This window comes from Hoplias malabaricus, unplaced genomic scaffold (assembly GCF_029633855.1).
Source record: "Hoplias malabaricus isolate fHopMal1 unplaced genomic scaffold, fHopMal1.hap1 scaffold_32, whole genome shotgun sequence".
NCBI classification, from domain to species: domain Eukaryota; kingdom Metazoa; phylum Chordata; class Actinopteri; order Characiformes; family Erythrinidae; genus Hoplias; species Hoplias malabaricus.
The window spans coordinates 935,250-1,007,338 of NW_027100920.1; positions in this window are offsets into that span (position 1 = coordinate 935,250).

Consider the following 72,089-nt stretch of genomic DNA (forward strand, 5'->3'; position numbering starts at 1 on the left):
GCATTTGTTCGGAGGGTGGGTACGCTCCCATAGGAATACATTGAAATGAATATGCCTGTCCTTTTTCGATATTCAACTTTTAGCCGAACATTTTGCCATAACTTCCTTATACTTTCACCTACAGACTTCATTTTACTTTCAAATGGTAGAGAAACTTCCCCTTTCTAAAATATGTAGATTTGAAATCATTTGAAGATACGGTTCTGGAGTTATGAAGATTTGTTTGGCAGTAGGACGTTTCGGCTCCCATAGAGTTCAATGTATTTTCAGAAAGCCAAATTTTCTCAAATTTGCCCTTTTTTAACTCATTTTTACACCATCAATTCTCGCTCAAACTGAAAATTTTTTTACACCATCTCGAGCGCCAGACTCTCCTTGTCGCTACGGTATGCTTCGTTCAATTTTGGTTGGGAAAAGTTTTCGAGCTACGGGTCATTTTTTGAAGGGTCCCCCCCGGTCGAAATTCATTGAATCCTGAGTCTGTCAGTTGTGTTCTGTGAGCGTGCGTGTGAGAGAGACAGAGGGGGGAGGGGGAGGGGCAGAGGCAGACACTGACGGGGAGAGGTGTGAGGGCCACAGAAATACACAGGCAGTCTGTAACACTTTAAAGGTCATTTTTAAGGGGGACGTCTTAATTATCCAGGGTTTCTTAAGGTGGAATTTTTAAAGAATGCCTCATTCACAATACACTGGCTGTCTTTTCAATATTTTAAGCTTTATTTCAACTGGTCATTTTTAAAGGTGGACGTGTCAATACAACTGTGGGTTTCTTAAGGTGGAATTTTTATTAAGGTGGTATTTAAAATGTATTGGCCATCTTTTTTTGCTTTTAAGACTCTTTTGGCCTGTGATGTGGACATTTCAATACAATTCTGGGTTTCTTAAGGTGGAATTGTTTTTAAAGGTGGAATTCAAAATTTATCGTTTTCTATTCACGCCCTACTGAGCTCCATAGAGTCCAATGTAAACTCCTGTGGGAGAGTGCTCTCTTAACATCCCACTACCGACAGCTTAGCAGTAAACTCCTTCACCATAAGCGTCGCCTAGTGACCCACGCGGGTTTACCGTATCGAGGACCTCGCTTTAAGCGGGAAAGACGCGGATCGGGGGACGGGGGTTTAGGCGGCGCAACATCTCGCGTTTCCTCCTGGAAATGCAGACCTCTAGTGTTACGTTTGCTGCCCTTCATTCTGAGGATCGTTCATTCTTGTCCGGTTAACTCCGCCCACAGTTTTCGAGATATCGACTCCGTTCAAAGTTTGTTTCGTAGAGCTGCCCTGTGGGATGCGGGCTTGTATACAGCTTTTGGAAAAGTTGCATAGTTTTTGCACAGTAAGCATTTGAAGTTTCATCTTTACTCCCATAGGAATGAATGGAAAAATGTCCATAAACTTTTGTCAAACTTTCAAACTGCTGTCACACGCTCAGTTTTCGAGCTAGAGACACCAGAATTCAAACGGTCAGACCCGAGGGTCCACGGTCCCACCACGTGAAACTATAGGCCGATAGCCCACCCGCTTCATGACCTTTGACCCCGTTTTCCATTCACGGCCTACACAGCTCCATAGAGTCCAATGTAAACTGCTGTGGGAGAGTGCTCTCTTAACATCCCACTACCGACAGCTTAGCAGTAAACTCCTTCATCATAAGCGTCGCCTAGTGACCCACGCGGGTTTACCGTACCGAGGACCTCGCTTTAAGCGGGAAAGACGCGGATCGGGGGACGGGGGTTTAGGCGGCGCAACATCTCGCGTTTCCTCCTGGAAATGCAGACCTCTAGTGTTACGTTTGCTGCCCTTAATTCTGAGGATCGTTCGTTCTTGTCCGGTTAACTCCGCCCACAGTTTTCGAGATATCGACTCCATTCAAAGTTTGTTTCGTAGAGCTTCCCTGTGGGATGCGGGCTTGTATACAGCTTTTGGAAAAGTTGCATAGTTCTCGCACAGTAAGCATTTGAAGTTTCATCCTTACTCCCATAGGAATGAATGGAAAAATGTCCATAAACTTTTGTCAAACTTTTAAACTGCCGTCACACGGTCAGTTTTCGAGCTAGAGACACCAGAACTCAAACGGGCAGACCCGAGGGTCCACGGTCCCACCACGTGAAATTATAGGCCGATACCCCGCCCGCTTCATGACCTTTGACCCCGTTTTCCTTTCACGGCCTACAGAGCTCCATAGAGGTAGTACCGGTACATGGTTCGCGGACAAAACCCCATTCAAATAAATTGCCGGCGGTCGCATAATTGGTGCGTGGGATCGTATTACGATATGGGATCCCACCGGCCACTTAGGTAAATGGCCGCCGGGACGTTGGGTACTAACCACATCTGACTTACTTACTGCGGGCAATAGCTTGTTCGTGGGACTCACTAGGGGCATAGTCGCTCCATCCGTGAACTCGCGGCGTCGAGGCACCCTCGTCCGCAGCGCTCAATTTGTCCTAAGTGCTCTTGAAAACGGATGGAGGCGTCACCATCCCACTGTACATTTAGTCAACAGTCTCATATACATTGCTCGTGGGATGAGCCCGTCTAGTGACCCTCTGAGTGCCCTCTGGTTTGTCCAGGTGGCCAAAAGAACATGTTTGTGTAGTGACATTTGTTTAGATGAGGTCATGGAATGACCACAAAGCTGGCCAATGGCCAAAACTGCATTTAACCTCCCACTTCCAATCTATTTGAATTGAAGAATATACATTGGAGATGGACAAGGGTCACCAAATTGCTGACCATTTTTTGTATCCCACTTCCAATGTATTTGAATTGAAGCATATACATTGGAAATGGACAAGGGTCACCAAGTTGCTGACCATTTTTTGTATCCCACTTCCAATCTATTTGAATTGAAGGCAATAGATTGGAAGTGGGACGTAGGCCACTGAACTGACCTATCCCACTTCCAATCTATTTCAATTGAGGTCGATACATTGGAAGTGGGACGTCGACCACGGAACTGACCTATCCCACTTCCAATTTATTTCAATTGAGGTCGATACATTGGAAGTGGGACGTCGGCCACGGAACTGACCGATCCCACTTCCAATCTATTTCAATTGAGGTCGATACATTGGAAGTGGGACGTCGGCCACGGAACTGACCTATCCCACTTCCAATTTATTTCAATTGAGGTCGATACATTGGAAGTGGGATGTCGGCCACGGAACTGACCGATCCCACTTCCAATCTATTTCAATTGAGGTCGATACATTGGAAGTGGGACGTCGGCCACGGAACTGACCTATCCCACTTCCAATTTATTTCAATTGAGGTCGATACATTGGAAGTGGGACGTCGGCCAAGCAATTTCACACGCTGTCTTGTGGGGTGTACATGATAAACATATTTTAATTAGGGGTCGTTCAGACCTTTCTAAGGGGTGTCAAAAACCCATGTATGAAATTTCAATGGGAATAAATTGGAAGTGGGACGTCCAGAATCTGGGCTTGGGGGGGGGCACAGACTTCGGCGCTTCAACTAGTTAATCATCTGGGACCCTCAAACAACATATCGAAGGGCCGGGTCACTGCGACGTTTCCAAGTATAGGAAAAAAAATAAAATAGATCCAGAAAATTGCCTTTGAACTGGTCAGTTAGGCCTCAGTTTCCATTCAAGTGAATGCACAGAAAAACGGAACATTTTTATGGATTTTTCATAGAAAACAACACCCTAGGCTTACGAAATTTTACACACTGTCTCGTGCAGTATACATGATAAACATATTTAAATTAGGGGTCATTCGGACCTTTCTAAGGGGTGTCCAAAACCCATGTATGACCTTTGAATGGGAATAAATTGGGAGTGGGACGTCCAGAATCTGGGCTTGGGGGGGGCTGCCGAACTAGCCGCGTCAAATACTTAATCATCTGGGACCCTCAAACAACATATCGAAGGGCCGGGTCACTGCGACTTTGTTTAGTATGTAAAAAAAAATCATCAAATTTATTAAAAAAAAATTCCCTCCAACTGTCAGTTAGGCCTCTGTTTTTTTTCGAATATTTTCAAAGATTTTTCATAGAAAAAAACACCCTAGGCTTACGAAATTTTACACACTGTCTCATGGAGTATACATGATAAACATATTTAAATTAGGGGTCATTCGGACCTTTCTGAGGGGTGTCCAAAACTCATGTATAACGTTTGAATGGGAATAAATTGGGAGCGGGATGTCCAGAATCTGGGCTTGGGGGGGGGCGCGGACTTCGGCGCTTCGACTAGTTAATCATCTGGGACCCTCAAACAACATATCGAAGGGCCGGGTCACTGCGACCTTTCCATGTATACGAAAAAAAATAAAATAGATCCAGAAAATTGCCTTTGAACTGGTCAGTTAGGCCTGTGTTTCCATTCAAGTGAATGCACAGAAAAACGGAACGTTTTTATGTATTTTTCATAGAAAACAACACCCTAGGCTTACAAAATTTTACACACTGTCTCGTGGAGTATACATGATAAACATATTTAAATTAGGGGTCATTTGGTCCTTTCTGAGGGGTGTCCAAAACCCATGTATAACATTTGAATGGGAATAAATTGGGAGTGGGACGTCCAGAATCTAGGCTTGGGGGGGGCCGCAGACTTCAACGCTTCGATTTCTTAATCATCTGGGACCCTCAAACAACATATCGAAGGGCCGGGTCACTGCGACCTTTCCAAGTGTAGAAAAAAAGATTAATTAGTTCCAGAAAGGTGCCCTTCAACTCGTCAGTTAGGCCTCTGTCTCCATTCAAATGTATGCACAGAAAAAAAGGAACGTTTTTATGCATTTTTCATAGAAAACAATACCCTAGGCTTACGGAATTTTACACACTGTCTCGTGCAGTATACATGATAAACATATTTAAATTTGGGGTCATTCGGACCTTTCTAAGAGGTGTCCAAAACCCATGTATGACCTTTGAATGGGAATAAACTGGGAGTGGGACGTCCAGAATCTGGGCTTGGGGGGGGCTGCCGAACTAGCCGCATCGAATACTTAATCATTTGGGACCCTCAAACAACATATCTAAAGGCCGGGTCACTGCGACCTTGTTTAGTATGTAAAAAAAAATCAGCAAATTTATTCAAAAAAAATACCCTCCAACTGTCAGTTAGGCCTCTGTTTTTTTTTGAATCTTTTCAAATATTTTTCATAGAAAACAACACCCTAGGCTTACGAAATTTTACACTCTGTCTCATGGAGTATACATGATAAACATATTTAAATTAGGGGTCATTCGGACCTTTCTGAGGGGTGTCCAAAACACATGTATAACGTTTGAATGGGAATAAATTGGGAGCGGGATGTCCAGAATCTGGGCTTGGGGGGGGGCCGCGGACTTCGGCGCTTCGACTAGTTAATCATCTGGGACCCTCAAACAACATATCGAAGGGCCGGGTCACTGCGACGTTTCCAAGTATAGGAAAAAAAATAAAATAGATCCAGAAAATTGCCTTTGAACTGGTCAGTTAGGCCTCAGTTTCCATTCAAGTGAATGCACAGAAAAACGGAACATTTTTATGGATTTTTCATAGAAAACAACACCCTAGGCTTACGAAATTTTACACACTGTCTCGTGCAGTATACATGATAAACATATTTAAATTAGGGGTCATTCGGACCTTTCTGAGGGGTGTCCAAAACCCATGTATAACGTTTGAATGGGAATAAATTGGGAGCGGGATGTCCAGAATCTGGGCTTGGGGGGGGGCGTGGACTTCGGCGCTTCGACTAGTTAATCATCTGGGACCCTCAAAAAACATATCGAAGGGCCGGGTCACTGCGACCTTGTTTAGTATGTAAAAAAAAATAAAATAGATCCAGAAAATTGCCTTTGAACTGGTCAGTTAGGCCTGTGTTTCCATTCAAGTGAATGCACAGAAAAACGGAACGTTTTTATGTATTTTTCATAGAAAACAACACCCTAGGCTTACAAAATTTTACACACTGTCTCGTGGAGTATACATGATAAACATATTTAAATTAGGGGTCATTTGGTCCTTTCTGAGGGGTGTCCAAAACCCATGTATAACATTTGAATGGGAATAAATTGGGAGTGGGACGTCCAGAATCTAGGCTTGGGGGGGGCCGCAGACTTCAACGCTTCGATTTCTTAATCATCTGGGACCCTCAAACAACATATCGAAGGGCCGGGTCACTGCGACCTTTCCAAGTGTAGAAAAAAAGATTAATTAGTTCCAGAAAGGTGCCCTTCAACTCGTCAGTTAGGCCTCTGTCTCCATTCAAATGTATGCACAGAAAAAAAGGAACGTTTTTATGCATTTTTCATAGAAAACAATACCCTAGGCTTACGGAATTTTACACACTGTCTCGTGCAGTATACATGATAAACATATTTAAATTTGGGGTCATTCGGACCTTTCTAAGAGGTGTCCAAAACCCATGTATGACCTTTGAATGGGAATAAACTGGGAGTGGGACGTCCAGAATCTGGGCTTGGGGGGGGCTGCCGAACTAGCCGCATCGAATACTTAATCATTTGGGACCCTCAAACAACATATCTAAAGGCCGGGTCACTGCGACCTTGTTTAGTATGTAAAAAAAAATCAGCAAATTTATTAAAAAAAAATTCCCTCCAACTGTCAGTTAGGCCTCTGTTTTTTTTTTAATCTTTTCAAATATTTTTCATAGAAAACAACACCCTAGGCTTACGAAATTTTACACACTGTCTCATGGAGTATACATGATAAACATATTTAAATTAGGGGTCATTCGGACCTTTCTGAGGGGTGTCCAAAACACATGTATAACGTTTGAATGGGAATAAATTGGGAGCGGGATGTCCAGAATCTGGGCTTGGGGGGGGGCCGCGGACTTCGGCGCTTCGACTAGTTAATCATCTGGGACCCTCAAACAACATATCGAAGGGCCGGGTCACTGCGACGTTTCCAAGTATAGGAAAAAAAATAAAATAGATCCAGAAAATTGCCTTTGAACTGGTCAGTTAGGCCTCAGTTTCCATTCAAGTGAATGCACAGAAAAACGGAACATTTTTATGGATTTTTCATAGAAAACAACACCCTAGGCTTACGAAATTTTACACACTGTCTCGTGCAGTATACATGATAAACATATTTAAATTAGGGGTCATTCGGACCTTTCTGAGGGGTGTCCAAAACCCATGTATAACGTTTGAATGGGAATAAATTGGGAGCGGGATGTCCAGAATCTGGGCTTGGGGGGGGCCGTGGACTTCGGCGCTTCGACTAGTTAATCATCTGGGACCCTCAAAAAACATATCGAAGGGCCGGGTCACTGCGACCTTTCCAAGTGTAGAAAAAAAAATTAATTAGTTCCAGAAAGGTGCCCTTCAACTCGTCAGTTAGGCCTCTGTCTCCATTCAAATGTATGCACAGAAAAAAAGGAACGTTTTTATGGATTTTTCATAGAAAACAATACCCTAGGCTTACGGAATTTTACACACTGTCTCGTGCAGTATACATGATAAACATATTTAAATTAGGGGTCATTCGGACCTTTCTAAGGGGTGTCCAAAACCCATGTATGAAATTTGAATAGGAATAAATTGGAAGTGGGACGTCCAGAATCTGGGCTTGGGGGGGGGCGCAGACTTCGGCGCTTCGACTAGTTAATCATCTGGGACCCTCAAACAACATATCGAAGGGCCGGGTCACTGCGACCTTTCCAAGTGTAGAAAAAAAAATTAATTAGTTCCAGAAAGGTGCCCTTCAACTCGTCAGTTAGGCCTCTGTCTCCATTCAAATGTATGCACAGAAAAAAAGGAACGTTTTTATGGATTTTTCATAGAAAACAATACCCTAGGCTTACGGAATTTTACACACTGTCTCGTGCAGTATACATGATAAACATATTTAAATTAGGGGTCATTCGGACCTTTCTAAGGGGTGTCCAAAACCCATGTATGAAATTTGAATAGGAATAAATTGGAAGTGGGACGTCCAGAATCTGGGCTTGGGGGGGGGCGCAGACTTCGGCGCTTCGACTAGTTAATCATCTGGGACCCTCAAACAACATATCGAAGGGCCGGGTCACTGCGACCTTTCTAAGTATAGGAAAAAAAATAAAATAGTTCCAGAAAATTGCCTTTGAACTGATCAGTTAGGCCTCAGTTTCCATTCAAGTGAATGCACAGAAAAACGGAACGTTTTTATGGATTTTTCATAGAAAACAACACCCTAGGCTTACGAAATTGTACACACTGTCTCGTGGAGTATACATGATAAACATATTTAAATTAGGGGTCATTCGGACCTTTCTGAGGGGTGTCCAAAACCCATGTATGACCTTTGAATGGGAATAAATTGGGAGCGGGATGTCCAGAATCTGGGCTTGGGGGGGGGCCGCGGACTTCGGCGCTTCGACTAGTTAATCATCTGGGACCCTCAAACAACATATCGAAGGGCCGGGTCACTGCGACCTTGTTTAGTATGTAAAAAAAAATTAAATAGATCCAGAAAATTGCCTTTGAACTGGTCAGTTAGGCCTCAGTTTCCATTCAAGTGAATGCACAGAAAAACGAAACGTTTTTATGGATTTTTCATAGAAAACAACACCCTAGGCTTACGAAATTGTACACACTGTCTCGTGGAGTATACATGATAAACATATTTAAATTAGGGGTCATTCGGACCTTTCTAAGGGGTGTCCAAAACCCATGTATGACCTTTGAATGGGAATAAATTGGGAGCGGGATGTCCAGAATCTGGGCTTGGGGGAGGGGCGCAGACTTCGAGTACTTAATCATACTCTGTCAGCCTCTGTCTCCATTCAAATGAATGCACAGAAAAAAAGGAACGTTTTTATGGATTTTTCATAGAAAACAACACCCTAGGCTTACGCAATTTTACACGCTGTCTCGTGGAGTATACATGATAAACATATTTAAATTAGGGGTCATTCGGACCTTTCTAAGGGGTGTCCAAAACCCATGTATGACCTTTGAATGGGAATAAATTGGGAGCGGGATGTCCAGAATCTGGGCTTGGGGGAGGGGCGCAGACTTCGACGCTTTGAGTACTTAATCATCCTCTGTCAGCCTCTGTCTCCATTCAAATGTATGCACAGAAAAACGGAACGTTTTTATGGATTTTTCATAGAAAACAACACCCTAGGCTTACGAAATTTTACACACTGTCTCGTGGAGTATACATGATAAACATATTTAAATTAGAGGTCATTCGGACCTTTCTGAGGGGTGTCCAAAACCCATGTATGACCTTTGAATGGAAATAAATTGGGAGCGGGATGTCCAGAATCTGGGCTTGGGGGAGGGGCGCAGACTTCGATGCTTCGAGTACTTAATCATCTGGGACCCTCAAACAACATATCGAAGGGCCGGGTCACTGCGACCTTGTTTAGTATGTAAAAAAAAATCATCAAATTTATTCGAAAAAAATTCCCTCCAACTGTCAGTTAGGCCTCTGTTTTTTTTCGAATCTTTTCAAAGATTTTTCATAGAAAACAACACCCTAGGCTTACGAAATTTTACACACTGTCTCGTGGAGTATACATGATAAACATATTTAAATTAGGGGTCATTCGGACCTTTCTAAGGGGTGTCCAAAACCCATGTATAACCTTTGAATGGGAATAAATTGGGAGTGGGACGTCCAGAATCTGGGCTTGGGGGGGGGCTGCCGAACTAGCCGCGTCGAATACTCAATCATCTGGGACCCTCAAACAACATATCGAAGGGCCGGGTCACTGTGACCTTGTTTAGTATGTAAAAAAAAATCAGCAAATTTATTCGAAAGAAATTCCCTCCAACTGTCAGTTAGGCCTCTGTTTTTATTCAAATATTTTCAAGGATTTTACTAGTTTTTTAATGGGATCCCACTTCTAATGTATTTCAGCTATGTCATATAAATGGCTTGTGGGATCCCACGAAACATGTATTTGACTTGGCTGAAATAGATTGGAAGTGGGATCCCACTAGCAGTTTATTTAAGCTATGTCATTTAAATTGCTTGTGGGATCCCACTTCCAATCTATTTCAGCCAAGTCAAATAAATTGGAAGTGGGATCCCACCAGCAGTTTATTTAAGCTATGTCATATAAATTGCTTGTGGGATCCCACTTCCAATCTATTTCAGCCAAGTCAAATACATGTTTCGTGGGATCCCACATCCAATCTATTTCAGCCAAGTCAAATAAATTGGAAGTGGGATCCCACATCCAATCTATTTCAGCCAAGTCAAATAAATTGGAAGTGGGATCCCACATCCAATCTATTTCAGCCAAGTCAAATAAATTGGATGTGGGATCCCACTTCCAATCTATTTCAGCCAAGTCAAATACATGTTTCGTGGGATCCCACTTCCAATCTATTTCAGTCATGTCATATAAATTGGGAGTGGGATCCCACTTCCAATCTATTTCAGCCAAGTAAAATACATCTTTCGTGGGATCCCACTTCCAATCTATTTCAGTTAAGTCAAATAAATTGGAAGTGGGATCCCAATTCCAATCTATTTAAGCCAAGTCAAATACATCTTTCGTGGGATCCCCCTACCAGTTTATTTAAGCTATGTCATATACATTGCTGGTGGGATGTCCTCAAAAAAGCCTAAGTTATTTTGGGGAAAAGCATTATTTTATGCCACAGTATATATTTTTCTACACAAATCAACTCATTCTGAGTGCATGCCTGTATTAACAGTTGTAAAATTCCTCTGTCCAAATCCCATGTATAAACTTGACTTGAATAAATTGGAAGTGGGACAGTCAGATCTCAGCTTTGATAAGAAATATGGAAAAACAAATAACACCATTATCTACGTATCAGCCTCCTTAATTCAGGGTGTGAGTTTGAAGAAGATTGCATGAAGTCAAAAATTTGCCCTAAAAATCTCAAAGGGGTACCCCTTTGACTTTTTTTGGGTCAAATTTTTTGACATATTCCAATCTTCTCCAAAATCACACCATGATGTCAGCAGACCCAGACTTAAAGAGGAGTGGCATTAATATCATAATATGATGTCCGAGAGCTGAGATCTCACTGTCCCACTTCCAATCTATATCAGCCAAGTCAAATAGATTGGAAGTGGGATCCCACTACCAGCTTATTTAAGCTATGTCATATAAATTGGGAGTGGGATCCCACTTCCAATCTATTTCAGCCAAATCAAATAAATTGGGAGTGGGATCCCACTTCCAATCTATTTCAGTCAAGTCAAATAAATTGGAAGTGGGATCCCACGAAACATGTATTTGACTTGGCTGAAATAGATTGGAAGTGGGATCCCACTTCCAATTTATTTGAATTGACTGAAATAGATTGGAAGTGGGATCCCACTAGCAGTTTATTTAAGCTATGTCATATAAATTGGGAGTGGGATCCCACTTCCAATCTATTTCAGCCAAGTCAAATACATCTTTCGTGGGATCCCACTTCCAATCTATTTCTGTTAAGTCAAATAAATTGGAAGTGGGATCCCAATTCCAATCTATATCAGCGAAGTCAAATAGATTGGAAGTGCGATCCCACTTACATGTATTTGACATGACTGGAATAGACTGGAATTTGACCAGCATCCCACTTAAAATCTATTTGACAGGACTGGAATAAATTGGAATTGGACAAGCATCCAACTTACAATCTATTTGACATTACTGGAATAGACTGGAATTTCCCACTTACTATCTATTTGCCATGACTAGATTTGGACCAGCATCCCATTTACAATCTATTTGACAGGACTGGAATGAATTGGAATTGGACCAGCATCCAACTTACAATCTATTTGACATTACTGGAATAGACTGGAATTTCCCACTTACAATCTATTTCAAATGTTACTGGAATACATTGGAATTGGACCAGCATCCCACCTCCAATCTATTTCAAATGTGACTGGAATACATTGGAATTGGACCAGAATCCCACCTCCAATCTATTTCAAATGTGACTGGAATACATTGGAATTGGACCAGCATCCCACCTCCAATCTATTTCAAATATGACTGGAATACATTGGAATTGGACCAGCATCCCACCTCCAATCTATTTCAAATGTGACTGGAATACATTGGAATTGGACCAGCATCCCACCTCCAATCTATTTCAAATATGACTGGAATACATTGGAATTGGACCAGCATCCCACCTCCAATCTATTTCAAATGTGACTGGAATACATTGGAATTGGACCAGCATCCCACCTCCAATCTATTTCAAATGTGACTGGAATACATTGGAATCGGACCAGCATCCCACCTCCAATCTATTTCAAAATATGACTGGAATACATTGGAATTGGACCAGCATCCCACCTCCAATCTATTTCAAATGTGACTGGAATACATTGGAATCGGACCAGCATCCCACTTCCAATCTATTTAGGTAGGCATCCCACTTCCAATTTATTTGAACGGCATCAAAATAAATTGGATCTGGGACCTCCGTTCGCCACCTGGTGCGATAGGGCCGAACTGCGGCAAAACGGCCAGAACTTTGACGATTTTTAGCTCGGAAACGGTCCGCGGCAGAGCTCCGCCGATCGTCACGGCGGCTCGTGGGGACCCCCCGAGGGCGCCTGACCCGCCCCCTGGTTCGAGAAAAATTCGTGCGCCTCGGCGCGCGCCGTCCGCCAAACGCCATCTAATAAGCTGCTCGTGGGACGTTCGGGTACTAACTAGAGTCCAATGTAAACTGCTGTGGGAGAGTGCTCTCTTAACATCCCACTACCAACGGCTTAGCAGTAAACTCCTTCACCATAAGCGTCGCCTAGTGACCCACGCGGGTTTACCGTATCGAGGACCTCGCTTTAAGCGGGAAAGACGCGGATCGGGGGGCGGGGGTTTAGGCGGCGCAACATCTCGCGTTTCCTCCTGGAAATGCAGACCTCTAGTTATGTTGCGCCTGCTGCTTTAAGCAGCAGCGCGCAATATATTGTTCTTCTTAAGTCATATTATTATTATTATTATTATGTTGCGCCTGCTGCTTTAAGCAGCGGCGCAATATATTGTTATCCGTAAGTCATATTATTATTATTATTCTTATTATTCCGCGTTTCCTTGTCCGTCTAACTAGTCCCGCAGCTTTCGAGCTATCGACTCCGTTCCACCTGGAAATCGTGCGTCCTATAGCGACGATGTGGGCTTGTATACAGCTTTCCGATACCCGCACTCGTTCGTCCGCTACACTCGTTTATCGCTCCGTTTTTCCCCAGTCATTTCTATGGAATTAATTTTCAAAGTGCTCTAACTCGGTCATTTTTCAAGCTACGGACACGGGATTTCAGACGGTCGGACCCGGGCGTACCGGCTCCCATCACTTCCGTTTTCGGAATTTTTGCACTCATCCTTCCCTTTCTTTTCCTCCTTCAAAATCCCTCCATTCATTTCAATGGGAGGCTCTTAGAGTGGGGGTGATGTCATCCACTGTAGTTTCAGTGGCAAAAAGCCGTTTTTTCACTTTTCAGCCGAACAAATCGCCATAACTTCCTTATAGTTTCACCTAGAAACTTCATTTAAATTTTAAATGGTAGAGAAACTTGTCCTTTCTAAGACCTCTAAATTTCAACATTATTGAAAATACGGTTTTTGAGTTATGAATTTTTGTTCGGCACTAGGGACGGTTTCGGCTCCCATAGGGTTCAATGTATTTTTGGAGCAGCTCAGAGTGCGGTTTCTAAAATTTTCTCCTGTTTTTAACTCGTCATAACATGCTCAATTCTCACTTAATCTGCAAATTTTTTATACCATATCGATCCCCAGACTCTCCTTGTCGCAACGGTATATACGGTTAAGTGATGTGGGGAAAACTTTCCGAGCTATAAGCATTTGTTCGGAGGGTGGGTACGCTCCCATAGGAACCCATTGAAATTATTTTTTTTCTTTTTCAATTTTCTGCCGAACATTTCACCATAACTTCCTTATACTTTCACCTACAGACTTCATTTAAACTTTAAATGGTAGAGAAATTTCCCCTTTCTCACACTTGTAAGTTTCAGACCTTTTGAGAATACCGTTCTTGAGTTATGAATTTTTGTTTGACACTTGGGAGGGTTTTCCTCCCATAGAGCTCAATGTATTTTAAGAGCGGGTCTGCACGCAGATTTTCAAAACTTTGCCTGTTTTTAACTCGTAATTACACCATCAAATCTCGCTCAAAGTGCAAAAATTTTTACACCATCTCGAGCACCAGACTCTCCTTGTCGCTACGGTATGCTTCGTTCATTTTTGGACCTGGAAAAGTTTTTGAGATATTTGAGTTTTTTTGGAAGGTGCCCCACCGGTCGAAATTCATTGAATCATGAGTCTGTCAGTTGTATTCTGTGAGCGTGCCTGTGAGAGAGACAGAGGGGGGAGGGGGAGGGGCAGAGGCAGACACTGACTGGGAGAGGTGTGAGGGCCACAGAAATACACAGGCAGTCTGTAACACTTTAAAGGTCATTTTTAAGGGGGACGTCTTAATTATCCAGGGTTTCTTAAGGTGGAATTTTTTTAAGAATACCTCATTCACAATATACTGGCTGTCTTTTCGACATTTTAAGCTTTATTTCAAGTGGTCATTTTTAAAGGTGGACGTCTCAATACAACTGTGGGTTTCTTAAGGTGGAATTTTTATTAAGGTGGTATTTAAAATGTATTGGCCATATTTTTTTGCTTTTAAGACTCTTTTGGCCTGTGATGTGGACATTTCAATACAATTTTGGGTTTCTTAAGGTGGAATTGTTTTTAAAGGTGGATTTCAAAATGTATCGTTTTCCATTCACGCCCTACTGAGCTCCATAGAGTCCAATGTAAACTGCTGTGGGAGAGTGCTCTCTTAACATCCCACTACCGACAGCTTAGCAGTAAACTCCTTCACCATATCGTGGCCTAGTGACCCACGCGGGTTTACCGTACCGAGGACCTCGCTTTAAGCGGGAAAAACGCGGATCGGGGGGCAGGGGTTTAGGCGGCGCAACATCTCGCGTTTCCTCCTGGAAATGCAGACCTCTAGTTATGTTGCGCCTGCTGCTTTAAGCAGCGGCGCAATATATTGTTATCCGTAAGTCATATTATTATTATTATTATTTTTATTATTCCGCGTTTCCTTGTCCGCCTAACTAGTCCCGCAGCTTTCGAGCTATCGACTCCGTTCCACCTGGAAATCGTGCGTCCTATAGCGACGATGTGGGCTTGTATACAGCTTTCCGATACCCGCACTCGTTCGTCCGCTACACTCGTTTATCGCTCCGTTTTTCCCCAGTCATTTCTATGGAATTAATTTTCAAAGTGCTCTAACTCGGTCATTTTTCAAGCTACGGACACGGGATTTCAGACGGTCGGACCCGGGCGTACCAGCTCCCATCACTTCCGTTTTCGGAATTTTTGCACTCATCCTTCCCTTTCTATCACTCCTTCAAAATCCCTCCATTCATTTCAATGGGAGGCTCTTAGAGTGGGTGACATCATACACTGTAGATTCCTTCTCAGAAAACGGGTTTTTCACTTTTCAGCCGAACAAATTGCCATAACTTCCTCATACTTTCACCTAGAAACTTCATTTAAATTTTAAATGGTAGAGAAACTTGTCCTTTCTAAGACCTCTAAATTTGAACATTATTGAAAATACGGTTTTTGAGTTATGAATTTTTGTTCGGCACTAGGGAGGGTTTCGGCTCCCATAGGGTTCAATGTATTTTTGGAGCAGCTCAGAGTGCGGTTTCTAAAATTTTCTCCTGTTTTTAACTCGTCATAACATGCTCAATTCTCACTTAATCTGCAAATTTTTTATACCATATCGATCCCCAGACTCTCCTTGTCGCAACGGTATATACGGTTAAGTGATGTGGGGAAAACTTTCCGAGCTATAAGCATTTGTTCGGAGGGTGGGTACGCTCCCATAGGAACCCATTGAAATTATTTTTTTTCTTTTTCAATTTTCTGCCGAACATTTCACCATAACTTCCTTATACTTTCACCTACAGACTTCATTTAAACTTTAAATGGTAGAGAAATTTCCCCTTTCTCACACTTGTAAGTTTCAGACCGTTTGAGAATACCGTTCTTGAGTTATGAATTTTTGTTTGACACTTGGGAGGGTTTTCCTCCCATAGAGCTCAATGTATTTTAAGAGCGGCTCGGCACGCAGATTTTCAAAACTTTGCCTGTTTTTAACTCGTAATTACACCATCAAATCTCACTCAAAGTGCAAAAATTTTTACACCATCTCGAGCACCAGACTCTCCTTGTCGCTACGGTATGCTTCGTTCATTTTTGGACCTGGAAAAGTTTTTGAGATATTTGAGGTTTTTTGGAAGGTGCGCAACCGGTCGAAATTCATTGAATCCTGAGTCTGTCAGTTGTATTCTGTGAGCGTGCGTGTGAGAGAGAGAGAGGGGGGAGGGGGAGGGGCAGAGGCAGAGACTGACGGGGAAGAGGTGTGAGGGCCACAGAAATACACAGGCAGTCTGTAACACTTTAAAGGTCATTTTTAAGGGGGACATCTTAATTATCCAGGGTTTCTTAAGGTGGAATTTTTTAAGAATACCTCATTCACAATATACTGCCTGTCTTTTCGACATTTTAAGCTTTATTTAAAGTGGTCATTTTTAAAGGTGGACGTGTCAATATAACTGTGGGTTTCTTAAGGTGGAATTTTTATTAAGGTGGTATTTAAAATGTATTGGCCATCTTTTTTGCTTTTAAGATTCTTTTGGCCTGTGATGTGGACATTTCAATACAATTCTGGGTTTCTTAAGGTGGAATTGTTTTTAAAGGTGGAATTCAAAATGTATCGTTTTCTATTCACGTCCTACTGAGCTCCATAGAGTCCAATGTAAACTGCTGTGGGAGAGTGCTCTCTTAACATCCCACTACCAACAGCTTAGCAGTAAACTCCTTCACCATAAGCGTCGCCTAGTGACCCACGCGGGTTTACCGTATCGAGGACCTCGCTTTAAGCGGGAAAGACGCGGATCGGGGGACGGGGGTTTAGGCGGCGCAACATCTCGCGTTTCCTCCTGGAAATGCAGACCTCTAGTGTTACGTTTGCTGCCCTTCATTCTGAGGATCGTTCATTCTTGTCCGGTTAACTCCGCCCACAGTTTTCGAGATATCGACTCCGTTCAAAGTTTGTTTCGTAGAGCTTCCCTGTGGGATGCGGGCTTGTATACAGGTTTTGGAAAAGTTACATAGTTTTTGCACAGTAAGCATTTGAAGTTTCGTGATTTCTCCCATAGGAATGAATGGAAAAGTGTCCATAAACTTTTGTCAAACTTTCAAACTGCTGTCACACGGTCAGTTTTCGAGCTAGACACACCAGAACTCAAACGGGCAGACCCGAGAGTCCACGGTCCCACCACGTGAAATTATGGGCCGATAGCCCACCCGCTTCATGACCTTTGACCCCGTTTTCCTTTCACGGCCTACAGAGCTCCATAGAGTCCAATGTAAAGTGCTGTGGGAGAGTGCTCTCTTAACATCCCACTACCGACAGCTTAGCAGTAAACTCCTTCACCATAAGCGTCGCCTAGTGACCCACGCGGGTTTACCGTACCGAGGACCTCGCTTTAAGCGGGAAAGACGCGGATCGGGGGGCAGGGGTTTAGGCGGCGCAACATCTCGCGTTTCCTCCTGGAAATGCAGACCTCTAGTTATGTTGCGCCTGCTGCTTTAAGCAGCAGCGCGCAATATATTGTTCTTCTTAAGTCATATTATTTTTATTATTATTTTTATTATTATTTTTATTATTCCGCGTTTCCTTGTCCGCCTAACTAGTCCCGCAGCTTTCGAGCTATCGACTCCGTTCCACCTGGAATTCGTGCGTCCTATAGCGACGATGTGGGCTTGTATACAGCTTTCCGATACCCGCACTCGTTCGTCCGCTACACTCGTTTTTCGCTCTGTTTTTCCCCAGTCATTTCTATGGAATTAATTTTCGAACTGCTCTAACTCGGTCAATTTTCAAGCTACGGACACGAGATTTCAGACGGTCGGACCCGGGCGCACCGTGACCCGTCACTTCCGTTTTCGGACCTCTCGCACTCATCCCTCTCTTTCTATTCCTCCTTGAATATCCCTCCATTCACTTGTATGGAAGACATTTAGAGTGGGTGACATCATAGACACTCTGGGTTCACTGGCCAAAACCGTTTTTTCACTTTTCACCCGAACAATTCACCATAACGTTCTCATACTTTCACCTAAAAACTTCATTTAAATTTTAAATGATAGAGAAACTTGTCCTTTCTAGCATTTGTAAATTTGAACGTAATCGATAATACGGTTTTTGAGTTATGAATTTTTGTTCGGCACTAGGGAGGGTTTTGGCTCCCATAGAGTTCAATGTATTTTTGGAGCGGCTCAGAGCGCGGTTTCTAAATTTTTCTCCTGTTTTTAACTCGTCATAACATGGTCAATTCTCGCTCAAACTGCTAATTTTTTATACCAGCTTCTTCCTTGGACTCTCCTTGTCGCAACGGTATATGCAGTTTAGCCATTTGGGATATCTTTTCTGAGCTATAAGCATTTGTTCGGAGGGTGGGTACGCTCCCATAGGAATACATTGAAATGAATATGCCTGTCCTTTTTCGATATTCAACTTTTAGCCGAACATTTTGCCATAACTTCCTTATACTTTCACCTACAGACTTCATTTTACTTTCAAATGGTAGAGAAACTTCCCCTTTCTAAAATATGTAGATTTTAAATCATTTGAAGATACGGTTCTGGAGTTATGAAGATTTGTTTGGCAGTAGGACGTTTCGGCTCCCATAGAGTTCAATGTATTTTCAGAAAGCCAAATTTTCTCAAATTTGCCCTTTTTTAACTCATCTTTACACCATCAATTCTCGCTCAAACTGAAAAAATTTTTACACCATCTCGAGCACAAGACTCTCCTTGTCGCTACGGTATGCTTCGTTCAATTTTGGTTGGGAAAAGTTTTCGAGCTACGGGTGATTTTTTGGAGGGTGCTCCCCGGTCGAAATTCATTGAATCATGAGTCTGTCAGTTGTATTCTGTGAGCGTGCGTGTGAGAGAGACAGAGGGGGGAGGGGGAGGGGCAGAAGCAGAGACTGAGGGGAAGAGCTGTGAGGGCCACAGAAATACACAGGCAGTCTGTAACACTTTAAAGGTCATTTTTAAGGGGGACGTCTTAATTATCCAGGGTTTCTTAAGGTGGAATTTTTTAAGAATACCTCATTCACAATATACTGCCTGTCTTTTCGACATTTTAAGCTTTATTTCAAGTGGTCATTTTTAAAGGTGGACGTGTCAATACAACTGTGGGTTTCTTAAGGTGGAATTTTTATTAAGGTGGTATTTAAAATGTATTGGCCATCTTTTTTTGCTTTTAAGACTCTTTTGGCCTGTGATGTGGACATTTCAATACAATTCTGGGTTTCTTAAGGTGGAATTGTTTTTAGAGGTGGAATTCAGAATGTATTGTTTTCTATTCACACCCTACTGAGCTCCATAGAGTCCAATGTAAACTGCTGTGGGAGAGTGCTCTCTTAACATCCACCTACCAACAGCTTAGCAGTAAACTCCTTCACCATAAGCGTCGCCTAGTGACCCACGCGGGTTTACCGTACCGAGGACCTCGCTTTAAGCGGTAAAGACGCGGATCGGGGGACGGGGGTTTAGGCGGCGCAACATCTCGCGTTTCCTCCTGGAAATGCAGACCTCTAGTGTTACGTTTGCTGCCCTTCATTCTGAGGATCGTTCGTTCTTGTCCGGTTAACTCCGCCCACAGTTTTCGAGATATTGACTCCGTTCAAAGTTTGTTTCGTAGAGCTGCCCTGTGGGATGCGGGCTTGTATACAGCTTTTGGAAAAGTTGCATAGTTTTCGCACAGTAACCATTTGAAGTTTCATCTTTACTCCCATAGGAATGAATGGAAAAATGTCCATAAACTTTTGTCAAACTTTCAAAGTGCTGTCACACGGTCAGTTTTCGAGCTACAGACACCAGAATTCAAATGGGTAGACCCGAGGGTCCACGGTCCCACCACGTAAAATTATGGGCCGATAGCCCACCCGCTTCATGACCTTTGACCCCGTTTTCCATTCACGGCCTACACAGCTCCATAGAGTCCAATGTAAACTGCTGTGGGAGAGTGCTCTCTTAACATCCCACTACCGACAGCTTAGCAGTAAACTCCTTCACCATAAGCGTCGCCTAGTGACCCACGTGGGTTTACCGTATCGAGGACCTCGCTTTAAGCGGGAAAGACGCGGATCGGGGGGCAGGGGTTTAGGCGGCGCAACATCTCGCGTTTCCTCCTGGTGTTACGTTTGCTGCCCTTCATTCTGAGGATCGTTCATTTTTGTCCGGTTAACTCCGCCCACAGTTTTCGAGATATCGACTCCGTTCAAAGTTTGTTTCGTAGAGCTTCCCTGTGGGATGCGGGCTTGTATACAGCTTTTGGAAAAGTTACATAGTTTTTGCACAGTAAGCATTTGAAGTTTCATCTTTTCTCCCATAGGAATGAATGGAAAAATGTCCATAAACTTTAGTCAAACTTTCAAACTGCTGTCACACGGTCAGTTTTCGAGCTAGAGACACCAGAACTCAAACGGGCAGACCCGAGTGTCCACGGTCCCACCACGTAAAATTATGGGCCGATAGCCCGCCCGCTTCATGACCTTTGACCCCGTTTTCCATTCACGGCCTACACAGCTCCATAGAGTCCAATGTAAACTGCTGTGGGACAGTGCTCTATTAACATCCCACTACCGACAGCTTAGCAGTAAACTCCTTCACCATAAGCGTCGCCTAGTGACCCACGCGGGTTTACCGTATCGAGGATCTCGCTTTAAGCGAGAAAGACGCGGATCGGGGGGCAGGGGTTTAGGCGGCGCAACATCTCGCGTTTCCTCCTGGAAATGCAGACCTCTAGTGTTACGTTTGCTGCCCTTCATTCTGAGGATCGTTCGTTCTTGTCCGGTTAACTCCGCCCACAGTTTTCGAGATATCGACTCCGTTCAAAGTTTCATTCGTAGAGCTTCCCTGTGGGATGCGGGCTTGTATACAGCTTTTGGAAAAGTTGCATAGTTTTAGCACAGTAAGCATTTGAAGTTTCATCTTTTGTCCCATAGGAATGAATGGAAATATGTCCATAAACTTTTGTCAAACATTCAAACTGCTGTCACACGCTCAGTTTTCGAGCTAGAGACACCAGAATTCAAACGGGCAGACCCGAGAGTCCAAGGTCCCACCACGTGAAATTATAGGCCGATACCCCGCCCGCTTCATGACCTTTGACCCCGTTTTCCATTCACGGCCTACAGAGCTCCATAGAGTCCAATGTAAACTGCTGTGGGAGAGTGCTCTCTTAACATCCCACTACCGACAGCTTAGCAGTAAACTCCTTCACCATAAGCGTCGCCTAGTGACCCACGCGGGTTTACCGTATCGAGGACCTCGCTTTAAGCGGGAAAGACGCGGATCGGGGGGCAGGGGTTTAGGCGGCGCAACATCTCGCGTTTCCTCCTGGAAATGCAGACCTCTAGTGTTACGTTTGCTGCCCTTCATTCTGAGGATCGTTCATTCTTGTCCGGTTAACTCCGCCCACAGTTTTCGAGATATCGACTCCGTTCAAAGTTTCATTCGTAGAGCTTCCCTGTGGGATGCGGGCTTGTATACAGCTTTTGGAAAAGTTGCATAGTTTTCGCACAGTAAGCATTTGAAGTTTCGTGTTTTCTCCCATAGGAATGAATGGAAAAATGTCCATAAACTTTTGTCAAACTTTCAAACTGCTGTCACACGCTCAGTTTTCGAGCTAGAGACACCAGAATTCAAACGGGCAGACCCGAGAGTCCACGGTCCCACCACGTGAAATTATGGGCCGATAGCCCACCCGCTTCATGACCTTTGACCCCGTTTTCCATTCACGGCCTACAGAGCTCCATAGAGTCCAATGTAAACTGCTGTGGGAGAGTGCTCTCTTAACATCCCACTACCAACAGCTTAGCAGTAAACTCCTTCACCATAAGCGTCGCCTAGTGACCCACGCGGGTTTACCGTATCGAGGACCTTGCTTTAAGCGGGAAAGACGCGGATCGGGGGGCAGGGATTTAGGCGGCGCAACATCTCGCGTTTCCTCCTGGAAATGCAGACCTCTAGTTATGTTGCGCCAGCTGCTTTAGCAGCGCGCAATATATTGTTCTTCTTAAGTCATATTATTATTATTTTTATTCTTATTATTCCGCGTTTCCTTGTCCGCCTAACTAGTCCCGCAGCTTTCGAGCTATCGACTCCGTTCCACCTGGAAATCGTGCGTCCTATAGCGACGATGTGGGCTTGTATACAGCTTTCCGATACCCGCACTCGTTCGTCCGCTACACTCGTTTATCGCTCCGTTTTTCCCCAGTCATTTCTATGGAATTAATTTTCAAAGTGCTCTAACTCGGTCATTTTTCAAGCTACGGACACGGGATTTTAGACGGTCGGACCCGGGCGTACCGGCTCCCATCACTTCCGTTTTCGGAATTTTTGCACTCATCCTTCCCTTTCTATACCTCCTTCAAAATCCCTCCATTCATTTCAATGGGAGGCCCTTAGAGTGGGGGTGATGTCATCCACTGTAGTTTCAGTGGCCAAAGCCGTTTTTTCACTTTTCAGCCTAACAAATCGCCATAACTTCCTCATACTTTCACCTAGAAACTTCATTTAAATTTTAAATGGTAGAGAAACTTGTCCTTTCTAAGACCTCTAAATTTGAACATTATTGAAAATACGGTTTTTGAGTTATGAATTTTTGTTCGGCACTAGGGAGGGTTTCGGCTCCCATAGGGTTCAATGTATTTTTGGAGCAGCTCAGAGTGCGGTTTCTAAAAATTTCTCCTGTTTTTAACTCGTCATAACATGCTCAATTCTCACTTAATCTGCAATTTTTTTATACCACATCGATCCCCAGACTCTCCTTGTCGCAACGGTATATACGGTTAAGTGATGTGGGGAAAACTTTCCGAGCTATAAGCATTTGTTCGGAGGGTGGGTACGCTCCCATAGGAACCCATTGAAATTTTTTTTTTTCTTTTTCAATTTTCTGCCGAACATTTCACCATAACTTCCTTATACTTTCACCTACAGACTTCATTTAAACTTTAAATGGTAGAGAAATTTCCCCTTTCTCACACTTGTAAGTTTCAGACCGTTTGAGAATACCGTTCTTGAGTTATGAATTTTTGTTTGACACTTGGGAGGGTTTTCCTCCCATAGAGCTCAATGTATTTTAAGAGCGGGTCTGCACGCAGATTTTCAAAACTTTGCCTGTTTTTAACTCGTAATTACACCATCAAATCTCGCTCAAAGTGCAAAAATTTTTACACCATCTCGAGCACAAGACTCTCCTTGTCGCTACGGTATGCTTCGTTCAATTTTGGTTGGGAAAAGTTTTCGAGCTACGGGTGATTTTTTGGAGGGTGCTCCCCGGTCGAAATTCATTGAATCGTGAGTCTGTCAGTTGTATTCTGTGAGCGTGCGTGTGAGAGAGACAGAGGGGGGAGGGGGAGGGGCAGAGGCAGACACTGACGGGGAGAGCTGTGAGGGCCACAGAAATACACAGGCAGTCTGTAACACTTTAAAGGTCATTTTTAAGGGGGACGTCTTAATTATCCAGGGTTTCTTAAGGTGGAATTTTTTAAGAATACCTCATTCACAATATACTGGCTGTCTTTTCAACATTTTAAGACGCGGATCGGGGGGCGGGGGTTTAGGCGGCGCAACATCTCGCGTTTCCTCCTGGTGTTACGTTTGCTGCCCTTCATTCTGAGGATCGTTCATTCTTGTCCGGTTAACTCCGCCCACAGTTTTCGAGATATCGACTCCGTTCAAAGTTTGTTTCGTACAGCTTCCCTGTGGGATGCGGGCTTGTACACAGCTTTTGGAAAAGTTACATAGTTTTCGCACAGTAAGCATTTGAAGTTTCATCTTTACTCCCATAGGAATGAATGGAAAAATGTCCATAAACTTTTGTCAAACTTTCAAACTGCTGTCACACGGTCAGTTTTCGAGCTAGAGACACCAGAACTCAAACGGGCAGACCCGAGGGTCCACGGTCCCACCACGTAAAATTATGGGCCGATAGCCCACCCGCTTCATGACCTTTGACCCCGTTTTCCATTCACGGCCTACAGAGCTCCATAGAGTCCAATGTAAACTGCTGTGGGAGAGTGCTCTCTTAACATCCCACTACCAACGGCTTAGCAGTAAACTCCTTCACCATAAGCGTCGCCTAGTGACCCACGCGGGTTTACCGTATTGAGGACCTCGCTTTAAGCGGGAAAGACGCGGATCGGGGGGCGGGGGTTTAGGCGGCGCAACATCTCGCGTTTCCTCCTGGAAATGCAGACCTCTAGTGTTACGTTTGCTGCCCTTCATTCTGAGGATCGTTCATTCTTGTCCGGTTAACTCCGCCCACAGTTTTCGAGATATAGACTCCGTTCAAAGTTTGTCTCGTAGAGCTGCCCTGTGGGATGCGGGCTTGTATACAGCTTTTGGAAAAGTTACATAGTTTTCGCACAGTAAGCATTTGAAGTTTCATCTTCACTCCCATAGGAATGAATGGAAAAATGTCCATAAACTTTTGTCAAACTTTAAAACTGCTGTCACACGGTCAGTTTTTGAGCTAGAGACACCAGAATTCAAACGGGCAGACCCGAGAGTCCACGGTCCCACCACGTAAAATTATGGGCCGATAGCCCACCCGCTTCATGACCTTTGACCCCGTTTTCCATTCACGGCCTACAGAGCTCCATAGAGTCCAATGTAAACTGCTGTGGGAGAGTGCTCTCTTAACATCCCACTACCAACGGCTTAGCAGTAAACTCCTTCACCATAAGCGTCGCCTAGTGACCCACGCGGGTTTACCGTATTGAGGACCTCGCTTTAAGCGGGAAAGACGCGGATCGGGGGGCGGGGGTTTAGGCGGCGCAACATCTCGCGTTTCCTCCTGGAAATGCAGACCTCTAGTGTTACGTTTGCTGCCCTTCATTCTGAGGATCGTTCATTCTTGTCCGGTTAACTCCGCCCACAGTTTTCGAGATATAGACTCCGTTCAAAGTTTGTCTCGTAGAGCTGCCCTGTGGGATGCGGGCTTGTACACAGCTTTTGGAAAAGTTACATAGTTTTCGCACAGTAAGCATTTGAAGTTTCATCTTTACTCCCATAGGAATGAATGGAAAAATGTCCATAAACTTTTGTCAAACTTTCAAACTGCTGTCACACAGTCAGTTTTCGAGCTAGAGACACCAGAACTCAAACGGGCAGACCCGAGGGTCCACGGTCCCACCACGTAAAATTATGGGCCGATAGCCCACCCGCTTCATGACCTTTGACCCCGTTTTCCATTCACGGCCTACAGAGCTCCATAGAGTCCAATGTAAACTGCTGTGGGAGAGTGCTCTCTTAACATCCCACTACCAACGGCTTAGCAGTAAACTCCTTCACCATAAGCGTCGCCTAGTGACCCACGCGGGTTTACCGTATTGAGGACCTCGCTTTAAGCGGGAAAGACGCGGATCGGGGGGCGGGGGTTTAGGCGGCGCAACATCTCGCGTTTCCTCCTGGAAATGCAGACCTCTAGTGTTACGTTTGCTGCCCTTCATTCTGAGGATCGTTCATTCTTGTCCGGTTAACTCCGCCCACAGTTTTCGAGATATAGACTCCGTTCAAAGTTTGTCTCGTAGAGCTGCCCTGTGGGATGCGGGCTTGTATACAGCTTTTGGAAAAGTTACATAGTTTTCGCACAGTAAGCATTTGAAGTTTCATCTTCACTCCCATAGGAATGAATGGAAAAATGTCCATAAACTTTTGTCAAACTTTAAAACTGCTGTCACACGGTCAGTTTTTGAGCTAGAGACACCAGAATTCAAACGGGCAGACCCGAGAGTCCACGGTCCCACCACGTAAAATTATGGGCCGATAGCCCACCCGCTTCATGACCTTTGACCCCGTTTTCCATTCACGGCCTACAGAGCTCCATAGAGTCCAATGTAAACTGCTGTGGGAGAGTGCTCTCTTAACATCCCACTACCAACGGCTTAGCAGTAAACTCCTTCACCATAAGCGTCGCCTAGTGACCCACGCGGGTTTACCGTATTGAGGACCTCGCTTTAAGCGGGAAAGACGCGGATCGGGGGGCGGGGGTTTAGGCGGCGCAACATCTCGCGTTTCCTCCTGGAAATGCAGACCTCTAGTGTTACGTTTGCTGCCCTTCATTCTGAGGATCGTTCATTCTTGTCCGGTTAACTCCGCCCACAGTTTTCGAGATATCGACTCCGTTCAAAGTTTGTTTCGTACAGCTTCCCTGTGGGATGCGGGCTTGTATACAGCTTTTGGAAAAGTTACATAGTTTTAGCACAGTAAGCATTTGAAGTTTCAACTTTTCTCCCATAGGAATGAATGGAAAAATGTCCATAAACTTTTGTCAAACTTTCAAAGTGCTGTCACACGGTCAGTTTTCGAGCTAGAGACACCAGAACTCAAACGGGCAGACCCGAGGGTCCACGGTCCCTCCACGTAAAATTATGGGCCGATAGCCCACCCGCTTCATGACCTTTGACCCCGTTTTCCATTCACGGCCTACAGAGCTCCATAGAGTCCAATGTAAACTGCTGTGGGAGAGTGCTCTCTTAACATCCCACTACCGACAGCTTAGCAGTAAACTCCTTCACCATAAGCGTCGCCTAGTGACCCACACGGGTTTACCGTATCGAGGACCTCGCTTTAAGCGGGAAAGACGCGGATCGGGGGACGGGGGTTTAGGCGGCGCAACATCTCGCGTTTCCTCCTGGAAATGCAGACCTCTAGTGTTACGTTTGCTGCCCTTCATTCTGAGGATCGTTCGTTCTTGTCCGGTTAACTCCGCCCACAGTTTTCGAGATATCGACTCCGTTCAAAGTTTCATTCGTAGAGCTTCCCTGTGGGATGCGGGCTTGTATACAGCTTTTGGAAAAGTTGTATAGTTTTAGCACAGTAAGCATTTGAAGTTTCATCTTTTGTCCCATAGGAATGAATGGAAATATGTCCATAAACTTTTGTCAAACTTTCAAACTGCTGTCACACGCTCAGTTTTCGAGCTAGAGACACCAGAATTCAAACGGGCAGACCCGAGAGTCCAAGGTCCCACCACGTGAAATTATAGGCCGATACCCCGCCCGCTTCATGACCTTTGACCCCGTTTTCCATTCACGGCCTACAGAGCTCCATAGAGTCCAATGTAAACTGCTGTGGGAGAGTGCTCTCTTAACATCCCACTACCGACAGCTTAGCAGTAAACTCCTTCACCATAAGCGTCGCCTAGTGACCCACGCGGGTTTACCGTATCGAGGACCTCGCTTTAAGCGGGAAAGACGCGGATCGGGGGACGGGGGTTTAGGCGGCGCAACATCTCGCGTTTCCTCCTGGAAATGCAGACCTCTAGTGTTACGTTTGCTGCCCTTCATTCTGAGGATCGTTCATTCTTGTCCGGTTAACTCCGCCCACAGTTTTCGAGATATCGACTCCGTTCAAAGTTTGTTTCGTAGAGCTTCCCTGTGGGATGCGGGCTTGTATACAGCTTTTGGAAAAGTTACATAGTTTTCGCACAGGAAGCATTTGAAGTTTCATCTTTACTCCCATAGGAATGAATGGAAAAATGTCCATAAACTTTTGTCAAACTTTAAAACTGCTGTCACACGGTCAGTTTTCGAGCTAGAGACACCAGAACTCAAACGGGCAGACCCGAGGGTCCACGGTCCCAGCACGTGAAACTATGGGCCGATAGCCCACCCGCTTCATGACCTTTGACCCCGTTTTCCTTTCACGGCCTACACAGCTCCATAGAGTCCAATGTAAACTGCTGTGGGAGAGTGCTCTCTTAACATCCCACTACCGACAGCTTAGCAGTAAACTCCTTCACCATAAGCGTCGCCTAGTGACCCACGCGGGTTTACCGTATCGAGGACCTCGCTTTAAGCGGAAAAGATGCGGATCGGGGGGCGGGGGTTTAGGCGGCGCAACATCTCGCGTTTCCTCCTGGAAATGCAGACCTCTAGTGTTACGTTTGCTGCCCTTCATTCTGAGGATCGTTCATTCTTGTCCGGTTAACTCCGCCCACAGTTTTCGAGATATCGACTCCGTTCAAAGTTTGTTTCGTAGAGCTTCCCTGTGGGATGCGGGCTTGTATACAGCTTTTAGAAAAGTTACATAGTTTTCGCACAGGAAGCATTTGAAATTTCATCTTTTCTCACATAGGAATGAATGGAAAAATGTCCATAAACTTTTGTCAAACATTCAAACTGCTGTCACACGGTCAGTTTTCGAGCTAGAGACACCAGAACTCAAACGGGCAGACCCAAGGGTCCACGGTCCCACCACGTAAAATTATGGGCCGATAACCCACCCGCTTCATGACCTTTGACCCCGTTTTCCTTTCACGGCCTACAGAGCTCCATAGAGTCCAATGTAAACTGCTGTGGGAGAGTGCTCTCTTAACATCCCACTACCGACAGCTTAGCAGTAAACTTCTTCACCATAAGCGTCGCCTAGTGACCCACGCGGGTTTACCGTATCGAGGACCTCGCTTTAAGCGGGAAAGACGCGGATCGGGGGACGGGGGTTTAGGCGGCGCAACATCTCGTGTGTTACGTTTGCTGCCCTTCATTCTGAGGATCGTTCGTTCTTGTCCGGTTAACTCCGCCCACAGTTTTCGAGATATCGACTCCGTTCAAAGTTTGTTTCGTACAGCTTCCCTGTGGGATGCGGGCTTGTATACAGCTTTTGGAAAAGTTACATAGTTTTCGCACAGTAAGCATTTGAAGTTTCGTGTTTTCTCCCATAGGAATGAATGGAAAAATGTCCATAAACTTTTGTCAAACTTTCAAACTGCTGTCACACGCTCAGTTTTCGAGCTAGAGACACCAGAACTGAAACCGTCAGACCCGAGAGTCCACGGTCCCACCACGTGAAATTATAGGCCGATACCCCGCCCGCTTCATGACCTTTGACCCCATTTTCCATTCACGGCCTACACAGCTCCATAGAGTCCAATGTAAACTGCTGTGGGAGAGTGCTCTCTTAACATCCCACTACCAACAGCTTAGCAGTAAACTCCTTCACCATAGGCGTCGCCTAGTGACCCACGCGGGTTTACCGTATCGAGGACCTCGCTTTAAGCGGTAAAGACGCGGATCGGGGGGCGGGGGTTTAGGCGGCGCAACATCTCGCGTTTCCTCGTGGAAATGCAGACCTCTAGTGTTACGTTTGCTGCCCTTCATTCTGAGGATCGTTCATTCTTGTCCGGTTAACTCCGCCCACAGTTTTCGAGATATCGACTCCGTTCAAAGTTTCATTCGTAGAGCTTCCCTGTGGGATGTGGGCTTGTATACAGCTTTTGGAAAAGTTACATAGTTTTTGCACAGTAAGCATTTGAAGTTTCATCTTTACTCTCAAAGGAATGAATGGAAAAATGTCCATAAACTTTTGTCAAACTTTCAAACTGCTGTCACACGCTCAGTTTTAGAGCTACAGACACCAGAATTCAAACGGGCAGACCCGAGAGTCCACGGTCCCGCCACGTGAAATTATAGGCCGATACCCCGCCCGCTTCATGACCTTTGACCCCGTTTTCCATTCACGGCCTACACAGCTCCATAGAGTCCAATGTAAACTGCTGTGGGACAGTGCTCTCTTAACATCCCACTACCAACAGCTTAGCAGTAAACTCCTTCACCATAAGCGTCGCCTAGTGACCCACGCGGGTTTACCGTATCGAGGACCTCGCTTTAAGCGGTAAAGACGCGGATCGGGGGGCGGGGGTTTAGGCGGCGCAACATCTCGCGTTTCCTCCTGGAAATGCAGACCTCTAGTTATGTTGCGCCTGCTGCTTTAAGCAGCGGCGCAATATATTGTTATCCGTAAGTCATATTATTATTATTTTTATTATTATTTTTATTATTCCGCGTTTCCTTGTCCGCTTAACTAGTCCCGCAGCTTTCGAGCTATCGACTCCGTTCCACCTGGAAATCGTGCGTCCTATAGCGACGATGTGGGCTTGTATACAGCTTTCCGATACCCGCACTCGTTCGTCCGCTACACTCGTTTTTCGCTCTGTTTTTCCCCAGTCATTTCTATGGAATTAATTTTCAAAGTGCTCTAACTCGGTCATTTTTCAAGCTACGGACACGGGATTTCAGACGGTCGGACCCGGGCGTACCGGCTCCCATCACTTCCGTTTTCGGAATTTTTGCACTCATCCTTCCCTTTCTTTTCCTCCTTCAAAATCCCTCCATTCATTTCAATGGGAGGCTCTTAGAGTGGGGGTGATGTCATCCACTGTAGTTTCAGTGGCAAAAAGCCGTTTTTTCACTTTTCAGCCGAACAAATCGCCATAACTTCCTCATAGTTTCACCTAGAAACTTCATTTAAATTTTAAATGGTAGAGAAACTTGTCCTTTCTGAGACCTCTAAATTTGAACATTATTGAAAATACGGTTTTTGAGTTATGAATTTTTGTTCGGCACTAGGGACGGTTTCGGCTCCCATAGGGTTCAATGTATTTTTGGAGCAGCTCAGAGTGCGGTTTCTAAAATTTTCTCCTGTTTTTAACTCGTCATAACATGCTCAATTCTCACTTAATCTGCAAATTTTTTATACCATATCGATCCCCAGACTCTCCTTGTCGCAACGGTATATACGGTTAAGTGATGTGAGGAAAACTTTCCGAGCTATAAGCATTTGTTCGGAGGGTGGGTACGCTCCCATAGGAACCCATTGAAATTATTTTTTTTCTTTTTCAATTTTCTGCCGAACATTTCACCATAACTTCCTTATACTTTCACCTACAGACTTCATTTAAATTTTAAATGGTAGAGAAATTTCCCCTTTCTCAAACTTGTAAGTTTCAGACCGTTTGAGAATACCGTTCTTGAGTTATGAATTTTTGTTTGACACTTGGGAGGGTTTTCCTCCCATAGAGCTCAATGTATTTTAAGAGCGGGTCGGCACGCAGATTTTCAAAACTTTGCCTGTTTTTAACTCGTAATTACACCATCAAATCTCGCTCAAAGTGCAAAAAGTTTTACACCATCTCGAGCACAAGACTCTCCTTGTCGCTACGGTATGCTTCGTTCAATTTTGGTTGGGAAAAGTTTTCGAGCTACGGGTGATTTTTTGGAGGGTGCTCCCCGGTCGAAATTCATTGAATCATGAGTCTGTCAGTTGTGTTCTGTGAGCATGCGTGTGAGAGAGACAGAGGGGGGAGGGGGAGGGGCAGAGGCAGAGACTGACGGGGAGAGCTGTGAGGGCCACAGAAATACACAGGCAGTCTGTAACACTTTAAAGGTCATTTTTAAGGGGGACGTCTTAATTATCCAGGGTTTCTTAAGGTGGAATTTTTAAAGAATACCTCATTCACAATATACTGGCTGTCTTTTCGACATTTTAAGCTTTATTTAAAGTGGTCATTTTTAAAGGTGGACGTGTCAATACAACTGTGGGTTTCTTAAGGTGGAATTTTTATTAAGGTGGTATTTAAAATGTATTGGCCATCTTTTTTTGCTTTTAAGACTCTTTTGGCCTGTGATGTGGACATTTCAATACAATTCTGGGTTTCTTAAGGTGGAATTGTTTTTAAAGGTGGAATTCAAAATGTATCGTTTTCCATTCACGGCCTACAGAGCTCCATAGAGTCCAATGTAAACTGCTGTGGGAGAGTGCTCTCTTAACATCCCACTACCGACAGCTTAGCAGTAAACTCCTTCACCATAAGCGTCGCCTAGTGACCCACGCGGGTTTACCGTATCGAGGACCTCGCTTTAAGCGGGAAAGACGCGGATCGGGGGGCAGGGGTTTAGGCGGCGCAACATCTCGCGTTTCCTCCTGGAAATGCAGACCTCTAGTGTTACGTTTGCTGCCCTTCATTCTGAGGATCGTTCGTTCTTGTCCGGTTAACTCCGCCCACAGTTTTCGAGATATCGACTCCGTTCAAAGTTTCATTCGTAGAGCTTCCCTGTGGGATGCGGGCTTGTATACAGCTTTTGGAAAAGTTGCATAGTTTTAGCACAGTAAGCATTTGAAGTTTCATCTTTTGTCCCATAGGAATGAATGGAAATATGTCCATAAACTTTTGTCAAACTTTCAAACTGCTGTCACACGCTCAGTTTTCGAGCTAGAGACACCAGAATTCAAACGGGCAGACCCGAGAGTCCAAGGTCCCACCACGTGAAATTATAGGCCGATACCCCGCCCGCTTCATGACCTTTGACCCCGTTTTCCATTCACGGCCTACAGAGCTCCATAGAGTCCAATGTAAACTGCTGTGGGAGAGTGCTCTCTTAACATCCCACTACCGACAGCTTAGCAGTAAACTCCTTCACCATAAGCGTCGCCTAGTGACCCACGCGGGTTTACCGTATCGAGGACCTCCCTTTAAGCGGGAAAGACGCGGATCGGGGGACGGGGGTTTAGGCGGCGCAACATCTCGCGTTTCCTCCTGGAAATGCAGACCTCTAGTGTTACGTTTGCTGCCCTTCATTCTGAGGATCGTTCATTCTTGTCCGGTTAACTCCGCCCACAGTTTTCGAGATATCGACTCCGTTCAAAGTTTGTTTCGTAGAGCTTCCCTGTGGGATGCGGGCTTGTATACAGCTTTTGGAAAAGTTGCATAGTTTTTGCACAGGAAGCCTTTGAACTTTCATCTTTACTCCCATAGGAATGAATGGAAAAATGTCCATAAACTTTTGTCAAACTTTCAAACTGCTGTCACACGCTCAGTTTTCGAGCTAGAGACACCAGAACTCAAACGGGCAGACCCGAGGGTCCAAGGTCCCACCACGTGAAATTATAGGCCGATAGCCCACCCGCTTCATGACCTTTGACCCCGTTTTCCATTCACGGCCTACACAGCTCCATAGAGTCCAATGTAAACTGCTGTGGGACAGTGCTCTCTTAACATCCCACTACCAACAGCTTAGCAGTAAACTCCTTCAGCATAAGCGTCGCCTAGTGACCCACGCGGGTTTACCGTATCGAGGACCTCGCTTTAAGCGGTAAAGACGCGGATCGGGGGGCGGGGGTTTAGGCGGCGCAACATCTCGTGTTTCCTCCTGGAAATGCAGACCTCTAGTGTTACGTTTGCTGCCCTTCATTCTGAGGATCGTTCGTTCTTGTCCGGTTAACTCCGCCCACAGTTTTCGAGATATCGACTCCGTTCAAAGTTTCATTCGTAGAGCTTCCCTGTGGGATGCGGGCTTGTATACAGCTTTTGGAAAAGTTGCATAGTTTTAGCACAGTAAGCATTTGAAGTTTCATCTTTTGTCCCATAGGAAATAATGGAAATATGTCCATAAACTTTTGTCAAACTTTCAAACTGCTGTCACACGCTCAGTTTTCGAGCTAGAGACACCAGAATTCAAACAGGCAGACCCGAGAGTCCAAGGTCCCACCACGTGAAATTATAGGCCGATACCCCGCCCGCTTCATGACCTTTGACCCCGTTTTCCATTCACGGCCTACAGAGCTCCATAGAGTCCAATGTAAACTGCTGTGGGAGAGTGCTCTCTTAACATCCCACTACCGACAGCTTAGCAGTAAACTCCTTCACCATAAGCGTCGCCTAGTGACCCACGCGGGTTTACCGTATCGAGGACCTCGCTTTAAGCGGGAAAGACGCGGATCGGGGGGCGGGGGTTTAGGCGGCGCAACATCTCGCGTTTCCTCCTGGAAATGCAGACCTCTAGTGTTACGTTTGCTGCCCTTCATTCTGAGGATCGTTCATTCTTGTCCGGTTAACTCCGCCCACAGTTTTCGAGATATAGACTCCGTTCAAAGTTTGTCTCGTAGAGCTTCCCTGTGGGATGCGGGCTTGTATACAGCTTTTGGAAAAGTTACATAGTTTTCGCACAGTAAGCATTTGAAGTTTCATCTTTTCTCCCATAGGAATGAATGGAAAAATGTCCATAAACTTTTGTCAAACTTTAAAACTGCTGTCACACGGTCAGTTTTCGAGCTAGAGACACCAGAATTCAAACGGGCAGACCCGAGAGTCCACGGTCCCACCACGTGAATTTATGGGCCGATAGCCCACCCGCTTCATGACCTTTGACCCCGTTTTCCTTTCACGGCCTACAGAGCTCCATAGAGTCCAATGTAAACTGCTGTGGGAGAGTGCTCCCTTAACATCCCACTACCGACAGCTTAGCAGTAAACTCCTTCACCATAAGCGTCGCCTAGTGACCCACGCGGGTTTACCGTATCGAGGACCTCGCTTTAAGCGGGAAAGACGCGGATCGGGGGGCGGGGGTTTCGGCGGCGCAACATCTCGCGTTTCCTCCTGGAAATGCAGACCTCTAGTGTTACGTTTGCTGCCCTTCATTCTGAGGATCGTTCGTTCTTGTCCGGTTAACTCCGCCCACAGTTTTCGAGATATCGACTCCGTTCAAAGTTTGTTTCGTAGAGCTTCCCTGTGGGATGCGGGCTTGTATACAGATTTTGGAAAAGTTGCATAGTTTTCGCACAGCAAGCCTTTGAAGTTTCATCTTTTCTCCCATAGGAATGAATGGGAAAATGTCCATAAACTTTTGTCAAACTTTAAAACTGCTGTCACACAGTCAGTTTTCGAGCTAGAGACACCAGAATTCAAACGGGCACACCCGAGAGTCCACGGTCCCACCACGTGAATTTATGGGCCGATAGCCCACCCGCTTCATGACCTTTGACCCCGTTTTCCTTTCACGGCCTACAGAGCTCCATAGAGTCCAATGTAAACTGCTGTGGGAGAGAGCTCTCTTAACATCCCACTACCGACAGCTTAGCAGTAAACTCCTTCACCATAAGCGTCGCCTAGTGACCCACGTGGGTTTACCGTACCGAGGACCTCGCTTTAAGCAGGAAAGACGCGGATCGGAGGACGGGGGTTTAGGCGGCGCAACATCTCGCGTTTCCTCCTGGAAATGCAGACCTCTAGTGTTACGTTTGCTGCCCTTCATTCTGAGGATCGTTCATTCTTGTCCGGTTAACTCCGCCCACAGTTTTCGAGATATCGACTCCGTTCAAAGTTTCATTCGTAGAGCTTCCCTGTGGGATGCGGGCTTGTATACAGCTTTTAGAAAAGTTGCATAGTTTTCGCAGAGTAAGCTTTTGAAGTTTCATCTTTTCTCCCATAGGAATGAATGGAAAAATGTCCATAAACTTTTGTCAAACTTTCAAACTGCTGTCACACGCTCAGTTTTCGAGCTAGAGACACCAGAACTCAAACGGGCAGACCCGAGAGTCCAAGGTCCCACCACGTGAAATTATAGGCCGATAGCCCACCCGCTTCATGACCTTTGACCCCGTTTTCCATTCACGGCCTACACAGCTCCACATAGTCCAATGTAAACTGCTGTGGGACAGTGCTCTCTTAACATCCCACTACCAACAGCTTAGCAGTAAACTCCTTCACCATAAGCGTCGCCTAGTGACCCACGCGGGTTTACCGTATCGAGGACTTCGCTTTAAGCGGGAAAGACGCGGATCGGGGGGCAGGGGTTTAGGCGGCGCAACATCTCGCGTTTCCTCCTGGAAATGCAGACCTCTAGTGTTACGTTTGCTGCCCTTCATTCTAAGGATCGTTCATTCTTGTCCGGTTAACTCCGCCCACAGTTTTCGAGATATCGACTCCGTTCAAAGTTTGTTTCGTAGAGCTGCCCTGTGGGATGCGGGCTTGTATACAGCTTTTGGAAAAGTTGCATAGTTTTTGCACAGGAAGCCTTTGAACTTTCATCTTTACTCCCATAGGAATGAATGGAAAAATGTCCATAAACTTTTGTCAAACTTTCAAACTGCTGTCACACGCTCAGTTTTCGAGCTAGAGACACCAGAACTCAAATGGGCAGACCCGAGGGTCCAAGGTCCCACCACGTAAAATTATAGGCCGATAGCCCACCCGCTTCATGACCTTTGACCCCGTTTTCCATTCACGGCCTACACAGCTCCATAGAGTCCAATGTAAACTGCTGTGGGACAGTGCTCTCTTAACATCCCACTACCAACAGCTTAGCAGTAAACTCCTTCACCATAAGCGTCGCCTAGTGACCCACGCGGGTTTACCGTATCGAGGACCTTGCTTTAAGCGGGAAAGACGCGGATCGGGGGGCAGGGATTTAGGCGGCGCAACATCTCGCGTTTCCTCCTGGAAATGCAGACCTCTAGTTATGTTGCGCAAGCTGCTTCAGCAGCGCGCAATATGTTGTTATCCGAAAGTCATATTCTTATTATTCTTCTTCTTATTATTATTCCACGTTTCCTTGTCCGCCTAACTAGTCCCGCAGCTTTCGAGCTATCGACTCCGTTCCACCTGGAAATCGTGCGTCCTATAGCGACGATGTGGGCTTGTATACAGCTTTCCGATACCCGCACTCGTTCGTCCGCTACACTCGTTTATCGCTCCGTTTTTCCCCAGTCATTTCTATGGAATTAATTTTCAAACTGCTCTAACTCGGTCAATTTTCAAGCTACGGACACGAGATTTCAGACGGTCGGACCCGGGCGCCCCGGGACCCGTCACTTCCGTTTTCGGACCTCTCGCACTCATCCTTCTCTTTCTATCCCTCCTTGAATATCCCTCCATTCACTTGTATGGAAGACATTTACAGTGGGTGACGTCATAGACACTCTGGGTTCACTGGCCAAAACCGTTTTTTCACTTTTCAGCTGAACAATTCGCCATAACGTCCTCATACTTTCACCTAGAAACTTCATTTAAATTTTAAATGGTAGAGAAACTTGTCCTTTCTAAGACCTCTAAAAATACGGTTTTTGAGTTATGAATTTTTGTTCGGCACTAGGGAGGGTTTTGGCTCCCATAGAGTTCAATGTATTTTTGGAGCGGCTCAGAGTGCTGTTTCTAATTTTTTCTCCTGTTTTTAACTCGTCATAACACGGTCAATTCTCGCTCAAACTGCTAATTTTTTATACCTGCTTCTTCCTTAGACTCTCCTTGTCACAACGGTATATGCAGTTTAGCCATTTGGGATATCTTTTCTGAGCTATAAGCATTTGTTCGGAGGGTGGGTATGCTCCCATAGGAATACATTGAAATGAATATGCCTGTCCTTTTTCGATATTCAACTTTTAGCCGAACATTTTGCCATAACTTCCTTATACTTTCACCTACAGACTTCATTTTAATTTCAAATGGTAGAGAAACTTCCCCTTTCTAAAATATGTAGATTTGAAATCATTTGAAGATACGGTTCTGGAGTTATGAAGATTTGTTTGGCAGTAGGACGTTTCGGCTCCCATAGAGTTCAATGTATTTTCAGAAAGCCAAATTTTCTCAAATTTGCCCTTTTTTAACTCATCTTTACACCATCAATTCTCGCTCTAAATGAAAAAATTTTTACACCATCTCGAGCGCCAGACTCTCCTTGTCGCTACGGTATGCTTCGTTCAATTTTGGTTGGGAAAAGTTTTCGAGCTACGGGTCATTTTTTGAAGGGTCCCCCCGGTCGAAATTCATTGAATCCTGAGTCTGTCAGTTGTGTTCTGTGAGCGTGCGTGTGAGAGAGACAGAGGGGGGAGGGGGAGGGGCAGAGGCAGACACTGACGGGGAGAGGTTTGAGGGCCACAGAAATACACAGGCAGTCTGTAACACTTTAAAGGTCATTTTTAAGGGGGACGTCTTAATTATCCAGGGTTTCTTAAGGTGGAATTTTTAAAGAATGCCTCATTCACAATATACTGGCTGTCTTTTCAACATTTTAAGACGCGGATCGGGGGACGGGGGTTTCGGCGGCGCAACATCTCGCGTTTCCTCCTGGAAATGCAGACCTCTAGTGTTACGTTTGCTGCCCTTCATTCTGAGGATCGTTCATTCTTGTCCGGTTAACTCCGCCCACAGTTTTCGAGATATAGACTCCGTTCAAAGTTTGTCTCGTAGAGCTTCCCTGTGGGATGCGGGCTTGTATACAGCTTTTGGAAAAGTTACATAGTTTTCGCACAGTAAGCATTTGAAGTTTCATCTTTTCTCCCATAGGAATGAATGGAAAAATGTCCATAAACTTTTGTCAAACTTTAAAACTGCTGTCACACGGTCAGTTTTCGAGCTAGAGACACCAGAATTCAAACGGGCAGACCCGAGAGTCCACGGTCCCACCACGTGAATTTATGGGCCGATAGCCCACCCGCTTCATGACCTTTGACCCCGTTTTCCTTTCACGGCCTACAGAGCTCCATAGAGTCCAATGTAAACTGCTGTGGGAGAGTGCTCCCTTAACATCCCACTACCGACAGCTTAGCAGTAAACTCCTTCACCATAAGCGTCGCCTAGTGACCCACGCGGGTTTACCGTATCGAGGACCTCGCTTTAAGCGGGAAAGACGCGGATCGGGGGGCGGGGGTTTCGGCGGCGCAACATCTCGCGTTTCCTCCTGGAAATGCAGACCTCTAGTGTTACGTTTGCTGCCCTTCATTCTGAGGATCGTTCGTTCTTGTCCGGTTAACTCCGCCCACAGTTTTCGAGATATCGACTCCGTTCAAAGTTTGTTTCGTAGAGCTTCCCTGTGGGATGCGGGTTTGTATACAGATTTTGGAAAAGTTGCATAGTTTTCGCACAGCAAGCCTTTGAAGTTTCATCTTTTCTCCCATAGGAATGAATGGGAAAATGTCCATAAACTTTTGTCAAACTTTAAAACTGCTGTCACACAGTCAGTTTTCGAGCTAGAGACACCAGAATTCAAACGGGCACACCCGAGAGTCCACGGTCCCACCACGTGAATTTATGGGCCGATAGCCCACCCGCTTCATGACCTTTGACCCCGTTTTCCTTTCACGGCCTACAGAGCTCCATAGAGTCCAATGTAAACTGCTGTGGGAGAGAGCTCTCTTAACATCCCACTACCGACAGCTTAGCAGTAAACTCCTTCACCATAAGCGTCGCCTAGTGACCCACGTGGGTTTACCGTACCGAGGACCTCGCTTTAAGCGGGAAAGACGCGGATCGGAGGACGGGGGTTTAGGCGGCGCAACATCTCGCGTTTCCTCCTGGAAATGCAGACCTCTAGTGTTACGTTTGCTGCCCTTCATTCTGAGGATCGTTCATTCTTGTCCGGTTAACTCCGCCCACAGTTTTCGAGATATCGACTCCGTTCAAAGTTTCATTCGTAGAGCTTCCCTGTGGGATGCGGGCTTGTATACAGCTTTTGGAAAAGTTGCATAGTTTTCGCAGAGTAAGCATTTGAAGTTTCATCTTTTCTCCCATAGGAATGAATGGAAAAATGTCCATAAACTTTTGTCAAACTTTCAAACTGCTGTCACACGCTCAGTTTTCGAGCTAGAGACACCAGAACTCAAACGGGCAGACCCGAGAGTCCAAGGTCCCACCACGTGAAATTATAGGCCGATAGCCCACCCTCTTCATGACCTTTGACCCCGTTTTCCATTCACGGCCTACACAGCTCCACATAGTCCAATGTAAACTGCTGTGGGACAGTGCTCTCTTAACATCCCACTACCAACAGCTTAGCAGTAAACTCCTTCACCATAAGCGTCGCCTAGTGACCCACGCGGGTTTACCGTATCGAGGACTTCGCTTTAAGCGGGAAAGACGCGGATCGGGGGGCAGGGGTTTAGGCGGCGCAACATCTCGCGTTTCCTCCTGGAAATGCAGACCTCTAGTGTTACGTTTGCTGCCCTTCATTCTGAGGATCGTTCATTCTTGTCCGGTTAACTCCGCCCACAGTTTTCGAGATATCGACTCCGTTCAAAGTTTCATTCGTAGAGCTTCCCTGTGGGATGCGGGCTTGTATACAGCTTTTGGAAAAGTTACATAGTTTTCACACAGTAAGCATTTGAAGTTTCATCTTTACTCCCATAGGAATGAATGGAAAAATGTCCATAAACTTTTGTCAAACTTTCAAACTGCTGTCACACGCTCAGTTTTCGAGCTAGAGACACCAGAATTCAAACGGGCAGACCCGAGAGTCCAAGGTCCCACCACGTGAAATTATAGGCCGATAGCCCACCCGCTTCATGACCTTTGACCCCGTTTTCCATTCACGGCCTACACAGCTCCATAGAGTCCAATGTAAACTGCTGTGGGAGAGTGCTCTCTTAACATCCCACTACCGACAGCTTAGCAGTAAACTCCTTCACCATAAGCGTCGCCTAGTGACCCACGCGGGTTTACCGTATCGAGGACCTCGCTTTAAGCGGGAAAGACGCGGATCGGGGGGCAGGGGTTTAGGCGGCGCAACATCTCGCGTTTCCTCCTGGAAATGCAGACCTCTAGTGTTACGTTTGCTGCCCTTCATTCTGAGGATCGTTCATTCTTGTCCGGTTAACTCCGCCCACAGTTTTCGAGATATCGACTCCGTTCAAAGTTTCATTCGTAGAGCTTCCCTGTGGGATGCGGGCTTGTATACAGCTTTTGGAAAATTTGCATAGTTTTCGCACAGTAAGCATTTGAAGTTTCATCTTTTCTCCCATAGGAATGAATGGAAAAATGTCCATAAACTTTTGTCAAACTTTCAAACTGCTGTCACACGCTCAGTTTTCGAGCTAGAGACACCAGAACTCAAACGGGCAGACCCGAGAGTCCAAGGTCCCACCACGTGAAATTATGGGCCGATAGCCCACCCGCTTCATGACCTTTGACCCCGTTTTCCATTCACGGCCTACACAGCTCCACATAGTCCAATGTAAACTGCTGTGGGACAGTGCTCTCTTAACATCCCACTACCAACAGCTTAGCAGTAAACTCCTTCACCATAAGCGTCGCCTAGTGACCCACGCGGGTTTACCGTGTCGAGGACCTCGCTTTAAGCGGGAAAGACGCGGATCGGGGGGCAGGGGTTTAGGCGGCGCAACATCTCGCGTTTCCTCCTGGAAATGCAGACCTCTAGTGTTACGTTTGCTGCCCTTCATTCTGAGGATCGTTCATTCTTGTCCGGTTAACTCCGCCCACAGTTTTCGAGATATAGACTCCGTTCAAAGTTTGTCTCGTAGAGCTGCCCTGTGGGATGCGGGCTTGTATACAGCTTTTGGAAAAGTGGCATAGTTTTCGCACAGTAAGCATTTGAAGTTTCATCTTTTCTCTCATAGGAATGAATGGAAAAATGTCCATAAACTTTTGTCAAACTTTAAAACTGCTGTCACACGGTCAGTTTTCGAGCTAGAGACACCAGAACTCAAACGGGCAGACCCGAGGGTCCACGGTCCCAGCACGTGAAACTATGGGCCGATAGCCCACCCGCTTCATGACCTTTGACCCCGTTTTCCATTCACGGCCTACACAGCTCCATAGAGTCCAATGTAAACTGCTGTGGGTGACTGCTCTCTTAACATCCCACTACCGACAGCTTAGCAGTAAACTCCTTCACCATAAGCGTCGCCTAGTGACCCACGCAGGTTTACCGTATCGAGGACCTCGCTTTAAGCGGGAAAGACGCGGATCGGGGGGCGGGGGTTTAGGCGGCGCAACATCTCGCGTTTCCTCCTGGAAATGCAGACCTCTAGTGTTACGTTTGCTGCCCTTCATTCTGAGGATCGTTCCTTCTTGTCCGGTTAACTCCGCCCACAGTTTTCGAGATATCGACTCCGTTCAAAGTTTCATTCGTAGAGCTTCCCTGTGGGATGCGGGCTTGTATACAGCTTTTGGAAAAGTTGCATAGTTTTAGCACAGTAAGCATTTGAAGTTTCATCTTTTGTCCCATAGGAATGAATGGAAATATGTCCATAAACTTTTGTCAAACTTTCAAACTGCTGTCACACGCTCAGTTTTCGAGCTAGAGACACCAGAATTCAAACGGGCAGACCCGAGAGTCCAAGGTCCCACCACGTGAAATTATAGGCCGATACCCCGCCCGCTTCATGACCTTTGACCCCGTTTTCCATTCACGGCCTACAGAGCTCCATAGAGTCCAATGTAAACTGCTGTGGGAGAGTGCTCTCTTAACATCCCACTACCGACAGCTTAGCAGTAAACTCCTTCACCATAAGCGTCGCCTAGTGACCCACGCGGGTTTACCGTATCGAGGACCTCGCTTTAAGCGGGAAAGACGCGGATCGGGGGACAGGGGTTTAGGCGGCGCAACATCTCGCGTTTCCTCCTGGAAATGCAGACCTCTAGTTATGTTGCGCCTGCTGCTTTAAGCAGCGGCGCAATATATTGTTCTTCTTAAGTCATATTATTATTTTTATTATTTTTATTATTCCGCGTTTCCTTGTCCGTCTAACTAGTCCCGCAGCTTTCGAGCTATCGACTCCGTTCCACCTGGAAATCGTGCGTCCTATAGCGACGATGTGGGCTTGTATACAGCTTTCCGATACCCGCACTCGTTCGTCCGCTACACTCGTTTTTCGCTCTGTTTTTCCCCAGTCATTTCTATGGAATTAATTTTCAAAGTGCTCTAACTCGGTCATTTTTCAAGCTACGGACACGGGATTTCAGACGGTCGGACCCGGGCGTACCGGCTCCCATCACTTCCGTTTTCGGAATTTTTGCACTCATCCTTCCCTTTCTTTTCCTCCTTCAAAATCCCTCCATTCATTTCAATGGGAGGCTCTTAGAGTGGGGGTGATGTCATCCACTGTAGTTTCAGTGGCAAAAAGCCGTTTTTTCACTTTTCAGCTGAACAAATCGCCATAACTTCCTTATAGTTTCACCTAGAAACTTCATTTAAATTTTAAATGGTAGAGAAACTTGTCCTTTCTAAGACCTCTAAATTTGAACATTATTGAAAATACGGTTTTTGAGTTATGAATTTTTGTTCGGCACTAGGGACGGTTTCGGCTCCCATAGGGTTCAATGTATTTTTGGAGCAGCTCAGAGTGCGGTTTCTAAAATTTTCTCCTGTTTTTAACTCGTCATAACATGCTCAATTCTCACTTAATCTGCAAATTTTTTATACCATATCGATCCCCAGACTCTCCTTGTCGCAACGGTATATACGGTTAAGTGATGTGGGGAAAACTTTCCGAGCTATAAGCATTTGTTCGGAGGGTGGGTACGCTCCCATAGGAACCCATTGAAATTATTTTTTTTCTTTTTCAATTTTCTGCCGAACATTTCACCATAACTTCCTTATACTTTCACCTACAGACTTCATTTAAATTTTAAATGGTAGAGAAATGTCCCCTTTCTCAAACTTGTAAGTTTCAGACCGTTTGATAATACTGTTCTTGAGTTATGAATTTTTGTTTGACACTTGGGAGGGTTTTCCTCCCATAGAGCTCAATGTATTTTAAGAGCGGGTCGGCACGCAGATTTTCAAAACTTTGCCTGTTTTTAACTCGTAATTACACCATCAAATCTCGCTCAAAGTGCAAAAATTTTTACACCATCTCGAGCACCAGACTCTCCTTGTCGCTACGGTATGCTTCGTTCATTTTTGGACCTGGAAAAGTTTTGGAGATATTTGAGGTTTTTTGGAGGGTGCTCCCCGGTCGAAATTCATTGAATCATGAGTCTGTCAGTTGTATTCTGTGAGCGTGCGTGTGAGAGAGACAGAGGGGGGGGAGGGGGAGGGGCAGAGGCAGAGACTGACGGGGAGAGCTGTGAGGGCCACAGAAATACACAGGCAGTCTGTAACACTTTAAAGGTCATTTTTAAGGGGGACATCTTAATTATCCAGGGTTTCTTAAGGTGGAATTTTTTAAGAATACCTCATTCACAATATACTGCCTGTCTTTTCAACATTTTAAGACGCGGATCGGGGGACGGGGGTTTCGGCGGCGCAACATCTCGCGTTTCCTCCTGGAAATGCAGACCTCTAGTGTTACGTTTGCTGCCCTTCATTCTGAGGATCGTTCATTCTTGTCCGGTTAACTCCGCCCACAGTTTTCGAGATATCGACTCCGTTCAAAGTTTGTTTCGTAGAGCTTCCCTGTGGGATGCGGGCTTGTATACAGCTTTTGGAAAAGTTACATAGTTTTTGCACAGTAAGCATTTGAAGTTTCATCTTTACTCTCATAGGAATGAATGGAAAAATGTCCATAAACTTTTGTCAAACTTTCAAACTGCTGTCACACGCTCAGTTTTCGAGCTACAGACACCAGAATTCAAACGGGCAGACCCGAGAGTCCACGGTCCCGCCACGTGAAATTATACGCCGATACCCCGCCCGCTTCATGATCTTTGACCCCGTTTTCCATTCACAGCCTACAGAGCTCCATAGAGTCCAATGTAAACTGCTGTGGGAGAGTGCTCTCTTAACATCCCACTACCGACAGCTTAGCAGTAAACTCCTTCACCATAAGCGTCGCCTAGTGACCCACGCGGGTTTACCGTATCGAGGACCTCGCTTTAAGCGGGAAAGACGCGGATCGGGGGACGGGGGTTTAGGCGGCGCAACATCTCGCGTTTCCTCCTGGAAATGCAGACCTCTAGTGTTACGTTTGCTGCCCTTCATTCTGAGGATCGTTCATTCTTGTCCGGTTAACTCCGCCCACAGTTTTCGAGATATCAACTCCGTTCAAAGTTTCATTCGTAGAGCTTCCCTGTGGGATGCGGGCTTGTATACAGCTTTTGGAAAATTTGCATAGTTTTCGCACAGTAAGCATTTGAAGTTTCATCTTTTCTCCCATAGGAATGAATGGAAAAATGTCCATAAACTTTTGTCAAACTTTCAAACTGCTGTCACACGCTCAGTTTTCGAGCTAGAGACACCAGAACTCAAACGGGCAGACCCGAGAGTCCAAGGTCCCACCACGTGAAAATATGGGCCGATAGCCCACCCGCTTCATGACCTTTGACCCCGTTTTCCATTCACGGCCTACACAGCTCCACATAGTCCAATGTAAACTGCTGTGGGACAGTGCTCTCTTAACATCCCACTACCAACAGCTTAGCAGTAAACTCCTTCACCATAAGCGTCGCCTAGTGACCCACGCGGGTTTACCGTGTCGAGGACCTCGCTTTAAGCGGGAAAGACGCGGATCGGGGGGCAGGGGTTTAGGCGGCGCAACATCTCGCGTTTCCTCCTGGAAATGCAGACCTCTAGTGTTACGTTTGCTGCCCTTCATTCTGAGGATCGTTCATTATTGTCCGGTTAACTCCGCCCACAGTTTTCGAGATATCGACTCCGTTCAAAGTTTGTTTCGTAGAGCTTCCCTGTGGGATGCGGGCTTGTATACAGCTTTTGGAAAAGTTACATAGTTTTCGCACAGTAAGCATTTGAAGTTTCGTGTTTTCTCCCATAGGAATGAATGGAGAAATGTCCATAAACTTTTGTCAAACATTCAAACTGCTGTCAAACGCTCAGTTTTCGAGCTAGAGACACCAGAACTCAAACGGGCAGACCCGAGGGTCCACGGTCCCAGCACGTGAAACTATGGGCCGATAGCCCACCCGCTTCATGACCTTTGACCCCGTTTTCCATTCACGGCCTACACAGCTCCATAGAGTCCAATGTAAACTGCTGTGGGAGAGTGCTCTCTTAACATCCCACTACCAACAGCTTAGCAGTAAACTCCTTCACCATAAGCGTCGCCTAGTGACCCACGCGGGTTTACCGTATCGAGGACCTCGCTTTAAGCGGGAAAGACGCGGATCGGGGGACGGGGGTTTAGGCGGCGCAACATCTCGCGTTTCCTCCTGGAAATGCAGACCTCTAGTTATGTTGCGCCTGCTGCTTTAAGCAGCGGCGCAATATATTGTTATCCGTAAGTCTAATTATGTTGCGCCAGCTGCTTTAGCAGCGCGCAATATATTGTTCTTCTTAAGTCATATTATTATTATTTTTATTCTTATTATTCCGCGTTTCCTTGTCCGCCTAACTAGTCCCGCAGCTTTCGAGCTATCGACTCCGTTCCACCTGGAAATCGTGCGTCCTATAGCGACGATGTGGGCTTGTATACAGCTTTCCGATACCCGCACTCGTTCGTCCGCTACACTCGTTTATCGCTCCGTTTTTCCCCAGTCATTTCTATGGAATTAATTTTCAAAGTGCTCTAACTCGGTCATTTTTCAAGCTACGCACACGGGATTTTAGACGGTCGGACCCGGGCGTACCGGCTCCCATCACTTCCGTTTTCGGAATTTTTGCACTCATCCTTCCCTTTCTATACCTCCTTCAAAATCCCTCCATTCATTTCAATGGGAGGCCCTTAGAGTGGGGGTGATGTCATCCACTGTAGTTTCAGTGGCCAAAGCCGTTTTTTCACTTTTCAGCCTAACAAATCGCCATAACTTCCTCATACTTTCACCTAGAAACTTCATTTAAATTTTAAATGGTAGAGAAACTTGTCCTTTCTAAGACCTCTAAATTTGAACATTATTGAAAATACGGTTTTTGAGTTATGAATTTTTGTTCGGCACTAGGGAGGGTTTCGGCTCCCATAGGGTTCAATGTATTTTTGGAGCAGCTCAGAGTGCGGTTTCTAAAAATTTCTCCTGTTTTTAACTCGTCATAACATGCTCAATTCTCACTTAATCTGCAATTTTTTTATACCACATCGATCCCCAGACTCTCCTTGTCGCAACGGTATATACGGTTAAGTGATGTGGGGAAAACTTTCCGAGCTATAAGCATTTGTTCGGAGGGTGGGTACGCTCCCATAGGAACCCATTGAAATTTTTTTTTTTCTTTTTCAATTTTCTGCCGAACATTTCACCATAACTTCCTTATACTTTCACCTACAGACTTCATTTAAACTTTAAATGGTAGAGAAATTTCCCCTTTCTCACACTTGTAAGTTTCAGACCGTTTGAGAATACCGTTCTTGAGTTATGAATTTTTGTTTGACACTTGGGAGGGTTTTCCTCCCATAGAGCTCAATGTATTTTAAGAGCGGGTCTGCACGCAGATTTTCAAAACTTTGCCTGTTTTTAACTCGTAATTACACCATCAAATCTCGCTCAAAGTGCAAAAATTTTTACACCATCTCGAGCACAAGACTCTCCTTGTCGCTACGGTATGCTTCGTTCAATTTTGGTTGGGAAAAGTTTTCGAGCTACGGGTGATTTTTTGGAGGGTGCTCCCCGGTCGAAATTCATTGAATCGTGAGTCTGTCAGTTGTATTCTGTGAGCGTGCGTGTGAGAGAAACAGAGAGGGGAGGGGGAGGGGCAGAGTCAGAGACCGAGGGGGAGAGGTATGAAGGACATAGGCAGTGTCTAACACTTTAAAGGTCATTTTTAAGGGGGACGTCTTAATTATCCAGGGTTTCTTAAGGTGGAATTTTTAAAGAATACCTCATTCACAATATACTGGCTGTCTTTTCGACATTTTAAGCTTTATTTAAAGTGGTCATTTTTAAAGGTGGACGTGTCAATACAACTGTGGGTTTCTTAAGGTGGAATTTTTATTAAGGTGGTATTTAAAATGTATTGGCCATCTTTTTTTGCTTTTAAGACTCTTTTGGCCTGTGATGTGGACATTTCAGTACAATTCTGGGTTTCTTAAGGTGGAATTGTTTTTAAAGGTGGAATTCAAAATGTATCGTTTTCCATTCACGGCCTACAGAGCTCCATAGAGTCCAATGTAAACTGCTGTGGGAGAATGCTCTCTTAACATCCCACTACCAACAGCTTAGCAGTAAACTCCTTCACCATAAGCGTCGCCTAGTGACCCACGCGGGTTTCCCTACTGACGACCTCGCTTTAAGCGGGAAAGACGCGGATCGGGGGACGGGGGTTTCGGCGGCGCAACATCTCGCGTTTCCTCCTGGAAATGCAGACCTCTAGTGTTACGTTTGCTGCCCTTCATTCTGAGGATCGTTCATTCTTGTCCGGTTAACTCCGCCCACAGTTTTCGAGATATCGACTCTGTTCAAAGTTTGTTTCTAGAGCTTTCCTGTGGGATGCGGGCTTGTATACAGCTTTTGGAAAAGTTACATAGTTTTAGCACAGTAAGCATTTGAAGTTTCAACTTTTCTCCCATAGGAATGAATGGAAAAATGTCCATAAACTTTTGTCAAACTTTCAAACTGCTGTCACACGGTCAGTTTTTGAGCTAGAGACACCAGAATTCAAACGGGCAGACCCGAGGGTCCACGGTCCCACCACGTGAAACTATAGGCCGATAGCCCACCCGCTTCATGACCTTTGACCCTGTTTTCCATTCACGGCCTACTGAGCTCCACAGAGTCCAATGTAAACTGCTGTGGGAGAGTGCTCTCTTAACATCCCACTACCGACAGCTTAGCAGTAAACTCCTTCACCATAAGCGTCGCCTAGTGACCCACGCGGGTTTACCGTATCGAGGACCTCGCTTTAAGCGGGAAAGACGCGGATCGGGGGACGGGGGTTTAGGCGGCGCAACATCTCGCGTTTCCTCCTGGAAATGCAGACCTCTAGTTATTATTATTATTCTTATTATTCCGCGTTTCCTTGTCCGTCTAACTAGTCCCGCAGCTTTCGAGCTATCGACTCCGTTCCACCTGGAAATCGTGCGTCCTATAGCGACGATGTGGGCTTGTATACAGCTCTCCGATACCCGCACTCGTTCGTCCGCTACACTCTTTTATCGCTCCGTTTTTCCCCAGTCATTTCTATGGAATTAATTTTCAAAGTGCTCTAACTCGGTCATTTTTCAAGCTACGGACACGGGATTTCAGACGGTCGGACCCGGGCGTACCGGCTCCCATCACTTCCGTTTTCGGAATTTTTGCACTCATCCTTCCCTTTCTTTTCCTCCTTCAAAATCCCTCCATTCATTTCAATGGGAGGCTCTTAGAGTGGGGGTGATGTCATCCACTGTAGTTTCAGTGGCCAAAAGCCGTTTTTTCACTTTTCAGCTGAACAAATCGCCATAACTTCCTTATAGTTTCACCTAGAAACTTCATTTAAATTTTAAAAGGTAGAGATACTTGTCCTTTCTAAGACCTCTAAATTTGAACATTATTGAAAATACGGTTTTTGAGTTATGAATTTTTGTTCGGCACTAGGGAGGGTTTCGGCTCCCATAGGGTTCAATGTATTTTTGGAGCAGCTCAGAGTGCGGTTTCTAAATTTTTCTCCTGTTTTTAACTCGTCATAACATGCTCAATTCTCACTTAATCTGCAAATTTTTTATACCATATCGATCCCCAGACTCTCCTTGTCGCAACGGTATATACGGTTAAGTGATGTGGGGAAAACTTTCCGAGCTATAAGCATTTGTTCGGAGGGTGGGTACGCTCCCATAGGAACCCATTGAAATTATTTTTTGTCTTTTTCAATTTTCTGCCGAACATTTCACCATAACTTCCTTATACTTTCACCTACAGACTTCATTTAAACTTTAAATGGTAGAGAAATTTCCCCTTTCTCACACTTGTAAGTTTCAGACCGTTTGAGAATACCGTTCTTGAGTTATGAATTTTTGTTTGACACTTGGGAGGGTTTTCCTCCCATAGAGCTCAATGTATTTTAAGAGCGGGTCGGCACGCAGATTTTCAAAACTTTGCCTGTTTTTAACTCGTAATTACACCATCAAATCTCGCTCAAAGTGCAAAAATTTTTACACCATCTCGAGCACCAGACTCTCCTTGTCGCTACGGTATGCTTCGTTCATTTTTGGACCTGGAAAAGTTTTTGAGATATTTGAGGTTTTTTGGAAGGTGCGCCACCGGTCGAAATTCATTGAATCATGAGTCTGTCAGTTGTATTCTGTGAGCGTGCGTGTGAGAGAAACAGAGAGGGGAGGGGGAGGGGCAGAGTCAGAGACCGAGGGGGAGAGGTATGAAGGACATAGGCAGTGTCTAACACTTTAAAGGTCATTTTTAAGGGGGACGTCTTAATTATCCAGGGTTTCTTAAGGTGGAATTTTTAAAGAATACCTCATTCACAATATACTGGCTGTCTTTTCGACATTTTAAGCTTTATTTAAAGTGGTCATTTTTAAAGGTGGACGTGTCAATACAACTGTGGGTTTCTTAAGGTGGAATTTTTATTAAGGTGGTATTTAAAATGTATTGGCCATCTTTCTTTGCTTTTAAGACTCTTTTGGCCTGTGATGTGGACATTTCAATACAATTCTGGGTTTCTTAAGGTGGAATTGTTTTTAAAGGTGGAATTCAAAATGTATCGTTTTCCATTCACGGCCTACAGAGCTCCATAGAGTCCAATGTAAACTGCTGTGGGAGAATGCTCTCTTAACATCCCACTACCAACAGCTTAGCAGTAAACTCCTTCACCATAAGCGTCGCCTAGTGACCCACGCGGGTTTACTGTATCGAGGACCTCGCTTTAAGCGGGAAAGACGCGGATCGGGGGGCAGGGGTTTAGGCGGCGCAACATCTCGCGTTTCCTCCTGGTGTTACGTTTGCTGCCCTTCATTCTGAGGATCGTTCATTCTTGTCCGGTTAACTCCGCCCACAGTTTTCGAGATATAGACTCCGTTCAAAGTTTGTTTCGTAGAGCTTCCCTGTGGGATGCGGGCTTGTATACAGCTTTTGGAAAAGTTGCATAGTTTTTGCACAGTAAGCATTTGAAGTTTCATCTTTACTCCCATAGGAATGAATGGAAAAATGTCCATAAACTTTTGTCAAACTTTAAAACTGCTGTCACACGCTCAGTTTTCGAGCTAGAGACACCAGAACTCAAACGGGCAGACCCGAGGGTCCACGGTCCCACCACGTAAAATTATGAGCCAATAGCCCACCCGCTTCATGACCTTTGACCCCGTTTTCCTTTCACGGCCTACAGAGCTCCATAGAGTCCAATGTAAACTGCTGTGGGAGAGTGCTCTCTTAACATCCCACTACCAACAGCTTAGCAGTAAACTCCTTCACCATAAGCGTCGCCTAGTGACCCACGCGGGTTTACCGTATCGAGGACCTCGCTTTAAGCGGGAAAGACGCGGATCGGGGGGCAGGGGTTTAGGCGGCGCAACATCTCGCGTTTCCTCCTAGAAATGCAGACCTCTAGTTATGTTGCGCCTGCTGCTTTAAGCAGCGGCGCAATATATTGTTATCCGTAAGTCATATTATTATTATTTTTATTATTATTTTTATTATTCCGCGTTTCCTTGTCCGCTTAACTAGTCCCGCAGCTTTCGAGCTATCGACTCCGTTCCACCTGGAAATCGTGCGTCCTATAGCGACGATGTGGGCTTGTATACAGCTTTCCGATACCCGCACTCGTTCGTCCGCTACACTCGTTTTTCGCTCTGTTTTTCCCCAGTCATTTCTATGGAATTAATTTTCAAAGTGCTCTAACTCGGTCATTTTTCAAGCTACGGACACGGGATTTCAGACGGTCGGACCCGGGCGTACCGGCTCCCATCACTTCCGTTTTCGGAATTTTTGCACTCATCCTTCCCTTTCTTTTCCTCCTTCAAAATCCCTCCATTCATTTCAATGGGAGGCTCTTAGAGTGGGGGTGATGTCATCCACTGTAGTTTCAGTGGCAAAAAGCCGTTTTTTCACTTTTCAGCCGAACAAATCGCCATAACTTCCTCATAGTTTCACCTAGAAACTTCATTTAAATTTTAAATGGTAGAGAAACTTGTCCTTTCTGAGACCTCTAAATTTGAACATTATTGAAAATACGGTTTTTGAGTTATGAATTTTTGTTCGGCACTAGGGACGGTTTCGGCTCCCATAGGGTTCAATGTATTTTTGGAGCAGCTCAGAGTGCGGTTTCTAAAATTTTCTCCTGTTTTTAACTCGTCATAACATGCTCAATTCTCACTTAATCTGCAAATTTTTTATACCATATCGATCCCCAGACTCTCCTTGTCGCAACGGTATATACGGTTAAGTGATGTGAGGAAAACTTTCCGAGCTATAAGCATTTGTTCGGAGGGTGGGTACGCTCCCATAGGAACCCATTGAAATTATTTTTTTTCTTTTTCAATTTTCTGCCGAACATTTCACCATAACTTCCTTATACTTTCACCTACAGACTTCATTTAAATTTTAAATGGTAGAGAAATTTCCCCTTTCCCAAACTTGTAAGTTTCAGACCGTTTGAGAATACCGTTCTTGAGTTATGAATTTTTGTTTGACACTTGGGAGGGTTTTCCTCCCATAGAGCTCAATGTATTTTAAGAGCGGGTCGGCACGCAGATTTTCAAAACTTTGCCTGTTTTTAACTCGTAATTACACCATCAAATCTCGCTCAAAGTGCAAAAAGTTTTACACCATCTCGAGCACAAGACTCTCCTTGTCGCTACGGTATGCTTCGTTCAATTTTGGTTGGGAAAAGTTTTCGAGCTACGGGTGATTTTTTGGAGGGTGCTCCCCGGTCGAAATTCATTGAATCATGAGTCTGTCAGTTGTGTTCTGTGAGCATGCGTGTGAGAGAGACAGAGGGGGGAGGGGGAGGGGCAGAGGCAGAGACTGACGGGGAGAGCTGTGAGGGCCACAGAAATACACAGGCAGTCTGTAACACTTTAAAGGTCATTTTTAAGGGGGACGTCTTAATTATCCAGGGTTTCTTAAGGTGGAATTTTTAAAGAATACCTCATTCACAATATACTGGCTGTCTTTTCGACATTTTAAGCTTTATTTAAAGTGGTCATTTTTAAAGGTGGACGTGTCAATACAACTGTGGGTTTCTTAAGGTGGAATTTTTATTAAGGTGGTATTTAAAATGTATTGGCCATCTTTTTTTGCTTTTAAGACTCTTTTGGCCTGTGATGTGGACATTTCAATACAATTCTGGGTTTCTTAAGGTGGAATTGTTTTTAAAGGTGGAATTCAAAATGTATCGTTTTCCATTCACGGCCTACAGAGCTCCATAGAGTCCAATGTAAACTGCTGTGGGAGAGTGCTCTCTTAACATCCCACTACCGACAGCTTAGCAGTAAACTCCTTCACCATAAGCGTCGCCTAGTGACCCACGCGGGTTTACCGTATCGAGGACCTCGCTTTAAGCGGGAAAGACGCGGATCGGGGGGCAGGGGTTTAGGCGGCGCAACATCTCGCGTTTCCTCCTGGAAATGCAGACCTCTAGTGTTACGTTTGCTGCCCTTCATTCTGAGGATCGTTCGTTCTTGTCCGGTTAACTCCGCCCACAGTTTTCGAGATATCGACTCCGTTCAAAGTTTCATTCGTAGAGCTTCCCTGTGGGATGCGGGCTTGTATACAGCTTTTGGAAAAGTTGCATAGTTTTAGCACAGTAAGCATTTGAAGTTTCATCTTTTGTCCCATAGGAATGAATGGAAATATGTCCATAAACTTTTGTCAAACTTTCAAACTGCTGTCACACGCTCAGTTTTCGAGCTAGAGACACCAGAATTCAAACGGGCAGACCCGAGAGTCCAAGGTCCCACCACGTGAAATTATAGGCCGATACCCCGCCCGCTTCATGACCTTTGACCCCGTTTTCCATTCACGGCCTACAGAGCTCCATAGAGTCCAATGTAAACTGCTGTGGGAGAGTGCTCTCTTAACATCCCACTACCGACAGCTTAGCAGTAAACTCCTTCACCATAAGCGTCGCCTAGTGACCCACGCGGGTTTACCGTATCGAGGACCTCCCTTTAAGCGGGAAAGACGCGGATCGGGGGACGGGGGTTTAGGCGGCGCAACATCTCGCGTTTCCTCCTGGAAATGCAGACCTCTAGTGTTACGTTTGCTGCCCTTCATTCTGAGGATCGTTCATTCTTGTCCGGTTAACTCCGCCCACAGTTTTCGAGATATCGACTCCGTTCAAAGTTTGTTTCGTAGAGCTTCCCTGTGGGATGCGGGCTTGTATACAGCTTTTGGAAAAGTTGCATAGTTTTTGCACAGGAAGCCTTTGAACTTTCATCTTTACTCCCATAGGAATGAATGGAAAAATGTCCATAAACTTTTGTCAAACTTTCAAACTGCTGTCACACGCTCAGTTTTCGAGCTAGAGACACCAGAACTCAAACGGGCAGACCCGAGGGTCCAAGGTCCCACCACGTGAAATTATAGGCCGATAGCCCACCCGCTTCATGACCTTTGACCCCGTTTTCCATTCACGGCCTACACAGCTCCATAGAGTCCAATGTAAACTGCTGTGGGACAGTGCTCTCTTAACATCCCACTACCAACAGCTTAGCAGTAAACTCCTTCAGCATAAGCGTCGCCTAGTGACCCACGCGGGTTTACCGTATCGAGGACCTCGCTTTAAGCGGTAAAGACGCGGATCGGGGGGCGGGGGTTTAGGCGGCGCAACATCTCGCGTTTCCTCCTGGAAATGCAGACCTCTAGTGTTACGTTTGCTGCCCTTCATTCTGAGGATCGTTCGTTCTTGTCCGGTTAACTCCGCCCACAGTTTTCGAGATATCGACTCCGTTCAAAGTTTCATTCGTAGAGCTTCCCTGTGGGATGCGGGCTTGTATACAGCTTTTGGAAAAGTTGCATAGTCTTAGCACAGTAAGCATTTGAAGTTTCATCTTTTGTCCCATAGGAAATAATGGAAATATGTCCATAAACTTTTGTCAAACTTTCAAACTGCTGTCACACGCTCAGTTTTCGAGCTAGAGACACCAGAATTCAAACAGGCAGACCCGAGAGTCCAAGGTCCCACCACGTGAAATTATAGGCCGATACCCCGCCCGCTTCATGACCTTTGACCCCGTTTTCCATTCACGGCCTACAGAGCTCCATAGAGTCCAATGTAAACTGCTGTGGGAGAGTGCTCTCTTAACATCCCACTACCGACAGCTTAGCAGTAAACTCCTTCACCATAAGCGTCGCCTAGTGACCCACGCGGGTTTACCGTATCGAGGACCTCGCTTTAAGCGGGAAAGACGCGGATCGGGGGGCGGGGGTTTAGGCGGCGCAACATCTCGCGTTTCCTCCTGGAAATGCAGACCTCTAGTGTTACGTTTGCTGCCCTTCATTCTGAGGATCGTTCATTCTTGTCCGGTTAACTCCGCCCACAGTTTTCGAGATATAGACTCCGTTCAAAGTTTGTCTCGTAGAGCTTCCCTGTGGGATGCGGGCTTGTATACAGCTTTTGGAAAAGTTACATAGTTTTCGCACAGTAAGCATTTGAAGTTTCATCTTTTCTCCCATAGGAATGAATGGAAAAATGTCCATAAACTTTTGTCAAACTTTAAAACTGCTGTCACACGGTCAGTTTTCGAGCTAGAGACACCAGAATTCAAACGGGCAGACCCGAGAGTCCACGGTCCCACCACGTGAATTTATGGGCCGATAGCCCACCCGCTTCATGACCTTTGACCCCGTTTTCCTTTCACGGCCTACAGAGCTCCATAGAGTCCAATGTAAACTGCTGTGGGAGAGTGCTCCCTTAACATCCCACTACCGACAGCTTAGCAGTAAACTCCTTCACCATAAGCGTCGCCTAGTGACCCACGCGGGTTTACCGTATCGAGGACCTCGCTTTAAGCGGGAAAGACGCGGATCGGGGGGCGGGGGTTTCGGCGGCGCAACATCTCGCGTTTCCTCCTGGAAATGCAGACCTCTAGTGTTACGTTTGCTGCCCTTCATTCTGAGGATCGTTCGTTCTTGTCCGGTTAACTCCGCCCACAGTTTTCGAGATATCGACTCCGTTCAAAGTTTGTTTCGTAGAGCTTCCCTGTGGGATGCGGGCTTGTATACAGATTTTGGAAAAGTTGCATAGTTTTCGCACAGCAAGCCTTTGAAGTTTCATCTTTTCTCCCATAGGAATGAATGGGAAAATGTCCATAAACTTTTGTCAAACTTTAAAACTGCTGTCACACAGTCAGTTTTCGAGCTAGAGACACCAGAATTCAAACGGGCACACCCGAGAGTCCACGGTCCCACCACGTGAATTTATGGGCCGATAGCCCACCCGCTTCATGACCTTTGACCCCGTTTTCCTTTCACGGCCTACAGAGCTCCATAGAGTCCAATGTAAACTGCTGTGGGAGAGAGCTCTCTTAACATCCCACTACCGACAGCTTAGCAGTAAACTCCTTCACCATAAGCGTCGCCTAGTGACCCACGTGGGTTTACCGTACCGAGGACCTCGCTTTAAGCGGGAAAGACGCAGATCGGAGGACGGGGGTTTAGGCGGCGCAACATCTCGCATTTCCTCCTGGAAATGCAGACCTCTAGTGTTACGTTTGCTGCCCTTCATTCTGAGGATCGTTCATTCTTGTCCGGTTAACTCCGCCCACAGTTTTCGAGATATCGACTCCGTTCAAAGTTTCATTCGTAGAGCTTCCCTGTGGGATGCGGGCTTGTATACAGCTTTTGGAAAAGTTGCATAGTTTTCGCAGAGTAAGCATTTGAAGTTTCATCTTTTCTCCCATAGGAATGAATGGAAAAATGTCCATAAACTTTTGTCAAACTTTCAAACTGCTGTCACACGCTCAGTTTTCGAGCTAGAGACACCAGAACTCAAACGGGCAGACCCGAGAGTCCAAGGTCCCACCACGTGAAATTATAGGCCGATAGCCCACCCGCTTCATGACCTTTGACCCCGTTTTCCATTCACGGCCTACAGAGCTCCATAGAGTCCAATGTAAACTGCTGTGGGAGAGTGCTCTCTTAACATCCCACTACCGACAGCTTAGCAGTAAACTCCTTCACCATAAGCGTCGCCTAGTGACCCACGCGGGTTTACCGTATCGAGGACCTCGCTTTAAGCGGGAAAGACGCGGATCGGGGGACAGGGGTTTAGGCGGCGCAACATCTCGCGTTTCCTCCTGGAAATGCAGACCTCTAGTTATGTTGCGCCTGCTGCTTTAAGCAGCGGCGCAATATATTGTTCTTCTTAAGTCATATTATTATTTTTATTATTTTTATTATTCCGCGTTTCCTTGTCCGTCTAACTAGTCCCGCAGCTTTCGAGCTATCGACTCCGTTCCACCTGGAAATCGTGCGTCCTATAGCGACGATGTGGGCTTGTATACAGCTTTCCGATACCCGCACTCGTTCGTCCGCTACACTCGTTTTTCGCTCTGTTTTTCCCCAGTCATTTCTATGGAATTAATTTTCAAAGTGCTCTAACTCGGTCATTTTTCAAGCTACGGACACGGGATTTCAGACGGTCGGACCCGGGCGTACCGGCTCCCATCACTTCCGTTTTCGGAATTTTTGCACTCATCCTTCCCTTTCTTTTCCTCCTTCAAAATCCCTCCATTCATTTCAATGGGAGGCTCTTAGAGTGGGGGTGATGTCATCCACTGTAGTTTCAGTGGCAAAAAGCCGTTTTTTCACTTTTCAGCCGAACAAATCGCCATAACTTCCTTATAGTTTCACCTAGAAACTTCATTTAAATTTTAAATGGTAGAGAAACTTGTCCTTTCTAAGACCTCTAAATTTGAACATTATTGAAAATACGGTTTTTGAGTTATGAATTTTTGTTCGGCACTAGGGACGGTTTCGGCTCCCATAGGGTTCAATGTATTTTTGGAGCAGCTCAGAGTGCGGTTTCTAAAATTTTCTCCTGTTTTTAACTCGTCATAACATGCTCAATTCTCACTTAATCTGCAAATTTTTTATACCATATCGATCCCCAGACTCTCCTTGTCGCAACGGTATATACGGTTAAGTGATGTGGGGAAAACTTTCCGAGCTATAAGCATTTGTTCGGAGGGTGGGTACGCTCCCATAGGAACCCATTGAAATTATTTTTTTTCTTTTTCAATTTTCTGCCGAACATTTCACCATAACTTCCTTATACTTTCACCTACAGACTTCATTTAAATTTTAAATGGTAGAGAAATGTCCCCTTTCTCAAACTTGTAAGTTTCAGACCGTTTGATAATACTGTTCTTGAGTTATGAATTTTTGTTTGACACTTGGGAGGGTTTTCCTCCCATAGAGCTCAATGTATTTTAAGAGCGGGTCGGCACGCAGATTTTCAAAACTTTGCCTGTTTTTAACTCGTAATTACACCATCAAATCTCGCTCAAAGTGCAAAAATTTTTACACCATCTCGAGCACCAGACTCTCCTTGTCGCTACGGTATGCTTCGTTCATTTTTGGACCTGGAAAAGTTTTGGAGATATTTGAGGTTTTTTGGAGGGTGCTCCCCGGTCGAAATTCATTGAATCATGAGTCTGTCAGTTGTATTCTGTGAGCGTGCGTGTGAGAGAGACAGAGGGGGGGGAGGGGGAGGGGCAGAGGCAGAGACTGACGGGGAGAGCTGTGAGGGCCACAGAAATACACAGGCAGTCTGTAACACTTTAAAGGTCATTTTTAAGGGGGACATCTTAATTATCCAGGGTTTCTTAAGGTGGAATTTTTTAAGAATACCTCATTCACAATATACTGCCTGTCTTTTCAACATTTTAAGACGCGGATCGGGGGACGGGGGTTTCGGCGGCGCAACATCTCGCGTTTCCTCCTGGAAATGCAGACCTCTAGTGTTACGTTTGCTGCCCTTCATTCTGAGGATCGTTCATTCTTGTCCGGTTAACTCCGCCCACAGTTTTCGAGATATCGACTCCGTTCAAAGTTTGTTTCGTAGAGCTTCCCTGTGGGATGCGGGCTTGTATACAGCTTTTGGAAAAGTTACATAGTTTTTGCACAGTAAGCATTTGAAGTTTCATCTTTACTCTCATAGGAATGAATGGAAAAATGTCCATAAACTTTTGTCAAACTTTCAAACTGCTGTCACACGCTCAGTTTTCGAGCTACAGACACCAGAATTCAAACGGGCAGACCCGAGAGTCCACGGTCCCGCCACGTGAAATTATACGCCGATACCCCGCCCGCTTCATGATCTTTGACCCCGTTTTCCATTCACAGCCTACAGAGCTCCATAGAGTCCAATGTAAACTGCTGTGGGAGAGTGCTCTCTTAACATCCCACTACCGACAGCTTAGCAGTAAACTCCTTCACCATAAGCGTCGCCTAGTGACCCACGCGGGTTTACCGTATCGAGGACCTCGCTTTAAGCGGGAAAGACGCGGATCGGGGGACGGGGGTTTAGGCGGCGCAACATCTCGCGTTTCCTCCTGGAAATGCAGACCTCTAGTGTTACGTTTGCTGCCCTTCATTCTGAGGATCGTTCATTCTTGTCCGGTTAACTCCGCCCACAGTTTTCGAGATATCAACTCCGTTCAAAGTTTCATTCGTAGAGCTTCCCTGTGGGATGCGGGCTTGTATACAGCTTTTGGAAAATTTGCATAGTTTTCGCACAGTAAGCATTTGAAGTTTCATCTTTTCTCCCATAGGAATGAATGGAAAAATGTCCATAAACTTTTGTCAAACTTTCAAACTGCTGTCACACGCTCAGTTTTCGAGCTAGAGACACCAGAACTCAAACGGGCAGACCCGAGAGTCCAAGGTCCCACCACGTGAAAATATGGGCCGATAGCCCACCCGCTTCATGACCTTTGACCCCGTTTTCCATTCACGGCCTACACAGCTCCACATAGTCCAATGTAAACTGCTGTGGGACAGTGCTCTCTTAACATCCCACTACCAACAGCTTAGCAGTAAACTCCTTCACCATAAGCGTCGCCTAGTGACCCACGCGGGTTTACCGTGTCGAGGACCTCGCTTTAAGCGGGAAAGACGCGGATCGGGGGGCAGGGGTTTAGGCGGCGCAACATCTCGCGTTTCCTCCTGGAAATGCAGACCTCTAGTGTTACGTTTGCTGCCCTTCATTCTGAGGATCGTTCATTATTGTCCGGTTAACTCCGCCCACAGTTTTCGAGATATCGACTCCGTTCAAAGTTTGTTTCGTAGAGCTTCCCTGTGGGATGCGGGCTTGTATACAGCTTTTGGAAAAGTTACATAGTTTTCGCACAGTAAGCATTTGAAGTTTCGTGTTTTCTCCCATAGGAATGAATGGAGAAATGTCCATAAACTTTTGTCAAACATTCAAACTGCTGTCAAACGCTCAGTTTTCGAGCTAGAGACACCAGAACTCAAACGGGCAGACCCGAGGGTCCACGGTCCCAGCACGTGAAACTATGGGCCGATAGCCCACCCGCTTCATGACCTTTGACCCCGTTTTCCATTCACGGCCTACACAGCTCCATAGAGTCCAATGTAAACTGCTGTGGGAGAGTGCTCTCTTAACATCCCACTACCAACAGCTTAGCAGTAAACTCCTTCACCATAAGCGTCGCCTAGTGACCCACGCGGGTTTACCGTATCGAGGACCTCGCTTTAAGCGGGAAAGACGCGGATCGGGGGACGGGGGTTTAGGCGGCGCAACATCTCGCGTTTCCTCCTGGAAATGCAGACCTCTAGTTATGTTGCGCCTGCTGCTTTAAGCAGCGGCGCAATATATTGTTATCCGTAAGTCTAATTATTATTATTATTCTTATTATTCCGCGTTTCCTTGTCCGTCTAACTAGTCCCGCAGCTTTCGAGCTATCGACTCCGTTCCACCTGGAAATCGTGCGTCCTATAGCGACGATGTGGGCTTGTATACAGCTCTCCGATACCCGCACTCGTTCGTCCGCTACACTCTTTTATCGCTCCGTTTTTCCCCAGTCATTTCTATGGAATTAATTTTCAAAGTGCTCTAACTCGGTCATTTTTCAAGCTACGGACACGGGATTTCAGACGGTCGGACCCGGGCGTACCGGCTCCCATCACTTCCGTTTTCGGAATTTTTGCACTCATCCTTCCCTTTCTTTTCCTCCTTCAAAATCCCTCCATTCATTTCAATGGGAGGCTCTTAGAGTGGGGGTGATGTCATCCACTGTAGTTTCAGTGGCCAAAAGCCGTTTTTTCACTTTTCAGCTGAACAAATCGCCATAACTTCCTTATAGTTTCACCTAGAAACTTCATTTAAATTTTAAAAGGTAGAGATACTTGTCCTTTCTAAGACCTCTAAATTTGAACATTATTGAAAATACGGTTTTTGAGTTATGAATTTTTGTTCGGCACTAGGGAGGGTTTCGGCTCCCATAGGGTTCAATGTATTTTTGGAGCAGCTCAGAGTGCGGTTTCTAAATTTTTCTCCTGTTTTTAACTCGTCATAACATGCTCAATTCTCACTTAATCTGCAAATTTTTTATACCATATCGATCCCCAGACTCTCCTTGTCGCAACGGTATATACGGTTAAGTGATGTGGGGAAAACTTTCCGAGCTATAAGCATTTGTTCGGAGGGTGGGTACGCTCCCATAGGAACCCATTGAAATTATTTTTTGTCTTTTTCAATTTTCTGCCGAACATTTCACCATAACTTCCTTATACTTTCACCTACAGACTTCATTTAAACTTTAAATGGTAGAGAAATTTCCCCTTTCTCACACTTGTAAGTTTCAGACCGTTTGAGAATACCGTTCTTGAGTTATGAATTTTTGTTTGACACTTGGGAGGGTTTTCCTCCCATAGAGCTCAATGTATTTTAAGAGCGGGTCGGCACGCAGATTTTCAAAACTTTGCCTGTTTTTAACTCGTAATTACACCATCAAATCTCGCTCAAAGTGCAAAAATTTTTACACCATCTCGAGCACCAGACTCTCCTTGTCGCTACGGTATGCTTCGTTCATTTTTGGACCTGGAAAAGTTTTTGAGATATTTGAGGTTTTTTGGAAGGTGCGCCACCGGTCGAAATTCATTGAATCATGAGTCTGTCAGTTGTATTCTGTGAGCGTGCGTGTGAGAGAAACAGAGAGGGGAGGGGGAGGGGCAGAGTCAGAGACCGAGGGGGAGAGGTATGAAGGACATAGGCAGTGTCTAACACTTTAAAGGTCATTTTTAAGGGGGACGTCTTAATTATCCAGGGTTTCTTAAGGTGGAATTTTTAAAGAATACCTCATTCACAATATACTGGCTGTCTTTTCGACATTTTAAGCTTTATTTAAAGTGGTCATTTTTAAAGGTGGACGTGTCAATACAACTGTGGGTTTCTTAAGGTGGAATTTTTATTAAGGTGGTATTTAAAATGTATTGGCCATCTTTCTTTGCTTTTAAGACTCTTTTGGCCTGTGATGTGGACATTTCAATACAATTCTGGGTTTCTTAAGGTGGAATTGTTTTTAAAGGTGGAATTCAAAATGTATCGTTTTCCATTCACGGCCTACAGAGCTCCATAGAGTCCAATGTAAACTGCTGTGGGAGAATGCTCTCTTAACATCCCACTACCAACAGCTTAGCAGTAAACTCCTTCACCATAAGCGTCGCCTAGTGACCCACGCGGGTTTACTGTATCGAGGACCTCGCTTTAAGCGGGAAAGACGCGGATCGGGGGGCAGGGGTTTAGGCGGCGCAACATCTCGCGTTTCCTCCTGGTGTTACGTTTGCTGCCCTTCATTCTGAGGATCGTTCATTCTTGTCCGGTTAACTCCGCCCACAGTTTTCGAGATATAGACTCCGTTCAAAGTTTGTTTCGTAGAGCTTCCCTGTGGGATGCGGGCTTGTATACAGCTTTTGGAAAAGTTGCATAGTTTTTGCACAGTAAGCATTTGAAGTTTCATCTTTACTCCCATAGGAATGAATGGAAAAATGTCCATAAACTTTTGTCAAACTTTAAAACTGCTGTCACACGCTCAGTTTTCGAGCTAGAGACACCAGAACTCAAACGGGCAGACCCGAGGGTCCACGGTCCCACCACGTAAAATTATGAGCCAATAGCCCACCCGCTTCATGACCTTTGACCCCGTTTTCCTTTCACGGCCTACAGAGCTCCATAGAGTCCAATGTAAACTGCTGTGGGAGAGTGCTCTCTTAACATCCCACTACCAACAGCTTAGCAGTAAACTCCTTCACCATAAGCGTCGCCTAGTGACCCACGCGGGTTTACCGTATCGAGGACCTCGCTTTAAGCGGGAAAGACGCGGATCGGGGGGCAGGGGTTTAGGCGGCGCAACATCTCGCGTTTCCTCCTGGAAATGCAGACCTCTAGTTATGTTGCGCCTGCTGCTTTAAGCAGCGGCGCAATATATTGTTATCCGTAAGTCATATTATTATTATTTTTATTATTATTTTTATTATTCCGCGTTTCCTTGTCCGCTTAACTAGTCCCGCAGCTTTCGAGCTATCGACTCCGTTCCACCTGGAAATCGTGCGTCCTATAGCGACGATGTGGGCTTGTATACAGCTTTCCGATACCCGCACTCGTTCGTCCGCTACACTCGTTTTTCGCTCTGTTTTTCCCCAGTCATTTCTATGGAATTAATTTTCAAAGTGCTCTAACTCGGTCATTTTTCAAGCTACGGACACGGGATTTCAGACGGTCGGACCCGGGCGTACCGGCTCCCATCACTTCCGTTTTCGGAATTTTTGCACTCATCCTTCCCTTTCTTTTCCTCCTTCAAAATCCCTCCATTCATTTCAATGGGAGGCTCTTAGAGTGGGGGTGATGTCATCCACTGTAGTTTCAGTGGCAAAAAGCCGTTTTTTCACTTTTCAGCCGAACAAATCGCCATAACTTCCTCATAGTTTCACCTAGAAACTTCATTTAAATTTTAAATGGTAGAGAAACTTGTCCTTTCTGAGACCTCTAAATTTGAACATTATTGAAAATACGGTTTTTGAGTTATGAATTTTTGTTCGGCACTAGGGACGGTTTCGGCTCCCATAGGGTTCAATGTATTTTTGGAGCAGCTCAGAGTGCGGTTTCTAAAATTTTCTCCTGTTTTTAACTCGTCATAACATGCTCAATTCTCACTTAATCTGCAAATTTTTTATACCATATCGATCCCCAGACTCTCCTTGTCGCAACGGTATATACGGTTAAGTGATGTGAGGAAAACTTTCCGAGCTATAAGCATTTGTTCGGAGGGTGGGTACGCTCCCATAGGAACCCATTGAAATTATTTTTTTTCTTTTTCAATTTTCTGCCGAACATTTCACCATAACTTCCTTATACTTTCACCTACAGACTTCATTTAAATTTTAAATGGTAGAGAAATTTCCCCTTTCTCAAACTTGTAAGTTTCAGACCGTTTGAGAATACCGTTCTTGAGTTATGAATTTTTGTTTGACACTTGGGAGGGTTTTCCTCCCATAGAGCTCAATGTATTTTAAGAGCGGGTCGGCACGCAGATTTTCAAAACTTTGCCTGTTTTTAACTCGTAATTACACCATCAAATCTCGCTCAAAGTGCAAAAAGTTTTACACCATCTCGAGCACAAGACTCTCCTTGTCGCTACGGTATGCTTCGTTCAATTTTGGTTGGGAAAAGTTTTCGAGCTACGGGTGATTTTTTGGAGGGTGCTCCCCGGTCGAAATTCATTGAATCATGAGTCTGTCAGTTGTGTTCTGTGAGCATGCGTGTGAGAGAGACAGAGGGGGGAGGGGGAGGGGCAGAGGCAGAGACTGACGGGGAGAGCTGTGAGGGCCACAGAAATACACAGGCAGTCTGTAACACTTTAAAGGTCATTTTTAAGGGGGACGTCTTAATTATCCAGGGTTTCTTAAGGTGGAATTTTTAAAGAATACCTCATTCACAATATACTGGCTGTCTTTTCGACATTTTAAGCTTTATTTAAAGTGGTCATTTTTAAAGGTGGACGTGTCAATACAACTGTGGGTTTCTTAAGGTGGAATTTTTATTAAGGTGGTATTTAAAATGTATTGGCCATCTTTTTTTGCTTTTAAGACTCTTTTGGCCTGTGATGTGGACATTTCAATACAATTCTGGGTTTCTTAAGGTGGAATTGTTTTTAAAGGTGGAATTCAAAATGTATCGTTTTCCATTCACGGCCTACAGAGCTCCATAGAGTCCAATGTAAACTGCTGTGGGAGAGTGCTCTCTTAACATCCCACTACCGACAGCTTAGCAGTAAACTCCTTCACCATAAGCGTCGCCTAGTGACCCACGCGGGTTTACCGTATCGAGGACCTCGCTTTAAGCGGGAAAGACGCGGATCGGGGGGCAGGGGTTTAGGCGGCGCAACATCTCGCGTTTCCTCCTGGAAATGCAGACCTCTAGTGTTACGTTTGCTGCCCTTCATTCTGAGGATCGTTCGTTCTTGTCCGGTTAACTCCGCCCACAGTTTTCGAGATATCGACTCCGTTCAAAGTTTCATTCGTAGAGCTTCCCTGTGGGATGCGGGCTTGTATACAGCTTTTGGAAAAGTTGCATAGTTTTAGCACAGTAAGCATTTGAAGTTTCATCTTTTGTCCCATAGGAATGAATGGAAATATGTCCATAAACTTTTGTCAAACTTTCAAACTGCTGTCACACGCTCAGTTTTCGAGCTAGAGACACCAGAATTCAAACGGGCAGACCCGAGAGTCCAAGGTCCCACCACGTGAAATTATAGGCCGATACCCCGCCCGCTTCATGACCTTTGACCCCGTTTTCCATTCACGGCCTACAGAGCTCCATAGAGTCCAATGTAAACTGCTGTGGGAGAGTGCTCTCTTAACATCCCACTACCGACAGCTTAGCAGTAAACTCCTTCACCATAAGCGTCGCCTAGTGACCCACGCGGGTTTACCGTATCGAGGACCTCCCTTTAAGCGGGAAAGACGCGGATCGGGGGACGGGGGTTTAGGCGGCGCAACATCTCGCGTTTCCTCCTGGAAATGCAGACCTCTAGTGTTACGTTTGCTGCCCTTCATTCTGAGGATCGTTCATTCTTGTCCGGTTAACTCCGCCCACAGTTTTCGAGATATCGACTCCGTTCAAAGTTTGTTTCGTAGAGCTTCCCTGTGGGATGCGGGCTTGTATACAGCTTTTGGAAAAGTTGCATAGTTTTTGCACAGGAAGCCTTTGAACTTTCATCTTTACTCCCATAGGAATGAATGGAAAAATGTCCATAAACTTTTGTCAAACTTTCAAACTGCTGTCACACGCTCAGTTTTCGAGCTAGAGACACCAGAACTCAAACGGGCAGACCCGAGGGTCCAAGGTCCCACCACGTGAAATTATAGGCCGATAGCCCACCCGCTTCATGACCTTTGACCCCGTTTTCCATTCACGGCCTACACAGCTCCATAGAGTCCAATGTAAACTGCTGTGGGACAGTGCTCTCTTAACATCCCACTACCAACAGCTTAGCAGTAAACTCCTTCAGCATAAGCGTCGCCTAGTGACCCACGCGGGTTTACCGTATCGAGGACCTCGCTTTAAGCGGTAAAGACGCGGATCGGGGGGCGGGGGTTTAGGCGGCGCAACATCTCGCGTTTCCTCCTGGAAATGCAGACCTCTAGTGTTACGTTTGCTGCCCTTCATTCTGAGGATCGTTCGTTCTTGTCCGGTTAACTCCGCCCACAGTTTTCGAGATATCGACTCCGTTCAAAGTTTCATTCGTAGAGCTTCCCTGTGGGATGCGGGCTTGTATACAGCTTTTGGAAAAGTTGCATAGTCTTAGCACAGTAAGCATTTGAAGTTTCATCTTTTGTCCCATAGGAAATAATGGAAATATGTCCATAAACTTTTGTCAAACTTTCAAACTGCTGTCACACGCTCAGTTTTCGAGCTAGAGACACCAGAATTCAAACAGGCAGACCCGAGAGTCCAAGGTCCCACCACGTGAAATTATAGGCCGATACCCCGCCCGCTTCATGACCTTTGACCCCGTTTTCCATTCACGGCCTACAGAGCTCCATAGAGTCCAATGTAAACTGCTGTGGGAGAGTGCTCTCTTAACATCCCACTACCGACAGCTTAGCAGTAAACTCCTTCACCATAAGCGTCGCCTAGTGACCCACGCGGGTTTACCGTATCGAGGACCTCGCTTTAAGCGGGAAAGACGCGGATCGGGGGGCGGGGGTTTAGGCGGCGCAACATCTCGCGTTTCCTCCTGGAAATGCAGACCTCTAGTGTTACGTTTGCTGCCCTTCATTCTGAGGATCGTTCATTCTTGTCCGGTTAACTCCGCCCACAGTTTTCGAGATATAGACTCCGTTCAAAGTTTGTCTCGTAGAGCTTCCCTGTGGGATGCGGGCTTGTATACAGCTTTTGGAAAAGTTACATAGTTTTCGCACAGTAAGCATTTGAAGTTTCATCTTTTCTCCCATAGGAATGAATGGAAAAATGTCCATAAACTTTTGTCAAACTTTAAAACTGCTGTCACACGGTCAGTTTTCGAGCTAGAGACACCAGAATTCAAACGGGCAGACCCGAGAGTCCACGGTCCCACCACGTGAATTTATGGGCCGATAGCCCACCCGCTTCATGACCTTTGACCCCGTTTTCCTTTCACGGCCTACAGAGCTCCATAGAGTCCAATGTAAACTGCTGTGGGAGAGTGCTCCCTTAACATCCCACTACCGACAGCTTAGCAGTAAACTCCTTCACCATAAGCGTCGCCTAGTGACCCACGCGGGTTTACCGTATCGAGGACCTCGCTTTAAGCGGGAAAGACGCGGATCGGGGGGCGGGGGTTTCGGCGGCGCAACATCTCGCGTTTCCTCCTGGAAATGCAGACCTCTAGTGTTACGTTTGCTGCCCTTCATTCTGAGGATCGTTCGTTCTTGTCCGGTTAACTCCGCCCACAGTTTTCGAGATATCGACTCCGTTCAAAGTTTGTTTCGTAGAGCTTCCCTGTGGGATGCGGGCTTGTATACAGATTTTGGAAAAGTTGCATAGTTTTCGCACAGCAAGCCTTTGAAGTTTCATCTTTTCTCCCATAGGAATGAATGGGAAAATGTCCATAAACTTTTGTCAAACTTTAAAACTGCTGTCACACAGTCAGTTTTCGAGCTAGAGACACCAGAATTCAAACGGGCACACCCGAGAGTCCACGGTCCCACCACGTGAATTTATGGGCCGATAGCCCACCCGCTTCATGACCTTTGACCCCGTTTTCCTTTCACGGCCTACAGAGCTCCATAGAGTCCAATGTAAACTGCTGTGGGAGAGAGCTCTCTTAACATCCCACTACCGACAGCTTAGCAGTAAACTCCTTCACCATAAGCGTCGCCTAGTGACCCACGTGGGTTTACCGTACCGAGGACCTCGCTTTAAGCGGGAAAGACGCAGATCGGAGGACGGGGGTTTAGGCGGCGCAACATCTCGCATTTCCTCCTGGAAATGCAGACCTCTAGTGTTACGTTTGCTGCCCTTCATTCTGAGGATCGTTCATTCTTGTCCGGTTAACTCCGCCCACAGTTTTCGAGATATCGACTCCGTTCAAAGTTTCATTCGTAGAGCTTCCCTGTGGGATGCGGGCTTGTATACAGCTTTTGGAAAAGTTGCATAGTTTTCGCAGAGTAAGCATTTGAAGTTTCATCTTTTCTCCCATAGGAATGAATGGAAAAATGTCCATAAACTTTTGTCAAACTTTCAAACTGCTGTCACACGCTCAGTTTTCGAGCTAGAGACACCAGAACTCAAACGGGCAGACCCGAGAGTCCAAGGTCCCACCACGTGAAATTATAGGCCGATAGCCCACCCGCTTCATGACCTTTGACCCCGTTTTCCATTCACGGCCTACACAGCTCCACATAGTCCAATGTAAACTGCTGTGGGACAGTGCTCTCTTAACATCCCACTACCAACAGCTTAGCAGTAAACTCCTTCACCATAAGCGTCGCCTAGTGACCCACGCGGGTTTACCGTATCGAGGACTTCGCTTTAAGCGGGAAAGACGCGGATCGGGGGGCAGGGGTTTAGGCGGCGCAACATCTCGCGTTTCCTCCTGGAAATGCAGACCTCTAGTGTTACGTTTGCTGCCCTTCATTCTAAGGATCGTTCATTCTTGTCCGGTTAACTCCGCCCACAGTTTTCGAGATATCGACTCCGTTCAAAGTTTGTTTCGTAGAGCTGCCCTGTGGGATGCGGGCTTGTATACAGCTTTTGGAAAAGTTGCATAGTTTTTGCACAGGAAGCCTTTGAACTTTCATCTTTACTCCCATAGGAATGAATGGAAAAATGTCCATAAACTTTTGTCAAACTTTCAAACTGCTGTCACACGCTCAGTTTTCGAGCTAGAGACACCAGAACTCAAATGGGCAGACCCGAGGGTCCAAGGTCCCACCACGTAAAATTATAGGCCGATAGCCCACCCGCTTCATGACCTTTGACCCCGTTTTCCATTCACGGCCTACACAGCTCCATAGAGTCCAATGTAAACTGCTGTGGGACAGTGCTCTCTTAACATCCCACTACCAACAGCTTAGCAGTAAACTCCTTCACCATAAGCGTCGCCTAGTGACCCACGCGGGTTTACCGTATCGAGGACCTTGCTTTAAGCGGGAAAGACGCGGATCGGGGGGCAGGGATTTAGGCGGCGCAACATCTCGCGTTTCCTCCTGGAAATGCAGACCTCTAGTTATGTTGCGCAAGCTGCTTCAGCAGCGCGCAATATGTTGTTATCCGAAAGTCATATTCTTATTATTCTTCTTCTTATTATTATTCCACGTTTCCTTGTCCGCCTAACTAGTCCCGCAGCTTTCGAGCTATCGACTCCGTTCCACCTGGAAATCGTGCGTCCTATAGCGACGATGTGGGCTTGTATACAGCTTTCCGATACCCGCACTCGTTCGTCCGCTACACTCGTTTATCGCTCCGTTTTTCCCCAGTCATTTCTATGGAATTAATTTTCAAACTGCTCTAACTCGGTCAATTTTCAAGCTACGGACACGAGATTTCAGACGGTCGGACCCGGGCGCCCCGGGACCCGTCACTTCCGTTTTCGGACCTCTCGCACTCATCCTTCTCTTTCTATCCCTCCTTGAATATCCCTCCATTCACTTGTATGGAAGACATTTACAGTGGGTGACGTCATAGACACTCTGGGTTCACTGGCCAAAACCGTTTTTTCACTTTTCAGCTGAACAATTCGCCATAACGTCCTCATACTTTCACCTAGAAACTTCATTTAAATTTTAAATGGTAGAGAAACTTGTCCTTTCTAAGACCTCTAAAAATACGGTTTTTGAGTTATGAATTTTTGTTCGGCACTAGGGAGGGTTTTGGCTCCCATAGAGTTCAATGTATTTTTGGAGCGGCTCAGAGTGCTGTTTCTAATTTTTTCTCCTGTTTTTAACTCGTCATAACACGGTCAATTCTCGCTCAAACTGCTAATTTTTTATACCTGCTTCTTCCTTAGACTCTCCTTGTCACAACGGTATATGCAGTTTAGCCATTTGGGATATCTTTTCTGAGCTATAAGCATTTGTTCGGAGGGTGGGTATGCTCCCATAGGAATACATTGAAATGAATATGCCTGTCCTTTTTCGATATTCAACTTTTAGCCGAACATTTTGCCATAACTTCCTTATACTTTCACCTACAGACTTCATTTTAATTTCAAATGGTAGAGAAACTTCCCCTTTCTAAAATATGTAGATTTGAAATCATTTGAAGATACGGTTCTGGAGTTATGAAGATTTGTTTGGCAGTAGGACGTTTCGGCTCCCATAGAGTTCAATGTATTTTCAGAAAGCCAAATTTTCTCAAATTTGCCCTTTTTTAACTCATCTTTACACCATCAATTCTCGCTCTAAATGAAAAAATTTTTACACCATCTCGAGCGCCAGACTCTCCTTGTCGCTACGGTATGCTTCGTTCAATTTTGGTTGGGAAAAGTTTTCGAGCTACGGGTCATTTTTTGAAGGGTCCCCCCGGTCGAAATTCATTGAATCCTGAGTCTGTCAGTTGTGTTCTGTGAGCGTGCGTGTGAGAGAGACAGAGGGGGGAGGGGGAGGGGCAGAGGCAGACACTGACGGGGAGAGGTTTGAGGGCCACAGAAATACACAGGCAGTCTGTAACACTTTAAAGGTCATTTTTAAGGGGGACGTCTTAATTATCCAGGGTTTCTTAAGGTGGAATTTTTAAAGAATGCCTCATTCACAATATACTGGCTGTCTTTTCAACATTTTAAGACGCGGATCGGGGGACGGGGGTTTCGGCGGCGCAACATCTCGCGTTTCCTCCTGGAAATGCAGACCTCTAGTGTTACGTTTGCTGCCCTTCATTCTGAGGATCGTTCGTTCTTGTCCGGTTAACTCCGCCCACAGTTTTCGAGATATCGACTCCGTTCAAAGTTTCATTCGTAGAGCTTCCCTGTGGGATGCGGGCTTGTATACAGCTTTTGGAAAAGTTGCATAGTTTTAGCACAGTAAGCATTTGAAGTTTCATCTTTTGTCCCATAGGAATGAAAGGAAATATGTCCATAAACTTTTGTCAAACTTTCAAACTGCTGTCACACGCTCAGTTTTCGAGCTAGAGACACCAGAATTCAAACGGGCAGACCCGAGAGTCCAAGGTCCCACCACGTGAAATTATAGGCCGATACCCCGCCCGCTTCATGACCTTTGACCCCGTTTTCCATTCACGGCCTACAGAGCTCCATAGAGTCCAATGTAAACTGCTGTGGGAGAGTGCTCTCTTAACATCCCACTACCGACAGCTTAGCAGTAAACTCCTTCACCATAAGCGTCGCCTAGTGACCCACGCGGGTTTACCGTATCGAGGACTTCCCTTTAAGCGGGAAAGACGCGGATCGGGGGACGGGGGTTTAGGCGGCGCAACATCTCGCGTTTCCTCCTGGAAATGCAGACCTCTAGTGTTACGTTTGCTGCCCTTCATTCTGAGGATCGTTCATTCTTGTCCGGTTAACTCCGCCCACAGTTTTCGAGATATCGACTCCGTTCAAAGTTTGTTTCGTAGAGCTTCCCTGTGGGATGCGGGCTTGTATACAGCTTTTGGAAAAGTTGCATAGTTTTTGCACAGGAAGCCTTTGAACTTTCATCTTTACTCCCCTAGGAATGAATGGAAAAATGTCCATAAACTTTTGTCAAACTTTCAAACTGCTGTCACACGCTCAGTTTTCGAGCTAGAGACACCAGAACTCAAACGGGCAGACCCGAGGGTCCAAGGTCCCACCACGTGAAATTATAGGCCGATAGCCCACCCGCTTCATGACCTTTGACCCCGTTTTCCATTCACGGCCTACACAGCTCCATAGAGTCCAATGTAAACTGCTGTGGGACAGTGCTCTCTTAACATCCCACTACCAACAGCTTAGCAGTAAACTCCTTCAGCATAAGCGTCGCCTAGTGACCCACGCGGGTTTACCGTATCGAGGACCTCGCTTTAAGCGGTAAAGACGCGGATCGGGGGGCGGGGGTTTAGGCGGCGCAACATCTCGCGTTTCCTCCTGGAAATGCAGACCTCTAGTGTTACGTTTGCTGCCCTTCATTCTGAGGATCGTTCGTTCTTGTCCGGTTAACTCCGCCCACAGTTTTCGAGATATCGACTCCGTTCAAAGTTTCATTCGTAGAGCTTCCCTGTGGGATGCGGGCTTGTATACAGCTTTTGGAAAAGTTGCATAGTTTTAGCACAGTAAGCATTTGAAGTTACATCTTTTGTCCCTTAGGAAATAATGGAAATATGTCCATAAACTTTTGTCAAACTTTCAAACTGCTGTCACACGCTCAGTTTTCGAGCTAGAGACACCAGAATTCAAACAGGCAGACCCGAGAGTCCAAGGTCCCACCACGTGAAATTATAGGCCGATACCCCGCCCGCTTCATGACCTTTGACCCCGTTTTCCATTCACG